Here is a 72,089-nt window from a genome sequence, read left to right as displayed (position 1 = left end):
ATTTTCCGTGTTTTTTCTTTTCGAAACTATCACATGCAAAAATATACCATAATATCAAAGAAAAGCCGAGATCTGATAACTTATACCTGAGTTATAGATCCGGAGGGCACCTGGTAGTCTACCGAAAGATGAGCCTGGGTCCATCGTGTAGTTATTATCGACCAAATAGCAATTCTAAAGATACCAGGGTATTTTCCTTTGAATTGGCCCCAGTCGATCTAGATTATTCAAAAGGTCTTCTGTTACATATACACTAGCGCCACGAGGTGACAGAATTCCTTAACAAACAGATCATCATTCTATAGTACTCAATCACTTGAACAACTCTGCTGAAGACATGAATGTTCTATGTTTTAAGATTAGCGAGCTATAATGCATCCTTCATGCTTAGACTGGACATGTACCACTTTTGCTCTCAACGTTTTCTGGTTGTCATTATTTTTCCCATAGAACAAAAGTGGTACATGTTTTTCCATTGAAGTTTGTGTAAGTTTCTCAACCAGAACTCGTTATGCTTTCATGTACCGTCTTTTGAAACATTTCCAGCAATGATTGAGTGCAGTTATGTTGGGAAAAATTGTTGAAAATAATTTACTATTTGAGTGTTTTCGTTTATCGCGTCTCCTGAAAAATTTACCTAATGGCACATGTACCACTTTTGCTCTCAACGGCTCATATATGATAGCTCAACAGTATCGTTTAGTAATTCGATATACACGGATTGTGGCTAGATTAAAATATGGGTTTACACGTACCATCAGCCTTCAAGTAAGTAGTATGCCTCTTGAGAACTTCCGTTCCATTATAAAAACCAGCCAACACTCGAAGGTTCAGAATCGTTTTGTTTGCTGTAGAGTGAATATTTAACCCATTTTGGCACCTGGGCCAAAATGGGTTAAAGGTGAAGCAGCGAATTCTTGGTAGCGAAGCGAATTTTTTTAAAAATAATTTAAGAACAAAATATGTATGGCGAAGATTGTGATTGTACCTACAATTGGTTCTTGTCTGCCTCAGTTATTAGCTGCATTTTCTGAAGCTCCGTCAGCAGCTGCTCAACTCCGTTCAGTTTTGTTCTTAGTCTAGCAACCTGTGTTTTGAGACTTCTGTTAAGTAGTTTCGATTTCTGCAGACGAGTTTTCGTTTTTCGCATGATTCTTAAAAATAAAAACCTAATTCAATTTTCTTTCCAGTAAATCTTAACCCTACCTCACGACTACTGCTCTTTTGAACTTTTCTAATAATTCCAAAGAAAACCGTTCTCGCTCAGAATCCCGTAAATTAGTGTTAAGCGTCGTTTTTTTCGCTGCTGTTGTCATACCGTAGCAATTTTCGGATGCAGGAAATTCGCTAAAATTACAGTCAAAATTCGCAGCTTAAAATTTTGTACCAAACTTGTTACGAAAATGCATTTAATGTATACACTACCTTTGCGAGTCTTCTACAAGTGATAGAACTGCGTCGTTTTTCAACCTTTTCAGATTCCCAACAGAATAGAAAAACTGATCAGGAAAATGTTTAGAACATATTCTAATAGTATCAAAATTTAATGTGTCATAGAGGATTTCTCGATTTTCAGCATTTGCAATACATTGTAACCATATCTTTCGTTTGTTGATATTCGTCGGAAATCTGTGTTTTCATACTCCTCTTTTTGTGAAAATCATTCTTACAAGACATAATAAAACACTTCATTGTGAGAATTTAGTATTTATTAATGAGTTTTGTCGTTTCCAAACAGACATTAAACAATGAAAACACAGCAGAGGCCATGTATTGTTGACAATGTTTGCAGCTTAGTTTGAATCACAGAAAAATGGCGGCTTGTCAGAGGCCTGATTTTATCCTACTGATAATAGTATACACCAAAAAAATAGTTATTTTGCAACACAAAACAAGAGAAACAACTTGTTTTAAAGTTTTGTCTACCTACAAAAGGTTTATGGTTGTCTGCTCCAGCGTTGCTAAACTCGCTCTAAACAAGCATACGATACTTCAAGTGGTGTTCTCACTGCTACCGAAATCACACACACAATGGAGTACCTCCACCATTCGAACTGTTTCTCGTTCTTTCACACTTTCTTCATTTCACACCACCGAGTGTTGATGCTTGCGAGTTTCACTTGCTCCCGAAATCATGGACACACACTCCTGTTTACGGTCTCATTCGCGTGCACTCTCGGACTCGCGAGAACGATCAGCAAAAAATAATTGTTTCAAGATGCATCGGAATGGCGTGGCGCGATGCAGCGGAGTGGACCCAATTTCAATTCAGGGATCCAATTTCAAAACCGAAAACATCGAGAGCGTCACAAAAATTGTCCAATTTCAAACGTTTTAAACCCAGTCAGTTTCCGGTTTCAGGTTTTTTCTGTCATTTTTGCAGCAATCGATTTGAAAATCATTTAAGCACCCGTCCAAATGCAGAAAATTGTAATCCGATTGTTCAAATTATTGTAATATTGAAAATTGTTGAACAATGTCGAAACGCAAATGTCGATTTTTGATTGGTCGCTTGCTGCCTTTCCCTAAATAGGACGACAGAATGGCGTGCCTAGTTAGCCGGGAATGCACTCTTTGGGCTATATAAGAGACTGTTTCTCCTCAAGCAAATCAGTTTACTAGCAGCAGGCAGCAGCATCGGACATCAACACTGATGGCAGTAGGCGAAGGCAGCGTGGATCAGCAGCGGGCAACAGCGGCGGTGGTAGTGGTTAGCTGCAGTCCTACCTCTTTCAGTTCGGCTCCCCTTCGATCTAAATTGGACCCCACCAACGGTAATCCGATTCAGATATCGTTGGGCAAAAAACAACCCGAAACTGAAAGAGACTCGCACCGGCAGGTGGTTTGAGAAGCCACCATCATCCAGCGTATGTATATACAGGGTGTATGCACGTAACGTGTGTGAATATTCGAAGCGTGTGTCCCTAATATATAAGGTGTGTGGCTAGCGTGTGTGGCTTGCTTTAAAGCGTGTGTGTATGTTTCTGGCGTGTATGCATGCCTGTAGCGCGTGTGTGCATGTTAATAGCGCGTGCGGCACCGCTACCACCACCGCCACCACCATCGCCACCGCCACCACCATCGCCACCGCCACCACCATCGCCACCACCACCACCACCGCCACCACCATCGCCACCGCCACCACCGCCACCACCGCCACCACCGCCACCAACGCCACCACCGCCACCACCACCACCGCCACCACCACCACCGATCTTGCACTTGCAAAATATCAATTCAGTGTATTCCCAAACCTATTCCAAGAAATACATTGGCATAAAACAGGCTGTCGTATTCTACGTTACCTCTGCGGTCGTGTCTTATAAACAACCTCTTTAACTTTTTTCAATGAAGAAACAATTTCAAATGTTATAGATCGATTATAGTAAACTGATTACTTTTTTTAAGACCTTTTAATACACTCTGTTTTATTTCTTGTTATTTTAACGCTTTCCAATAACAATTTTTAATAGTAGGGTAGCGAACGGCTTTTGCAATGGTTTTCTTCGGCAGGTTTTCTGCAGCAATCTTAACTACTGCCGAAGCCGCTCGGTACCTACAATAGTTTAAATAATCAAATTATAATTGCCTGGATTAAGGCTGATGCATGGATAATTTTCAACTGATTTCTACAAAAACGACGGAAATGCGTTGGAAACTAAACGGCTCATAAGCATTAAAAAATACAAGTTTTGTCCCCTTTTCCGTTTTTACATTTTCATTTTCACCCCAATGTAGCCAATCTTCTTGAAAAACGTAGTTCTACGTAAAAAACAAGTCTTTGTTATGCTCTACTTCAGTGCCAAGATAGTTTACATTTCCAAATTTCAGTTCCAAATTGCAGTTTTTCGGCAAAATAGGCACGAATTCTTCTACCGCCTAATTTATCTTTACAGGCGGGGCAAATAAACATTGCCTTCCCTTGGACGAACAAATCCTTGTGGGCACGACCGTTAATTCCACAACATTGCTAGCCGATGTGGCGAAAGGCATCGTAGAAACCGCGGGGCACTAGTTTCGAATCATTAATAGGCAAATGACACTCGCCGCACAGCTTCTTATCCATCAATTCTAGCAGCAATGACAACAGCGAGTTTACATTTCTAGCGACGGAACTCTAAACTGGGCTTGATGGAAAATACAAACTTTACGGCTAGTTATTTGTATACGAGCACTACGTAAATAACCATATTATAGTATAGACCTGGTATCAGAAGTTGTTTACTTTTTTGTATCCTTTTCGATCTCCAATCCGATTTTTTTTCGATCGTATGTTCTCTGTCACAGTTGTTTTAACCGCACTTGATATTACTGTGTTAAGTTAATTTACGCGACCGAACACTTGTCATATGTTTTATAAACTCTTTCACTCGCGAAAACCTTGTTTTGCACATGAAATACGCTAGTCCACCTACGGTATTAATCACGGTTTCTAAACTTGCAATCACTAAATATACCGGCGCGCAGTTTGACAGATAAGTGTTACGTTTACAGCAGTCATAAGTCGTATTTATAAAAACGCTCTGAGTAGCTCATGATATTCAGAATCCAACCTATGGTATCATGAGTCATGACTCATGATTCTATGAGTCCATGCGACAGCGATGTGTTACGCTTCTAATAGCCATGAGTCACATTCATGAAAACGCTCTTTATAGCTCGTGATATTCGGAGTTGAGATCATGATATCATGAAACATAGGTCATGATTTTGTCGGGAAACATCATTCAAGATTTCATGACCTAAAAGGTCATGAAAACGGGAAAAGATTTTTACCCGTGTGGAGGTGTGAGATAGGAACTTGTGAGTGCCGCAGCTATGTTTGACACAACTTCCAGGATGTCAAATCACCATTTGAAGCCCTGGTGTACACCGATGTGTGGCACAAGGTTTTCGAGGTCTCGATGAGACAAGAACAATTTTATGGGGCCAAAAAATATAGTAGTTCAAAATCAAAATCGCTTAGAAAATTGTTTTGTGAACTGAGGCACAAGTGCAAGATTTTTCAAGAAAGTAGCCTGTAACTTTTTTCTACCACGTCAAATATTTTGACCCTATAGAAACTTTTTCTTGACTCATCGAGGCCTTTCGAACCGTAGAAGTATCACACATCGGTATGCACTAAAAAGTTAAAATCGCCCTGTCTTCTTTTTTACGGAAATTTCTCGGACAGCCTGTTATCGCGAAATTCTTAACAGGCTGCAATTGAATTCGGATCCTTTGATTTCAAGCTCGAGGCCAAAATCTAAGAAAAAGTGTCAGCATTTTTTCGTCTGAAGCAATGTTACTGTTGCGAGTGAAGTGTACATAAAATGATGAAAATACTAGTGATTCATCGAATTCTTTTGAGAGCTCTGATTGAATATTAAACAAAATAATGTAAACCACGAACCATAACTTCGATCTCAAAAAATAGTTATAGTTCATTCATCAAGGTTCAGTTGTGTGTTTTTGTAATGAAACAATTACGCATAGCAACGGTTTTAAATTTACAATCATTGCAGCCGAACTACATTATAAGAAAAATACCATTTCACTCAAAGGTGGGCTATTCCACGAACATTTTTAGCCTGAATTATTAATTATACTATATTTATTATCGCACAAAATTTGATTTGAATTCGCGTAAACATTTACGGAAAGTAGGTATAATGCAATGAATGGTTAATCAGCAAATATATCAAACTATTTCGATATAGATTTAAGAGTTTTTCGAACTGTTTTGTCAAATGCATGTACAAATATCTTGGACGATACTATTTTTGGGAAACAATTTGTCATTGTACCTAATGATTTTTGTGGTTCAAAACACATTTGTTTTTGAGACACATTCGTTATCCAGGAGGAATAACTAATTGAAAAATTGCACTAATGTCATACAATATTAATGTAATCTTGCACCATCCAACATTTGCATGTAGGCATAATAATCCCAAACAATAATGGAACTGAAGCGGCAACTTTTCACGATAAATGCAGAAGAATGGTTTAATTTTCCATAACAGTAGTTAGCTGTAGAACATACTTTAGGCGGGTAGCAATTTAAAACAGAACAACGGCCTAGACTAGCGAAAACTGTTAAAATACCCTATATTAAGATGATAGCAGAGCCAGTGTTCATATTTAACACACCTTTCTTCGATCTACTCAGCAACACTCAAGACAAAGGAGGCTTAAGTTAATTATTGTCATTACATATCTCTAATTGTGAACGTTGTTGTTCAGGTTACAATTGGGCGTGGCGAAGATTACTCAAAGGACGTAGCAAAATGTATAAAAAAGAGGATAGCTGAATTCATCATCATGCAGTTTCATTCAGCGGCGGAAGGTTTCGCTACGGTAAGGAGTATAATTAATAGACAATTTTGATCGTCATTTGATTAACGACGACATCGACGCCTGCTTACCTCCGTGGTGTCGTATAACAAGTTGTTCATGTGACACTGTCGCCTTCGTGATCGATCCATTTATGTCGGTGTGCGTGTGGTCTGTATTAGGCGGTTCGCGTTCATGCTTAATTATGATGAGGCTGTTATCAGAACTGTAATTTGTCACCTGTGCAATCGGCTGCACTTATTCCCTTATCGGCCGACTATCAGACAACAGGAACAGGAACAAATTTTTTCAACGAGGAAATCATGTCAATCTACTGGAAAGGACGTGATTAAACAGTTAGCAAAAACCTACCACAAATGCATGGTCTGAAATAGTGGTACTGAGATTATTTAGCTCATGTTGTATTTCTTAGTCGGTAGGAACAGTTTGTTTTGCATAATTCTCATTTCTGTGCAGGTCACTACAAATGAGACTCATTTATCAACTGCATGTAATCGAAGACAGCAGTCAGGACGTATTGATTTGTTTTTGTTTTCAATTCGTACTTACCTGTGCGAGTAAGGTTTATGTCGACTGACGACAGCAATTTGTCTCCCTCGGCTGATGAATGGCAAAAATTTGTCAACGTGAACTTACTGCTAGTTTGTTCCACAATGTTGCTGCGCCTTACACCAACAATTACAATCAGCATGTTCACCAAATTAAAAATCTTCTTTTTAATGTTTTCACTATATGTGTCCATAAGATTATTGTCCAAGCCCATCAAACGGCTTTTGTGGGAAAATTCTCCTACCAAAATTGGCTAAATTCTCCGAATCTCAAACCGTACTTAGAAACGGAGAAAAAAATATATTACATCGCGATAAGCTCAATAAAATGGGATCCTTTTACTTTCAACCTGCAGGAGGTGCCTCGATGGCAATACCGCCGACGCCGACAACGATGGCCACGTCGACGACGAGTGCCCGAAAACTGAAATCCCTGTGCGTTCTCGAAACTTAATTACAAGGTGCAGCATTTATTAATTTCTTTTGTCTTTAGTCATTATTCTCGCAGTGAAACGAGCTTCAGTGGAAAAACGCGAACCATGCGATGAGCTGTGCAGTGTGAACGAAATTTTCTTTTTCGTGCTTTAGGATAATTTCAACTGAGATTATTGTTTACAAATTCAAGAGATTGAAATAGTCATAATAAGGTAGAACTGTGATAAAGAGCAAACTGGAATCATGAAATCGCCGAAAGATGTGAGACCTTATAACACTTTATTGTCTAGAATTGATCACAAATACCACATGAGAATCTACTACGATTCCTTGTCAAGCAAAAAGCGAAGAAAAACGATCGAAATAAAAAATCAGCTTCAAAGTGGAAAAAGAAAAGAAAACCAAACTCGTTTCGCAATATTCAAACATTATTTAAAGCTTTTTTCGGTCGGGGTCGCGGCTATGTAGCGAAACCGAAAACAAAAAATTAACCAAAAAGCAGGAAAAAACTCGCACGGAGCCCTTTTTATTGCATAAAACCCTTTCGCGGGATGTATAGCAACACATCCAACACCGAAAAGAGGTCGATCTTCTAAGCGCACTGTGCCCTTCGCTGCCGATGCACGCAGGTTCCAGGATGACCGGCCACCACCAGCTAGACTTAATTTAAAAGTTCTCACGATCTTGTGCAGACTTTGGCGCCGAATTGTGCAAAGATTGATTCGAAGTTAGTCGAAAAAAAAAATCGCGCCTTGTCTGGCTATGGATTCACAAGAAGTAGCTTCATCATCGTCATTTTCTCCAATTTTCTTCAAACGCGAACTGTATATTTCGTAATGCATACTAATGCTGGGAAGAATTAAATGCTGTTCATTATTATCTATGACAGTTTTATAGACAAAATGCTTGCGATGCGGTAAAATTTTTTTTCTCGAATGAATTCTGCTCTGAAAGAAGCGTATACTTTGAATCAACAGCAAATTGGTTTTTAGTTACTGGATGGAATCATTAAAATCTCATCAAATAAATGGAACTTTAATGTTGCTTCTTGAAAATGACATCCTGGTATCAATATCAATTCAATTTGAACAAACAGGATGCCTTCACGAAACAGCGGTAGAAAACCCCTTCCGGGGTTTCCACTTGCTTGGAGACCAGTGAGCAACAAGCTTAGAAAGGTATAGGATTTTATGCATTAGCTGTTGATGTAGAGCAAATCATTCAAAAAAAAAAAAAAATATTTCGATGCTAACTGGTTCGAGGCCCGAGCGATGCATTTGTGGGTCTGTTGAGCGAGCTTATGTACAAAAATTAAATCCCACATAGTTTAACCGAAAGCAGTGAAAATTAAATATAGATTATATGTCGATTATATATGTTCATTGGAGTTCATGATTGCCAACCCGAAAGTGGTTTCTTCATCCGATTAGTTTAAGTTTAGTGAGAAGTGAGTAAGAGCAGTTTTGCCACTATGTACTAGTTTTAAGGCCTTAGTCGCTAATTATAGCACGATTCCATGAAAATGTTCCAATGTCAATATTTTGTTTCAATTCACTGTTTTATTCCGCTGAAATTTTGGACCGATGTTCCTATGGCCTATTTTTTTGTAATCACGAAATTTTGTGAAAAAAAAAGATTATGTAAAAAAGGTATTGTTAATTACAAATGTTTTTGGAGCCAGTACGGTTGTAGACAGTAATTATGTTCTTCCAGAAAAAGTGCGCACCAGTAGCCAGGAAAAAAAGACAATACAATTATAAATTAAAATTTTTTTAAAATTAAAAAAAAATACAAATTAAATCTTTTTCAAAAATTTGAACTTTTTCACGGACAATACACACACCAAATTTTCAGAAAAACCATTTTTTTATCTGAGCCAAAATGGGTTCTTTGAGCTATGTTATATTGTCAGCAAAGTTGTAGATAGCAATTTTGTCGTTTAAGAAAAATATACATCTTAAAAAAATCCTGCACCAGCTCGTGGTTCATTCTTCGCCTCCATACGCCATCTTCACATACTCCGCCGAAGAAGCCCTCTTTCCAGAAGAGGGAGAGGTGTTGAGCCTAAATGAAAATAACTTATGCCCCTAAAACCTCGACATGCCCAATATGGCTCTATTTGCTTAATTAGTTCTCGAGTTATACAGTAATTTGTGTTACATTTGTATGGCTCTTCTCTTGCAGAGGAGAGAAGGGTGTCAAAATACCACAGAAATAATTTTTGCTCCCAAAAACCTCCACGCGCCAATTTTGGCTTTATTTGCTTGATAATTTCTCGAGTAATGCAGAAATTTGTGTTTCACTTGTATGAGAGCCCTTCCTTCCTTCAGAGAAGGAAAGGGTGTCAAACTACCACAGTAATATTTCTTGCTTCCAAAATCCTCCACTTGCCAAATCTGGTTCCATTTGTTTGACAGGTCTTGAGTTATGCAGAAATTTGTGTTCAATTTGTATGGGCCGCACCTTTTAAAACTTTTTAAAACCCTCAAAAACATGAACAATAAAACCGCACGCTTAGCCTGGGTACTAATAGCGTTCTCGATCAATTAGATTAGTTGAGAGAGCTCGTTATCGATATTGTTTTTGGCACATTTTGCATGTGTAGGATAGGTACAACGGTACACCGTGCCCCAGTGCTGAGTCGAGAAAATTTGCAGCTCGAAAAGATCCTCGGTTCGATCGGGAATCGAACCCGATATCACAACCGTGTGAGAGAGCTAGCCGACCGACATCGCTAACTACAGAGCCAAGGGGACCACACAACCCACACTCAAAAACATGAGCATGCCAAATTTGGTTCCATTTGCTTGATTAGTTTTCGAGTTATGCAGAAATTCGTGTTTCATTCGTATGGCCCGCTCCCTTTCAGAGCAGGGAGGGGTGCCAATTAATCACGGAAATATTTTTTGCTCCCAAAAACCCTCATATGCCAAATTTGGTTTCATTTGCCTGATTAGTTCTTGAATTGTGCAGAAGTTTGTGATTCATTTGTATTGGACCCCTCTCTTCCGGAGAAGAGAGGAGTCTCAAACCATCATAGGAATCTTTCCCGGCCCCAAAAACCCATACATACAAATTTCACGTCGATCGGTTCAGTAGTTTCCAAGTTTATATTGATCAGACATATAGACAGATAGACAGACAGGGCTGCACTTTTATATGTTTAGAATTATTATGGCCTGCACCTATTCGAAAAAATGCATCATGTTAATCGTATCCAGTTAATAAAGAGGTCATTCTATGCTATCAGTTCTTCATGTAGACTCACGACTGCTGTTTCAGAAGGGCCTATCCAAAATGTGACTGATGAATATATCCAGCTTTCCACAAGCGGTAATGGCGGATAGTGCACGCAGCCCATTTTGACGATTTCTGTAGGTCGGGTAATTTTCAATCGCAGTAACGGAGTGAAAAACATAAAACTTTTGCAATGTAGCATAAACAGTTTTGTTTATCGTGATCCGCGCATGCGCACGACGAAATTAAAATAACAAAACGCCCATTGTTTGTTGACGTTGCTACGTTACGTTACGATGTTGTGATATTTTCTACTCCGTTACTACGATTGAAATTTCCCTGACCGACAGAAAACGTCAAAAAGGGCTGCGTGCACTGTCCGCTCGTGGAAAGCTGGATAGCTGATGAATATATATAGCTTTTCACTTTGTTGTCATAGGCCTCCTAAATTGTACACGTCTGATTGCATTTTTTTTATAAATAAAATATTGTTTTGAATTCAAAAATTTAGTTACTTTTTGTTAAGATTTTTGTATTTTGTAGATTTCTTGAAAAAGGCGAAATATATTCTTGAAACGTTGAAGGATAAGGGGCAGGTAGGTCCTTTTTTGACGTGGGACTACATCTTTGTTTTCTATACTGGAACGCATTTTGTAAAATTATTGATGAAACTGGTAAATGTTGCATCAGATTTCAAACGATAATAACATCATAACCACAAAATGGTAACAATAATCAATATATTGTTGGATAGATAAAAAATTAAAAATTTTGTAAGACGTTGGTTATCATTATTATTTCATTGCTAAGCGAAAAATATTGATAAAAAGTTTCAAGGACAAATTTACGCGAACAATGAACCAATCACATGCAAACCTTTCTAGCATAGACGACGTGAATAGACACCAACCTTTCTCTGTGATATTCTCTGTATCAATATCGAAAAAAATTGAGAGTCTCCCCGTCCCAATAGGCCAATCTATGTTTGCTTCCATGAACTTAGACTAATTTGATGTCTCGAAGGTAAAAGTTTTTCGAATACACTAAGGTAGTTTCTTACGGATTCCGGAATTAACGCGGTTTTCTTTACGCGGATTCCGGAATATCTTTATTCAGATCTTGGAATTCACGCGTTTTTTTACGCGAATTCCGGAATTTATGCAGTTTTTTTACGCGCCACGCATCCTCTGCGTAAAAAACGACTTTAGTGTAGTTTGAAACAACCATATTCATACATTTTTATTCGTGTGCAATCGAAAAAAACAGCAATGCTGCTGCTGATGGTGATTAAAAGTTTATCTCATGAATATGATTATCATAAATTACTCAACAAGAATTGAACATTTTTGCCACGATTATAAGTTATAAGTCAATAGTCGTGACCGACATAAAATCGAAAGAGTAAATTCCTTAATAAACAAACTTTTAGAAGTTTTTAGTAAGAGCCGGCGAATGCTTGTGAATTTTTGGTCCATTTACTAAAATTTATTTACTAAGATGATGTTTTTTTTAATTTTTAACTCAACAAATAATGTAGATTGTGAGCTGCCTTCGAAGTATAGCAAATTTAACATTTTTAGAATTGTTGATTGCTACGATTTTTTGCAGAAACTTGTTGATAGTTTTGTTTAACGAGACATTCTTGGTGCTTCTTCAACAACAACGATACGCTATTGGCCTTGTCAAATAAATGTTGTTTGCAGAAAAAAAAAACTGCAATATTCTTTCGAGTGTTGAGAAAAAAATTAAAGGATACTAAGATTGAGAATATGTAAGTCACTGAACAAACGAGTTGATTTTGTCTGCGGATTCTGTAACCCTTGCAACAAAAAATCCCTTTAATTGGATTTTTAGCTATTCACGGATTGCTGGTTTTTATATATCAGCTAGAAGAGTGTAACTTTCTTTAAAAAACGTGATTTTTTTAAAATAAATATCATTGTTCTTCGATTTTTAAATGAAGAAAAAAAATTCGCTCTAAATCGCTACAATGACAGTTGTTTCATTGGCGAACTGTTATTGTAGCGATTCCGAGCAGTTTTAATTCGTGATTAAAAAATTGAAGGACAACGATAGAAAATTTTTGAAAATCACGTTTTGCTTAGAAAACGCAGATCTTTCGGATGATAGAAAAAACTGATATAGCTAAACAACCCAATTACAGTGTTTAGTCCCACGTCACTATTTCATACAACCGTAGGGCTGTATACCTTGTAGTATTTATTCATCATTCAGGTTGATGAGATTCGAATCCAAGTAAAAAAGTTCTTTGCTATAGTCAATAAATTAGCAACTAAGCTAGTTGTGAGATTATTTCCTTTGTTGACATGTACATTTAAATCCCTAGGAATGATAAGCCTTAACTGCGGAAACAAAATCAATATAATTCCTTTTTCATGTCATATACGATTAATGATTGGCACCACAAGATAATGAACTAATAATTTGTTTTAACTTACTTAGGCTATAAACAAACAAAAACAAACAATTTTCGACTCGTTGCAATCCTCATTTGGTACAATAAGCTCTTTTTTTAGTCAATAAGTGTGTAGTTTATAGTTTAGTTTGCCAATTACGTTCAAAATTATAGTTTTTGCTGATATGTTCTGAATATAATAACGATAATAGCAGAATTTTTCAATCTTGCGAAGTTATTTTTTTTATGTGTACCTAAATAAAACTAGTTTAAGAATGAAAACGTGCCATTTTTCATTGCAATTGCAATGGCATACCGCTTAAGGAAGCAATCGAAAACCGTTTTTGCAGAACAAACAGATAAAACTATGTCCAGGAAGAAAAAAAAATCAAAATTGATTCTTGCGGTTGGGTAGTCGTTCTGGACGTTGCAACACTCGCAAACGCATTGCATTGCACTGCAGTGCACTGTGGACGTGCAAGCAGGGCACTGAAAATTTATTGCAATATTTATTCAACTGAAGTTGGCGCTAATTACAGGTTATACCGGTGCAGCGTGTTTTTCTTCGGTAACATTGCATTGGAATGGGGGACTTCAGGATTGCATTTATCACCGGGCAGTCTGACTGTTGGCAGCAAAATGAAACCGAAACTCTAAACTGCCTTTTGCCAATTCGTGATAGCCTTTCATACCGCCGAGCGGAGGCGAATTCGCGCTTAGTTCGTGGAAAACGGAACTTCATTTTATTTTCGATGTTTGTCTGAAATTGGACTGACCAGGTCGGCTTTCGGCTGCGGTAGTGTGACTGTCAAGAAACACTGCTGTGAATTATTTCCCTCGCTTTTCCCGGATGATTGCACCATTTGTCACCATCAATCACTACTCTTGATGAAATCGAAGCTCTCTCGAAATCCAAATGGCGAACACGAACAAGGTCTACTCAATCAACGAATACATAAAGTCACTATTCGAGTCGGTTTTAAGAGCTGTGTGATGACCCATAATTTATGGTAGCTTCACACAAACACTCAATTAGTGGCAGACTATTACGCACAATGCGATGCATGAAACAGATGACGCGACAAGAAAGCACAAGTGGAAGCTATTGTAATAGAAATGGACTTCCAGCATAAAGGTCCTGTATTAGTCAGTGTGACAGTAATGGGTACCCGGTCAGACCAAGGTGCGGTCATTGAAATTCAGAACAGTCCGAATGCCATATTGGCCTGTTTTCTTGCTGTGAATGGGGCTGACGGTGGATTGCCCTCGAGCGGAGTCTATTCCGTGCCAGACGCTTTGGATGGTTTCTGTACCGCCTCACAGGACGAATGAAGTGAGGACGAAGACGGCGGATCAAAATACACGTCTAAAATCCACTGGGCAGCACGGTTGGTAAAAGGATACAAATGGGAAATACACTCACGCGCACACACGACTTCAACCGGCAAACCCTGGAGAGTCTCTTGAACTTGATTTATGGGACTGGGTAACGCCCACGGACGAAAAACCGAAACGTGACGTCCGTTTCGTTATCCCGGCAGAAAATTCGGCGAGTTCGGCGGGGCAGAAGGAAAATAAATCCTCGTCCAACTGTGAGTGCGGTTCGAGTGGAGAAAGAAAACCGCTCGCGTCAACTTTAATCGAACATACTCATGAATTTTCTTCTGTATCGCCGTCTTGGGGCGACATCTGGCATGTCATATTCAGATGCATTTGGAATATATTATGATCATTTCGTGCCAAGTCTGTCAACGGAGTTCAAACAAAGGTAGAAAAATTGTCAATGTAGGATCATCAACAGGTTTAAGTTTTTTTGAGGCTTGGATCTCCAACTTTAACCAAGAGGAACAATCTATCGAATTTTAATGGAAAATTTTAAAAACTGGTGTTAGTTTCGCTTGACAAGATTACCAGATATTTGAAAACTAGTTGATTATTCAATTTCAATGTTAGCTCTTAGAGAGGTTCAGCAAAAAAAATTAATTTAAATAGTCCAAGTTCAGAATTGCAATGTACCGCAGATTAAATGTTAAGGTTGAAAAAAGGGTGATTTTCTTAATATATTTTTCGCTATTTTACGATTGTTGTCATACAACATATCATAAAATATGTTCAATCAGTTGAAACGTTGATCGAGACGCAGCTATAGTTTTATGAAATGCTTCTCTAGAAATCTTCAAATCGTTACAAGTAGTGATAGGATAACAACTCCGCAATTCGCCTACTTTATTAGACTTCCCATGTTTAGCCCACCCATTTTTCATTGTTCGTAATATTAATTTGTCGTCAAATATTGAAACCGTGTTGGAACATAAAAAAACTGACATTGAAAGTAAATTGAAGCTTTATTCCAAGTTCTATAAAGGGGTTTCCAATAGAAGCGCTTCAAAAGTAGACCGATAGAAACAGCAAACGAGTCCATATTTTTTCTCGCTCTCTTGACATTTTTCTTCAGTAAGGTTTGTTATTTCATAATGGAAAGATACACGATCCAACAACGAGACGAGATTACTAAAATTTACTACCGAAATTAGAAGCCAGTGGCTTCAACTTTAAGAGCGATACGTCCAATTTATGGTCGTCATTATCATCCTGCCGACTCGGTCGTATGACGCCGTTAGACTTTCCTGTGGGGGGTTACGTCAAATCTATGGTCTATGCCAACAAGCCAGCTGATGACCTTCGTATAAACATCGAACATGAAATTGCAGCAGAATCGGTCGATTTATGTTTGAAAACCGTCGAAAATTGGTTCAGCGTCTGGACTTTTGTAAGCGTGCTTGTGAGGCCATGTAAAACAAATCGAGTTCCATACATATTGACATAAAATGTACTTTTAAATGAATAAAGAATTTCATTGGTATCTAATACTCCGTTCACATTACACCGCATATCACCTGATATCAGGCGATTCGTGCTATCGAGGCCATATCACTATCCATATTATCTGATACCCCATACAATCGAGCTGTCAACGAATATCATCTCGGCTACATGCTATCGCGGATATCATGTTCGAAAACCAATAATAACCACAATTCAAGCAGTTGGCAACACAGCCAACACACATTTGACGCAACCCTACAAATTTCGTACTTCGCGTTGCATGCGAGAAAAAAGGAAGAAATTATTTTTACTATTTTCATCCCGCACATGTTGACAATTGCATATGAGAGTTCGCGTTGGTGCGAGCCAACTCGCTGACATCTCTATCCTAATCCCATTGCTCTTGTTGTCTTGTTTTAGCTTCAACCTGTTTTTGTTTTCTTCTCTTTTCAATTACCAAAGCAAGTGTCAAATCATATCAGCTCACTCTAATGTGAACGCTCGAGGTGATATCCGATATCATCTGGCGATATCAGGTGATATCCGGCGTAGTCTGAACAAGGCATAAAACCGTTTTTGTTTGGTTTAAAAAAATAACGCTCTTAAAAAAACCCTTTACAGTTTATAAACAGACCCGATATGCAATTAGCAAGCCACTGGATAGGCGAATTTTAATGTTATAACGAAGCAATCAAATTTTCTATCAATTATTTCTCAGCCTCTCGATATCATCCTGTTAAAAATATCGATATTTGCTGGTTAGGGTTTGTAAAAATCGTCAAAAATCTGTCCACGTGGTATGTTGATGGCCCCTAAGGCTATTGACTATAAATATATCCTTTTGCAATCGAAATAAATATATCCTTTTGTTATGTTTTGTTATTTATTTTATTGTATGATGCAGTGGCGTAACTTCAAATTATCTCTGAGGAGAAAAGGTGTAAAACTTTGGGAAGCAAAAAAAAATCAATTAGACATTGATTACACTGTGCTGATTTAGAACTTTTGAAGTGACCTAGGTACCCAACCGATTTAAACGAAACTAATTTTATTTTATTCGTAATTAAATATACTCCAAAATTTTTTGTGTATTTGTGGTATTTTTCTTACAAAAACAGACGACAAATTTCAAATTAAGTTGAAGAATTGCGTGAAAAAGTCAAAAACATTATGTTAAAACAAAATAACTCAACATTTGTAATTGATATTAGTACAAACTTGGATATATTTTAAAAGCTCCATTTGTCCCTTTTCTAAAACTGCTAAAATATTGAAAATCGGTTGATAAATAACTGAGTTAAAAAACTGTACGCGCTGAGGTCTAAAAAACGTATTTTGACCATAACTTCAGATGATTTTAGGGGTGGTTGGAAAATTTCTAGAATGAGCGAATGTTACACTCAACAAGACGTACAACCTACACCAGGTCACTTCAGAAGTTCTTGCATTTTTACCTTTGTTATATTACCTTTGTTATACTAAACAAAGGTTATAAAATCGGTCGAAAAACGCAAAACAGATCCATGATCCGGAGGGCCGAATCGTATATACCATCTGACTCAGCTCGACGAACTGAGCAATGTCTGTTCGTGTGTATGTGTGTGTATGTGTGTGTGTGTGTGTGTGTATGTGTGTGTGTGTGTGTGTGTGTGTGTGTGTGTATGTATGTTGTCTGTATGTATGTGCCGCAAAATACTAACGCACCTTTCTTACAGAACGCAATATCCAATTTGAATGATCTTATACGCAAACCGAAGCTACTGTGCTCCCCCAGAATGCTACCGAGTGGATTTTTGATTAGTGGCTTAGATTTTAAAATATTGATCAAAGAGTATTTTTTATATGAGACATTTAACTTTTAAGGCAAAATTAATGGCACGGAGAGCCATGTGTTGTATACCAATTTACTCAGATCGACGAATTGAACAATTTATGTATGTTTGTGTATGTGTGCCTGTACGTATGTATGTGTAAATATGTTGTTTATATGTGTAGTATATTAAAATCGACCCAAAAAAGAAAAATAATAAAAAACACTCTTTTTACAGAACGCTTATTCCGATTTTGATGTTCGCCTGCTCAAATGAAGGCCCCAGAGCTCTTTGAAATCATACTGAGTGCGATCTTTTATTGGTTGCTTGAACTGTAGAGTTTTGACCAAAGTATATTTTAGACATGAGATATTTTACTTTTTTTTCTCATATCATATTTTACTTTTTGGATAATTTCTCTCTCTCTCTCTCTCGTCTCTTTCTTCTGCTCTTTCCCTCTTTTTTTCGTAACGCTATTTATTTCTCAAAGGAAATCAACAATGATCGACAATTTTGCATAATTTGAATCAGATTTAAGAAGAAACTGCAATGCTTACTTAGCTCCTTTTCTCGCTTCCGAAGCTTCCGTCCACACTTCTTTTAAAATATATATTAAATTGTACGTTGAATCCAGATTTGCGAAGAATAGGAAACTTTTACAGCTTTCGAGAGCCAAGCATTGTAGCAAAATCTGATCCCACAGTTTGCACATGTAACACAATTAGCGATGCAGATATTTTGAAAAGCTTTACCAAAGATGAATAGACCTATTTACGTACGAATGTGTTAGTGCCACCCGTTGAGAAAAACATAAATAAATCGCTGTTTTTTTCTGCAATGCTACGTTCTGAACAGCTGGAAAATTTATCAGTTGAACCTTTATTTTATGTTTTAAATTCGGTTCTGAATACACTTTTCACTTGTGACCAGGAACCTAAAGTCGCTGGCGAACGTGATCGGCAAAATAAGGAAAAAGTGTTAAAAAAATGTGAACATCGAGATGCGATGATTCACAGTTTGGATGAAACTAAAGCCACTTCGAAAGGCTATAGGGTAGTTTGGGGTAATTTGGACCCCTGGGGTGAAATGGACAGGTGCTTTATCTTGGAAAGTATTACTTTTTTGGGTTCCACTACTTCATCCTTTCCTTAAACTACTAAACCCTAACTAACATGAAAATTTCATGGTTTGCTGTTACAGGTGCACCGCAGTGCCAATGTAAACAAAGGAAACATCAAAAGTTAATGTTGCTGTAAGTTTTACGCTCGTGTATTTAAGGTTTTTTGACAGCTTCTTCAATGTTTTCAATCTAATTAGCTTTGCAGCTGTGTTTGTCTAGTAAAAGACTATATTTTAATGAAAGATTGCGATAAGTTTGATCGAAAATAGTGAAAGGAACTGAGTTTTTAGAAAGGCGTCCTGTTTGGGGTAAAATGGACAGTTTTTTTGGGGTGATATGGTCAGGCGGGTTTGAAGTAAATTCTTTTGCCGCGGGCATATAAAAACGGATGGATAGACGGTGGTGTACAAAGGATGAACTGTAAAAAGTATTGCAGGGAATCCTGGATGATTTATCTGTACGAAAAGAGTTTTCAATACCCCGCGCAATGGCGGCTTTCTGAATAAAAGTTGTAAAAAACCTAAAATTTTTTATAAAATGATTGAAAATGACGTATAATGCCAGTTTTTGGGTGCTGAACTCATTTCTCATGTCAAAAAATGTTATTCACTTAAAATGACGTTAAACCTTTCTTATTATCAGATTTATTTTTTAGTTCAGATCATGTTCTACATTGGTATACTTGTTTTTTATCGAACAATTTTATACCGGTATTTTTTTGTTTGGTCCCTAGTGTGATCCTTTTTGAATTAGGATTGCCAAAAATCGGCAATCATTTTTCAAGAAGTTGTAACTTTTAAGTCGTTTGGCTGATTAAAATAAATAATGGAAAATTTAAGGAATTTTTTAGGCCTTTTAAGGAAAAATAAGAAATCGTACGTCAAAATACATTCGTTGTAAATTTTCCCGTTTCGCGGATTTGGGATTAACGGATTTGGAACGACGATATGCAAACCGGAACCCACAAATTCGAAAAGTACGGTTAATTTCCCATAGACTGTTGACTATCCGATCATTCCGAACTGTTTCACTGTACGGTACACATGAGTTCTGAAATACATAATTTTTGGCTTTCAGGCAAACTTGATTTAAAAACTGGTTGTATTTTTGGTAAACATTGGGAAATGAAAAAAATAACATAAATTTCCCTTCAAAACGAATCCAAAATCAGATCAAAATTGAGGGAGTTACAGGTAATCGAAGTTAAGCTTAAAAATGTGATTTTCAAAGATAAAAATCATTGAAATTTCCTGACACAGCATTATTCAATGTGCGGCCAAATCCGATACTCATGAAACTTACGTCACACATACACTGACACACACACATACACACATACACATAGACAGATACACACATAGACAGACACACACACACACACGCACACACACGCACACACACACACACACAAACACACACACAGTCACACACACATACACACACGCGCACACATACTCAGTTTTTAGTACACATACACGCGAACGCATACTCAGTTTTTAGTATGAATAATTGGAAAAGGGTAATTTTTTTGGCCTACGGTAGAACCACTGTGCAATGCCTGAAAGATGCAGTTATCATTCCGTATGCCTAATACCACCTTCTACTGTGTATGAGGTAACTGTTGATACAATAAAACTCACATTTTTTACCCTGTCCACATCACCCCAAACACTGTCCATATTACCCCAATAGCTGTCAATTTTCACCCCAAACGATTTTTTTATGTCCGAAAATCATTATTTTTAGTTTCGTTATTTTTTTGTTCTTTTGATTTTTTTGTTCTTTTGAGAAACATAGAAAACAGATAAATGTTACTATAATACATTACGTTTATGGGATAGAAAAAACAGGTTACGAAATAACTGGAGTTTTCCTTAGGGGGTCCAAATTACCCCTAACTACCCTACGCGCTAACTGGTATGCGTAGGCGAAAAGTCACTTATCTCAATGATATGATACACTATGCTCATCTAAGATGTAAATATTGCTTTCTTATTTAAACAAGTTTTTTTAAGTCTTTATTTCGGATTTTGTCATGTTCTCGACTACACCCTGGAAATCCAAAATTCTCACAGGTCGTCACAATGCATTTGAGATAGAAATTGACAACTTTCATCAAGAGTAATATTTTTTCCTGTATAATTCTGAACTATAATTTTTCGAGAGCAGGTTTGAAAACTTTGCTTCAATTCGTAAAAAAATACTTGATGCTGATTCATAAATCTAGGTCCTACGATTTCTGCAAATAAAGTGAGTGTGGTTTTCAAGCCTGGATTACGAAGAATTAAAAAAATTGAATTGCATTGAACTAACATACATATTTACTGTTCTAATGTGAAATCAGCATCATTGTTCATCTGTTACTAAAATTTTAGTTGCTTCTAGCCAGCATTTAAAATTTGGTTTGTGATCAAAAAAAAAAAGACTCATATACTCCAATGATAACATCCATAATATTTGCGAAAACCACGTCAAGCTTTAATGCAATGATCGTCTTTGGTTAACTTTCTGAAAACTATCTTTTAAATCCATTTGATTCATTATTGAAAATGGACTTACGTTGGTATACGATTTGTAATTGACTGGCCTAATATGTATAAAGTAATAGTTAGTATAACAAAGGTTTCTGCACCACTAGGTGGATTAATTCAGGTTTTTTCATTTGTAGCACAGTGTATTTTTCATTTAATTCGGACATGTCCCAAACATGCCGGAAAGAACACAAGTGGTAAAAAAATTAAAGTAAATTTCGAAATAAAAATTGAAAACGAACACCACAAAAATAAAATTCCGGATAATCGAGTCTAAAATTCGATAGAAACGGTCAATAACCAAGAAATAATTTTTGTTTAAGGTGTAAATGTAGTAATGAAGATAGAAAATTAAATTATCTGAAAATATGATTGTAGAAACTACGACAAATATAGTTCAGCAGGTGAGACTCGAACCCACAACTTCCAACCTCCGGTCAGATGTGTTTCCGTTACACAACTGCAGAACGTTAAAGACGTAGTTCTAGTATCAAGTTAGTAACTAACCAAGAGATATTAGAAATAAAAATGAACATCCTTTGATGAAATTGTTTTTTCGTTATAGCAAACAACATTGTGGAATATTGAAAATTCGTGAAAAATCACTTCTAAATGTTATATTGAAAAAATAGTGGCAATCTATAGAAAACTCCACAAAAGTCCATTTAAATAGGCAGACAGAAGTATGGTGTCTTTTACAAAGTTATTTCTTATCGAATTTGCTACAACTTTGCCGAATATAGTGAAAAAAAAAAAATTCGTATCTTAATTGTAGGTGGATTAAACATAAAATTAGAGACATTGGGTCAAGCTTTGGAAACAGTGGCAAGATAGTCTGCGTCAGTTTTACTCCTCGCTGTCAGCAAAATATTGCCCACTTTTTTGTCGTTTTTTCTCATTCATCAATTAAGAAATATCAAAACATAAATTTTGGACTTGTCTTCTCAACTATTTAAAGTCGTGCTACAATTTCACGCATGATAATCTTTCTACGCATGATTAAAATTGTAAATTAAGAAAAATGTCGTAAACTCCAGATTTCTCAAATTCTTATACAGACTAAGATTTTAAAGCCATAGCTAAACTGACTCAAAAAATGTGAGTTGCCACTATTTATTAAAAAATAATGCAATTTATTGCGATTATTTTTATAACCATCCGGAGAAAATGTTAACCAATTCGATAGAGGAATCGCAGTAGGCCACGGTCCGCGTCGGGTGTAGAAACTTTTCACTCGCGCAATACTTTCGAATAAAATAGATTGATACGGATTTAAGGAGTGAAAGTAATCGGAGTCAAATGTAATTAAATAAATTCAGTACATTTTATCGTTGTAAGTGTGGTTGTTTGTACAAAAAAGAATTAATAAGGTCATTTAAATAAATTTGAAAACCAAAGAGTGCTACGCGACTTTTTTTCGAGCTAATTCTTATTTTTACAGCCACTTTTTACCCGTCAACATTCAAGTTCAATAAAGGTAGAGAGTGTGTGCAGCTGATGGAGCATAAAATAAGCGAACTGAAAATATGATACAGACTTGGGAAAATACAACGCATCCAGACGGGATTTGAACCCGCAATCTCCTTGTCTCCGGCATTGTGTTGCTGAGACGGTGGTACTGTTACAGAATCTATAACCGTATCACATTTCACGCCGACTATTTTCTATTGCTACCCCTATGCGACTTCCATGAAATTGGGTTGTTTAGCTATTCGCGGATTTCTAATTTTTATATGTTAGCTTGAAGAGCGTAATTTCCTGAGCAAAACGTGATTTTTCGTAAATTTTATATCATCGTCCTTCGATTTTTAGTTAAAAATAAAAAATCGCCCTGAATCGCTTTAATGACAGTTGGTACATGGGCAAACTGTCATTGCACACTGGGCCAGAAATGGAATCTAGCGGAACGAAATTAATAGAGCGCTCTTAAGGATTGACCAATCGGTTTCCGATCTTCTACAAAGTTTCTTGGTATAGTTAGGGCTTTATTTTGGATGTTTGAATTGGTTCGGAATTTAGCCGCAAAAGTGGCGATGCGATGCCAACTTCTTTCCCTTACACGCTAGAGCTTTGCGGTATTCGGCAAAGTTGTAGATCTTTGAATTCCATGAAACTTTACAGAATATACAAAATTTCTAACTCTTCAAGTTTCAGAGATCTACGAGTTTTTGTAAAATTTGTCTGAATTTCACGTTTTCATGTGATAATTTTATGAGTTCACTCGAATAAATTTCTTACAAATTTTTTCTCAATAGAAATTGAATAGTTACGTCGTTTTCTTTCGAGTACAGAAGTTTTTGAAGTACTCAAGTGAAAATATTACATGAAATTTGAAAAAAAAAACATAATTTTGTGAATTAGATATCTCATAAGTAAGTAAGTATTAGCAAACCATGATTTTTTCTAAAAATTGTCCATCAAAAAATCTTAATTTTCTGAAATTTTGAAAGATGTGTTTTTTGTGTTTTTATGATATTTTAGTTTGAATATAACCATAGGTTTTATGTACAAATACAATTGCTATGTATTTATTGCATGGAATACACGGTCCAGTACTATGATATTCTATCCAACCTATTTGCAGTCTTCAGAAAAGTTTCTCAGTGTAATAAGAACTTCAACTTGATGTTCAGTTTAGTTCGCGATTTGGAAGCAGGGATGGCGCTTCGACACCAACTTTTTATTCTTAAACGCTAGAGCTTTGCAGTTCTCGACAAAGTTTTAGATCAGAAAATTTTATGTAACTACGAAGAAGAAACACAATTTCTGTCTCTTAAATTGTTTTGGAAATCCACGAGTTTTTGATGAATTTGTTTGAGTTTCACGTTTTTTGTAATAGTTTTGTGATTCGAAACATTAAAACCACCAAAGAATATGCAATTTTCTGAATCAGCATACTTCGGATCGTTTTCGGTTTTAGTATGCGTCAAGTTTTCGTTAGTGAGGCTAGGCTTATAGTGAGTAGATCTATTGCTATTGGATCGAATAGATTAGATCCAATAACCTCCTCACGGTTGGTTTAAATTGTATCCACATGCTGTAGTAGTATAATATTTTGCATTTCACTTAGGCTCATGTCAAAATGTTAAACAATTCTATGCATTTGTGCGCGGCCTCAACAGCAATCATTCCGGTACCAAATATAAAAAGGGGCCTTCCACATTTCACGTCGACAATTTGGAATGGGGGAATCGTTAAAGCACACGATCCATTCACATTTTTTGGAATTTATATGGACAGTTATTCACAGGGGCAGAAAGGGAGGGGGTGGGGGTCGAAATCTTCAATAATTTATCTACGTGGAATGTAGAGGGTTTCTCTAATTAGCAGGCTGAACAAAGAACAAATCTGAAGTAGCTAAATAGATACGAGCACAAATTATATATGACCGAATCACTCATCAAGGTAAATCCTGATCTAACGACCCTTTCCCTATTTTTTTTTTGTTCATTGAGAGGAAGAGCTAAACAAAACGAAGCTGATATCAAGTGGGTTTGAAGACAAAGTTGAATTGCATCATCGTCACTTGGAGATTCACTCGTGAAGGTGAAGATTAAAAAGCCTGTTCTCTACTATCAAAAATATGGGTCATTCCATCTTAATCCATTGCCAGCGGCATCACCTAACATATAAACTTTGATAACAGTTCAACAACTATACTTGAATTTTCTAACGATGAAAATATTCTGAGCAGTTAGAGAACAGATTGATCTTCAACATGCAATGCCACCATGTGTGCCAATTATGCATGCACATTACATTATTTTTGAAGAAAATTAAACAACGAATCCGAAAAATATTAATTTTGAGCAATAGTACTGTCTGATAGGTTCTTCTTGCATTTGAAAAAATAATAACCTTATACGGCATAGTAGGTACCTCGGAGTGTTTTCCTGACAAAATTTTTTTCTTTGTAAAATTTTCTCATAAATATGATAAAAAATCAAATTTGAAATCAAAATTCATTCATTTGCCGAAAACTGTGCTTGGATTTGTTTACGAATGTTTTACAAATTATCAGCAGAATTTTCAAGAACTTCGGTAAACGAAATGTTAGTACTAACTGGTTTACGGCAGATCGATATGTTCGTCGAAATATATTGCTGACATTTGCTAAAAACTTTGCCGAACTCGACCAGCTATTGGAAAGTTTGCCGAGATAAATTGGTATTTTCGCCTTGTGACCTTATATGAACATTCCCAAAACATTCAGTAAAATCTGAGAGGATCACTGTTACATTTATACACTTTTATTGCGCACTTGAGATGGAACAACCTATAGTCTTCCAAAAGGTTAACACGGTCTCCAAACAGCAGAGCTCATACTTACATTAGAGATGGTCGGGTTTCAGGTTTTAAAACCCGAAACCCGAACCCGACCCGTACGGGTTCGGGTTTGAAAATTTTTGAAAGTGTCGGGCTCGGATTTGAAAATTTTTGAAGGTGTCGGATACGGGTCGGGTTCGGGTTTAGGTCCGAAAACCCGAAGCCCGACTATATCAAATGTTCATTTTTATAAGATAATGATGTCTAATTTCATGCAACTGTAAAAATCACTAACATTTCAATATCATTCGAGGCTCAAAGCATCAGGACAGCCTAAAATTGGTACAAAAAATCGACCCCCAAAAAAAAACCTCGGGTTCGAGTCGGGTTCGGGTTACAATGGAAAATAAATTCGGGTACGGGTTTGAAAAAAGCCAAACCCGACCATCTCTAACTGACATCCCTTACCCCTTCCCAGTCTGATTGCAAGGTAGAGATGGTCGAGTTTGATGTTTTTCAAACCCGTACCCGAGCCGAACCCGACTTTTTTTCGGTCGAAACCCGAGCCCGACCCGAACCCGAAACTTGTTTTTTCGTTCAAACCCGAACCCGACCCGAACCCGAAAATTTTATTTCCATGAAACCCGAACCCGACCCGAACCCGAAATTGTGGAACCCGAACCCGACCCGAAACCGAGATTTTATAGTTTTTATACTCTGGTTTCGGATTTTCATACCTAAACCCGACCTGAACCCGATATTTTCAAACCCGAACCCGGCCCGAACCCGAAAGTTTTTTTTCACCAAACCCGAACCCGACACTTTCAAAAATTTTCAAACCCGAACCCGACTCGAACCCGTCGGGTACGGGTCGGGTTCGGGTTTCGGGTTCGAAAACTCGAAACCCGACCATGTCTATTGCAAGGATGTGACCGACGACATTATTGATCTTTCGAGTTAAGTTGCTCAATAAGTTTAATCGGTTTCTTCCAGCCCCATTCAGTTGGTTTACTGTGAAATTTAACTGACTCTGACCACTCAGCTGGTTTCGAGGTACACTGGTCTAATTCTAGCTATTCCCAGCTCGGGAGGGACTGTTAGTGTCAGTAGGATCCAAAGCGCTAGCCCCGCTATTGTTCTGTATACTAATAGTTGGCTACAAAGTCTCGGATCAAAAGAGAGATCAAGTTTCGACAGCGAAATGGTAAAGCATTTCTACCAGAAAACCATGATTAATCATGCAGGAAGGAGGAAAACGGCGATATTGAAAATGAACAAAAAAAATATTACGTCGCTTAGAAATAACCTTAAAGAAGATTGTTTTTTAATCAACATCTTACAAGTTTTGATTGCAAAAAAGCGAAGCGCCAAACCCAAATATTGTCATCAATAAAGTGCTACACCGGTGAAGTTCTAACGCTAAAATGGAAAACAGCTTCGAACCGAAAACTTATTGAAACTAGTCCGCCGGTTGATGTATACCGAATAATCAACATAAATATCCTCTAGTTAGCTAATAATAAATCTTCATTACCATCCATTTGTGCTCCATATGTGTTAAAGCACCAGATCGTAAGAAAAGAAAACCTTGAAAATCGCTGGACGTGTGCGGCAAGTGTTTGACCCGTGGCATTTGAGCTGCGTGCCCATTTGGCTATGCAAACAAATTTCATGTATATTTGTGTGTTTGCGTAAAAGAGAGAGAGAGAGAGAGAGAGAGAGAGAGAGAGAGAGAGAGAGAAAGAGAGAGTTGTGCCCACGATTGATGTGGCACGCGGATTGCTAACCCCCTACCTGCGATAATGTATAGCGGCTAAGTCGCTATCATCATTACCTCGTGCTATTCATATTGCAAAGGCCTCCCACTATGTTCCGTGGGAGGCGATCAGTTCCTGCTCGGCAGAGATTATACGCTCATTTAAAATTAATTAGTTATAAAACAAAAGCACCAGCTTGATGTACCGCCTGATTCCACCACCATTTCTAGCACATCAGAGAATTCGTCGCTTTTGTTTATGTACTTTTGGTCAGGTTTGACAGATTGCGCCAGCGGCCATTCAAACCTGCCGCGGCGGCATGCTGCATTGGTTGCCGGATCGTTGTGTAGGTTTAGACAAATGAGAATGCCCGTCTAGTAAATTCACGTTTTAAGCGCTATTCGCGAGGCTCTTGGATTCCCACAGACGAGTTTGGCTGACTGATTGCATCAGCAGGCGGCAAGCGAATTCCGTTGACAGCACCGGATCCTAACGAATGAGCTCTGGCCGCCATCATGGTTTCTCGGGTCGATAAATCTGTCAGGCTGGCTGGTTGCAAACAATCAAACGGTAATAAATTATGATAATTTTCTCATGCGAGAGAAGCATTATCATAATTCCTTTGCCGATATTATTTACAATCATTGTCGACATTCGATGACTCCTTACGGGATCTGCAGTGGTAATCCCGCTTGTGGAAAGTTACATTTCGAAATCGTTACAGTGGAGAATTTGTACGAGATGTGCAACTTTTGGAAAAAGATGTTTCATGAAACTAGGCCTGATCATCGGAAGTATAACACTGGACGGGTAAACTAAAGGATACATTTTCACTACCTCAAGCAATGGTTTTTACCTTGGCTCACTGTGCCTGCGAAGCCGACTACATGGTGGACATAAATATGTTCGATTTGACAAGAAAATTACACTAAACTCTCGTTAACTTTGCATTGTGCCAACCGGTCGGCTGTTACGAATGCCCCGAAACGAACGGTTGGCAACACTGATTGGTTGGGGCTCATGGTTTGCAATTAGTTGCTGCTGATGTTGTTTCATGTGGCCAGGTTTGAAACATTTATTTATTAAATCCACTTAAACGCAATATATCTGCGTCTTGGCTGGAGCAAGTCGATTACAGGAGAGGAAGAGAGAAAAAGGGGGGTAAAATTGGCCAAGAGTCGCGCTAAGGGTCGTCACCGATCGTGGTGCGTTGGATGGTCGAGTACAGTTGGACATCCTCGGTCATATTTTATCGATGAAACGATGTTTGCCCGCCGGCGCAAGGAGATATTTAAATTGCCTTTGGCGAATGCACGGCTCGAATTGTGCCGGGCTCATTTGAGACCGTGGGAATCATGTTACCAATGCAGTGATTACTGAGGAATCAAAACTGCATTCTTATCGAAAAATTTAGGTTTTTGTGGTTAAATTCTAATGACTGGCGAAGTGTAAAACGCATAAGTCTCGAACAAAATTAGTATTCAATGACAGGTGTGTCTCCCAAACTAACTATCAATGAATTACTTTAACAACAATCGAAACACGAAACACATCGAAAACTTTTTTATACAATACTTTTTATTATTTACAAAGTTTTCATTATTGCTTCCGTTCCAATTGAGCGGTATAACTTGAATCTTTCGGTTGAATCACTTTGTGAATGTAGAGTGTCGCAATAATTATAAAAATGTATTGCAAACTGAACTTTCGGACAGTGAAGAGCAAATTCACGCCAAATGATCTGGAAATACGAAGAAAAAAAATCAATCGAGAATTTTCAATTTGAACGAAACTTTGCACACGTACCTACTTGGTTTTTTTTCACAGATGGAGAAGTTTTTTTGATCCGAAAATAATTTTCTGAAAGGGCGTGTGCATTTTGGCAAAGGTTTTTTTTTCGAAGCATTGTAACTCGAAAACCGTTGCACAGTAGCACCAAACTGAAAAAATACGGATAAAAGTCTTTATTGGCGTTTTCGCGTATCTTCGGAGAATTTTTTAAAATGCGATTTGAAATATTTTGAGATATTCATTGGAAATATTATTAAGGAGGAATACAGTCAAAATGAAAGCAACAACATCTAGTTGCAAGAAATCAAGTATAGGTCTTCGGCAAAGTTGTAGAACTGTAAATTTTATGAATTTTTCCCGAAAATACTAAGTGTCTATAGTGTCATTGTTATCTTGTTAAATTTATGTCGACACGTCTTTAGAATCTATTTATTGAGTTTTTCTAGATTGAATCGCATTCAATCGAGGACCTAAAAATCGACCTTCTGGGACTTCACCGTTTTCTGAGCAACCAAAGGCTTAATATGGAATATTCCAAAACCGGCTTCTAAAATGACTCACAGCTCGTTCCAAAACAGATGTGAATTATTATAATGTTTATTTGGTATCACAAACTTAATTTTCATCAGGGTGGTCATTCATTTTTACTAGGGTGGTTTTGCACAGTTAATTTTTTGGACCACTAAACAAAATGTACAGGGTCGGTTTTAGAAATTTGACATGACCCTTTTCGCTGCCACCCTAATGGAGAGTGCTCACAACACGACATAGAGATCGTCATCGGAGATATGAACGCACAAATCGGACGAGAGGAGTTCTTTCATTCCGTTATTGGTAGGGAAATCTTCCACTCTACCACCAACGACAACGGTTTGAGGTTAGTAAACTTCGCCGCGGCCAATGAAAAGGCCATCCTATATTGCACGTCTGAACATTCGGCAACACACCTAGAGACACCCAAATGGAGAGGCCTGCTCTCAGTGCGGTCCTTCGAGGGCCAAACATCGACTCGGATCACTATCTCGTTGTAGGGAAGATTCGCGCCCGGCTGTCCAACGCAATTAAATCGAGATTGGCGAGAAAGATACGGCTAGTCATCCAGAGGTTGTCAGTGGAAGGAGCTGCTGCAGAGTATACAGAGCGGTCAGCGAAACAGCGCGACAAGTGATAGGTATGACAATGGGACCACGCGTGGTGGGTGGTTCGATGCTGAGTGTCTAGAGGTGACGGAAGAAAAGAACCGGGCCTTCGCCAACACGTACAACAATATCGCACGCTTAGCCTTGGGGCTTATAGCGGTCTCGATCAACTAGATTAGTTGAGAGATTTCGTTATCGATATTGCTCCAACATTTGGCACATTTTGCATGTGTAGGATACACCGTGTGCATGTGCATGTGTAGGTACACCGTGCCCCAGTGCTGAGTCGAGAAAATTTCCAGCTCGAAAAGATCCTCGACTCGATCGGGAATCGAACCCGATATCACAACCGTGTGGGAGAGCTAGCCGACCGACATCGCTAACCACAGAGCCAACACGTTCGTAGCAACTAATCGTGTGACGCGTCAGATGCGGGAGAAATACCGGGAGGCAAGAGCTGCCAAAAAGAGGCTTTACTGCCGTAAGAAACGTGAACACCACGATCGCGTCCTCGCGACAGCGGAGAATTGCCATGTAAAAGTTCTTTTTTGGTCCGGCTTCCAAGCATCGAGGGGAACAGGATAAAAATTGGGGAGGACGAACAAGCTGTGGACCCACCAACATTGAATGTGATAAAGAAAAAAGGGCAAAGAGCTGAAGATCCACAAAGCCGCTGAAAAGGACGGCTTATCGGGCGAACTTTCAAAGTCGAAAGCGAGCGGCTTTGTAGTGCAATTCACCAGATTATCCTAAGGGTATGGTCTAAGGAACAACTACCTACGGACTGGTTGAAAGGACTCATATGACCTATCTACAAGAAGGGATATAGACTCGACTGTAGTAATTATCGAGGCATAACCCTCGTCAACTCCGCTTATAAAAATCTCTCCCGTATCCTGTTCCAGCGACTGAGGTCGTTGTAGGAAGCCTTTGTTGGAGTACACCAATACGGTTTTCGAGCGGGACGATCTACAACGGACCAGATGTTCACCCTAAGACAGATCCTCGACAAGTTTCGAGAACACAATCTGTTTATTGACTTCAAGGCGGTGTACGATACAGTGAAATGCAACGAGCTGTGGCATGTTATGCTAGATACTGGTTTTCAAACAAAACTAATTAAACTGTTACGCGCGACGCTTGACGGTTTCATATCATGCGTCAGGACAGCAGGCGAATTTTCGGACGTGTTTGTGACATTAGATGGTCTGAGGTAGTGTGACGAGCTCTCGATCTTGCTGTTAAACATAGCTTTAGAAGGTGCAATACGAAGGGTAGGTAGGGAAGGGTAGAAGCGGCACCATCATCACGAAGTCCACCATGCTTCTAGGTTTTGCGGATACATTGATATAATTGGTGTTAACCATAGAGCAGTTGATGAGGTGTTTACAGCTCTCAGAAGAAAAACTACGAGAATTGGACTCACCATGAACACTGCCAAAACGAAGTACATTTCGGCTTACGGAGAGCGTGGTAGTTCCGCAGGTGTTGGTTTTGTGATGGAGATGGATGGAGATACTTTCGAAATGGTCAACAAATTTGTTTATCTTGGTACTCTCGTGACAACAAGTGAGCCGCGAAGTGAAGGTTAGCGCGAATGGCGGATAAGCGACCGGCAAAGGTCATATTTAGCAGAGAACCATGTCCTAGAAAAAAATTTTACCTTTTCTCAAGTATTTTTCGCTTGCAGGTAGTAGTTTTTGAAAATTTCATGTTTTTTCCTATTGCATTTTTTTCGTGAATCGGGGAAAAATTACTAGAACAAAACAATGGAACTGAAAACTTTTGATGATATGACAATTTTTTACGTAAGCGATTTCAATATGGAACAGCAAAGATCGGTAAGGGAGCAATACTGCAAGTTGGTTAAAAAAATTTGGTTTGAAAATCGCATTTAAAGATTTCAAAGTACACAGTGAAGTCATGCACGGAACTGGTAAGTAGCACAAGAATAGAGTGTCCTACTACTACACTAGAACGTGGAAAAACTATTTATAAATTACCCATTAATCACGTTAAAAAAAAAAAACAATTCCTATGAGCTACATTACCAACTGGAAAACAATTCAACTCATAATCTTGCAACGCCTCTAAAAACGTATTACGTTCTCTATCTATTTTTTTCTGCTGATTCTGTGGAAAATCGTTTCCAGCATTCAAAAACTCTCCTTCAATATTTTCCAGGTTTTCTCTTTTCCTTTGTTGTTAAGATGAACTCAACGAAACAAATCAGGCACTACTCGAACGATACGATCCAAAGTTCTTCTCACATTTTCGTCTCTCTTTTTAATTTGTGTATAGATGATTCTAAATTTTCAAACCTTTTATCTCGAGCAAAGTAAGCAAGGTACCTATGTTTAGCTAATAATGCATAAAAATTTTAACGATTAAGGAGAATTCGGATTTTTGACAATGTGGGTGGCAAATATCTTATGGATTACAACAACTACATCATGTTGTCACAAGAGATCGAAAATTGGTCGGGGTGACGAAAATACCCAACACGGAAAAAAGAGCGTAGGGTAACCGCTCCTATATTCATCTCGGTACCTGTATTCATCTCATCACGCCTTTTTGATCAATTTATCGTCAAATTTTACCATATTTTCAACTTAAAACTTTCAGTCACTTGAGAAAATCGAGAAGCAAATAGATATACTTTCAAAAATTTGAAGAAATTTGATGGTAAATTAGAAAAATGAGAGAAATAAGATGAATATAGGTGCACCAAGCTGTTGAGTTGAATAATGGAGCGATTCCCCTATATGTGTAAGATGGGGGTATGATTAAGTTTTGGTTTGTCGTATGTGTTTCGTTCGCCAATATTAGCGGTCTCAGTGCCAAATAAAAGTAGATTTCACAGTTTATTCGTTGTGTAGTGAAAGCGTCATACTGCTTGCTAATAGAAGTTAGGGTAGGGAACATATTCTAAGCAGCTTTAGGAACCGCCTGTGTACTCAGACGAAATACTTGAAATGTGTTGGGTGGAACTCAAACAGTAGTATATCAATCTGTTCTCTATCGTTTTCTCTATCAGAACATGTTTTCAGATTGTAAAACTAAGTTAGCAAACTTTAACAATCATCAATCAAAGTTACCAATCGAGGGACACTATTCCAATCACCCCGAACCTATTTTAAGCAGTTTCCATCTGTTTTGCAGGCGTTTTTTTCAGCACCCGAAATGGCTGCAATATAGGTCGATTTGTTTCAATTGCAATTGTTCACAGATTTCTTTGTGATTAATGGTATTTCTTATATTCGTAAGACAGCTAGACTATCAAAGTTTTCGTTTCCATCATTGAAATTGTCGATATTGATCAAAATGCAGAAGTTTGAGGCCTGTTTTCTTCGACTGATTGAAATAGGCGCTACTGCTTAAGCCGTTCCCTACCCTACAAACGATATAAAAAAGTGAAAATCTTTTACGAATGCAGTCAAACATTTACGATACCAATTCGATTTTATATTTTATTTATAGTCGGAGTACTGTTTTGTGGTCCCCGTGGTTCTGTGGTTAGCGATGTTGGCCGGCTAGCTCTCCCACACGGTTGTGATATCGGGTTCGGTTCCCGATCGAGTCGAGGATCTTTTCGAGCTGGAAATTTTCTCGACTCAGCACTGCGGCACGGTGTATCGTTGTACTTATCCTACACATTCAAAATGTGCCAAAAACAATATCGATAACAAATTCTCTCAACTAATCTAGTTGATCGAGACCGCTGTTAGCCCCAGAGCTAAGCGTGCGATATTGTTGTTGTTGCAGAGTATTTTTTTGATTGAAATTATCAGTTACGGTTGCCTTATAGGTTGCTAAAAACTTTTACTATCTGCTATAAACAACAAATTATACCAACCAACGCTGCATACATTCGTTTTTACAGCAGGACTATCCCGTTCCGGACTACGCTTTGCACCTGAAAAAAAAAACACTTTCCGAGCAGTTGCAATGGTGTGCGTAATACCAGAGGTAACTGTCACTTTTGTTTTGGTCATTATCGCCATTGTCTTCTATCGCATTTGTGCTACTGTACGAAAAATTTGCCAATTTACTGAAAAATGACAAAATAACAAAATAAAATAAATAAAATTCAACCTGATGTTTGACACGCGAAGAACGATAATCAAAGCAAACCGATTTTGACCCTTTTTTTCTGATTTTGACACATACGTGTGAATGTGTTGGTGTCTTCAAAACTGCACTCTGTTTCTTGCGCGGACTGTCCGGGACAGAAAAACTGTAGTCCGGGATAGTCCGGAAAATGTAAAAAAAAACAGTGATAGGACAAAGTGTAGTCCGCGGGGTAGCTACACCGCAAAAACGAAAGCGACATTAAATAAAGCGAAAGTTTAATGCAATCAAAATCACCAGGATTTGAAAAAAAAAAATTTTATTTTGGATTTGAATTCCCTTGTTTTTATTAAGTTCTTGTTATATTTTTACAATTGACATATAAGCAGTAAGCTTTTTTCACGGGGATGGGTCGCTGTCAGCTACCATACATTCGACGCGTTACCAACATCACTGGCACTGGCACCCAAAAATGGTCAGTTTACCCTTATCTTATGTTGATTCGGGCAAACCGGCTCAATGTTGACTGCAATTATTGATAGCATATCAGACAGTTTTGAGCCATTACTTTAGGTTTTTACATGGTATGTGATATTCTTAGTGATATTTAGTACATTGATTGTGTTCCAAAACAAAGTGAAGCAAATTAACAAATTGTGACAACAGAGAAAGTTGTTTTTGGTTAAATGGTACAGAAATAGATGGTCCTAACGCTTGAAGGCTACCATACCATTCTCTTGGCTTTTTTCAACCTACAATTCCGTCGAGGTTCATGTCGCTCACATAGCGTTCGGTTCGTCCACTCACGTTAATGAGCAGTGCTGCATGTCACAATTTGTAACAACACCCATCTAGTTTGACATTTGCATACGTTTTACATATATTCCGCTGACAACACGCGTCGTCTGTCAAATGCAACTACTGTCGCGAACGACAAGGTGCCTATCCGTCACTGGGGCTCCAATTTTTTCTGTTATCCACCTGCAACTACAGATCAAAACGCACGTCTCCGGCATGATTCCAGGTGATTCATCATTTTGTCATCACACGCGCATCATCGTCGCCGTCACTTGTTCGGGTTCGGGAAGGGTGGCCACCGTTTTCCCCTCTGGCAGAGTTACATCGCATCCGCACACGAATGCGCTCCTCCCAATGTCGTGTTTACTGCTATAAATGAAATATTTATTAACTTTAAAATAAACTTTAATGATAATGATAATAATTATGGGAGTGCATTTCGGACCTTTCCGCTGATCGTCGCCACTTTGCGCTGAAATCAGATTTTCTCCTTTGCTCACAGCTGTACCAAACCGAAAATTGGACCTAATTTCGGTTGTTATGTATGATCGGAGGGCGAACGAGCCATTTCTGGGGGTACCGGAGCCGCGATGAAATTGGTGCAGACAATCTGTGCTGGTTGTTCTTTTTGATGAATATTTTAATGGGGCTCAAATTATGGCGCAATTTTAACGACATTAAACACATTCCAGCATTGTACGAGCGAATGTAAACAGTGAAGCGCAGAGAACAGCTTTGCAATGTTTAAAAAAAAGGTTGTCCGATCGTATGCTGATTGATCGATTTTGCAACAACGTTGAGGCGAATGACAGACAGGGCATGCATTGAAATTTCGTTTAAATGTCCACCGTTTATCTAGTGACACCTGCGTAAAACTGCAACATGGCATGTCTTACATTTTTAATGATATTTTAATATTTCCGTAGCTGACCGAAGCAGCCTGATTGTTAGTCAATTATGTCAACAATTTATGAGCCATAAAGGTTCCCCTAATTGTTGTTGGTTGGAGTAACTCAGAGATTGAATTACGTGTATAAAGTTTGCTGAATTGTGCTAACGGTGGGAACCGCTGTTAGCATGCGTGAAATGTTTGACTAATGTTTCGATGAAGTTGCATTACTACAATCGCAAGCTGGAAATCGGTACAATACAGTGGTATCTTCGTGCACCGCAGTATTACTGCAGAAAGATTTTGCTCCATTGTTGTACTACCTGTTCGTGTTCGTTATTGTTTGATAATTGTACAATTTAGGCAATTTTGATAGTGTTCTAATTTTGTGTTCTTCTGAAAATTCGAATAAAAAATTCGGCAAATTTTTCTATTAAATCATTTCACCAAAGTTTTTTGCCTTACGCTTCGAATAATCATATTCAGAGTCATATTTCGACTCAAAATTAAAAAATATTTTTTTTATGCCAGCTCATTTAAAGTTATGTGCTCTTGTTAGATGCTTTCATGAGAATGCGATCACACATTGATAAAGTGTAGTTGCCTTAATAAAACTAACCGAGCTCGATAGGTAATTAATTTAGATCTTCAATAAGGATTTTCTTAAATATGGACGAGACACGTTCATTAGAGAAGAGTTTACAACCCTTTGAGTTATTGAATTCCATTTTCAAATTATTCTACTTCACTCGAAAAATTTTGATGTTAACAACTTCAGAGAATTTTTTTAATGATGTGTTGATGAATAAAAAAAATCGTCTAGAAACAAAGCAGTGAATTTGTTACAGCTTTTGAATTCACACCCTATAAATCTGTTATTTTTGGAAGATTGCAAAAAATTTCATCAAAAATATTAGGTTGTGATTAATTATGAAAATGATTTGTTTTCAGTTACGCTTATAAGAAAATATTTCATTGTCATAATAAATGCGTTATATTTATGAGAAAGAAACTATTCTCGAATATGGCAGGCTTGGAAATTATTGTCACTATCACTCATAAATAAATTCGCACTCAGATATCAAATTGGACCACCTGTTTGAGTTGCATTGTTTGAACCAGACTTCATCGAACATCTGGCTCGCCCCAAAGGCTCGAAATTAAATCAATCGACTTTGGCCCGACAGTTTGGAACCGCAAAAACGCTGCCCATAATCATAAAAACCGTAGCTGGCAGTTGAAGTGTGTAACATTTTGAAACTTCGCATAAATTCAAGCGTGTTTTGCTTAAACACTGGGGAAATTATAGTGATTTGCGCACTGATTTCACTCTCGATCTGCAATTTAAACCAGTCGGTCAGACCCCGTATTGGCTCCGTTAGTTGGTCAGTCAGTAGCTTGACGGACGACCTGTCAATCAAGGACGCTGAGTGCATCACGCCTTCGGAACACTGTCGGTGGATGAAAATGTGTAATCTATTTCGAATCAATGGCCACGTTCCAGTGTTTTCTCCGCTCCTCGGCGGGGCAGCTCACCGTGTGCTCCAAGAGGTGTAGACTTCCAGCTAACTATAACTCAATAAATTTTAAAACCAGAAGTTATCCTCCGTTTTACGGATCCCCCGGGAGAAAATCCAACGATTCTGATCAAATTTAAGAGAGATAGAGAAACAACTCAGCAAACTGAAAATTATTGTACTTGGGCGGCCACTGATCACCGGTTGTCAATTGTTTCGAACGTGAAAATTATAACGCTTTCAAGCTTTCAGGAGGCCTCTCCTGAAAGAAGGCTGCTCGCCTTCTAGTGAAATATGGCCCTACGGCCGTGCAGCATGGACCGAGCAAAACATTCCGCTCGGAACGAGCGTCCGAAGTTTTGTTACGTTCTGCGCCTATTCCATATCTAAATAGCCGCCAGGTCGGCAGACTCAGCGATCGCTATCTCCGTTTTTCCATCGGCCGCTGCAAGGGTTCTAGCACCGAATGTATTTTGCTGATTCATTTTTGCGCTGATTTTCCTTATCCTGTGTTGATCGGATTGATTTACAATCGGAGTTTCTCGAGAAATTTTTATTATAACTTATTGTTTCACTATATATGCAACCTAAGTATATAAAAAAAATCATGCAAAACAGTGAAAAATTATAATAAATCAGATTGGGTTGGGTTAATAGTTATATGAATAAACTTGGTCAAAAACTAAATGATTTCAAGCGCTACCAATACGGTTGAAACTGGGCGCTTATTAGCAATTATTCAAGCACAAGTGTAAAAAAGTAGAATTTTATCTATGGCACGACCGATAAAAATGCTTAAAAATCAACTTTCAACTGATAATTTGATCGCATTTTTCTGTGCATTTTGTTCAATTCAATTCGTTTCATATTTTATCTGAATTTTTGTTATATACTTTCGTTATTATAAATTTGTATCTCTTCATGGAAAATGGTGAGCAAATAAAAGATTGCCCTGATAAAACGGTTTCTTTGCTGTAGGGTTTGCTTTACTACTGATTCAAAAAACAGTAGTGATAATATTCACGTTTCTCATATATCACCGATTTATCATTCATTTTTATGAAGAAAGCAAATCACTCAAAGATTTCGATTTAAAATATTGATCGTATACTAGGTGCTGTACTAGGAGCGTAGCGATTCGTTCGCATCATACACACTTAAAACTTATTGCCGGGTCTCGGTAATTTTTGCCGAGAACGGCTCCACTGAGTGCTCGGTTAAAGAAAATAATGACAGCTGTCACAATTTTTCGTAAATCTCGGTTTTCCCAACTGAAATTTCAGCACAAAATATCCGTAATCTCGGCAGTGCCGAAATTTCAGTTAGGTTGAACCGAGATTTACGAAAAAATGTGACAGCTGTCATTAGTTTTTAAACCGAGCCCTTAGTGGTGCCGTTCTCGGCAAAAATTACCGAGACCCGGCAATAAATTTTAAGTGTGTAACCTAATGTTAGAGACTTGTTACGCGAACCAAATGTCGTACGAATAATTTCAACAGAAGCATGGTATGCAGGTGGAAAATAATGTTTGCAGCTTGTAAGGTAAAAGATCGTAAACCAGGTGCAAGGACGCTCTCTGACAACCGATAACTTTAAAGTAAAACAATTTCAGTTGCCAAAACTCAAATTGGTGAAATTGCTAAATTACTTGAGCTTTTTTCTAGTCAACTGCATACCGTGCTGAAGTAATTCAATAGCAGCGAAGTGAACCGATCGAACTAAAACATCGAGTGATGTTCGCACACATTAAAAATTTGATCGCTCATAGCATCATTTCTGTGAAACAATAGAGATAAGTGACTTCTCACCTACGAACACTAGGAAACCTGTAAACCCGTAAAAAGTTGCTTTTGTTTCCTCAAAACAGTAAATCTTCACACCTCGTTGCTTCGACTTTTATCACTTTTTAACATTTTTGGTCGATTATGTTTACGAATGAAAAAATTCATTCAGGAACAAGTTCAAAGCATATAATGAGTGTTCAACTGAATATTCGTCCAGCTACAAAAAACAACATTGCAAGCAAAACAACTATTTGTAAATATTTTTCTCAACTAGTAGCACTAACACATTCGTACGTAAAAAGGTCTATAGACCTTCCTATCTGCGTTAGTATTAGTGGTCGATTTCACTAATACAAGTTTAATTTTGGTTGCAAATAATCAACACGCTGGTAGTAACAAAAAATTTCCTCCTGCCCCGAGCTTTTATTCAAGTTCTAAGCCGATTTTTAGTTTTATTTCATCTGGTTTTCCACTAAAACAAAGTTTTTTAAAACAGGTAACACTAATGAACTAGGATTCATACGTGCAATATTTTTCGAAATTTAATATCAGCTGATTTTTTGGTTGAAAACAAATCGATTTTATTAGGATACAGACTAAGTCTGCATTGGTGAGATCTGGCGTAGAAAGCTCTATGGGACACCCGAAAAAATGTTCAATGCTAAGGGACCATACTTAAATGACGTAGCATATATGGGGGGAGGGGGGATATCATCATTTTGTGACAAGCTGTGACAAGGGGGGACGGGGGGGGGGGTTGTTGTAAAATCGACGTAGCATTTTTTTAAAGACTGATTTTTTTGCAGGAAAAATGTATTCTAAAAATACACTAAAACATTGCACAAAGTATTGCAGCGAGACCTGTCGAAATGTTTTTATCTGTGGCATTCTGAAATCTTCTAAAAGCTCTGCTACATAAACAATCACTTGGATTTCCAAACACACAATCTGTTTTGAATACAAAAATCGTTGCTTTTTTGTGGCTATTAATAGTGAAAATTACAAGATACTCGTTTCATTTTCGGAATAGTTTCTGTGTTTTCTGCAGACATGGATCATACTAAGTTGTTTAAACACCTTTACTCCTCGTACCAAAACACAAGCCCTTCGAAGCGGAAGATGCAGTCACGAGTCTATAAGTTGTAAATAAATTGAATTAGACACGGTTTTTTTTTCAAGTATTTTTTGTATGTATGTTACTACAGTTAGGTTTTTATTACGTACCTCGTGAAAAACCGCGTTAATTCGAAAGTCCACGTAAAAAAAAACGCGCCAATTCAAAAATCCGCGTAAAAACCGCGTTATTCAAAAATCCGCGTAAAGTGAACCAGCAAGAAGGGCTTAGAAAATAAACCCGATCTTTCGGAGGGCGGTGGGTATTTTTTGGACTAAGTCTTCTACTATACACTCAAACGTTCTGGTTCCAAACCCACTTTAATTCGAAAATTCGCGAAAAAGTTTTTGAATTAGTGCGGTATCGCGTAAAAAAAGCGCGTTTATTCAAAAATCCGCGTTAATCAAAAAATCCGCGTAAAAAACCTGACTGCACGTATTTCTGTACGTTTTTTCAGAAGCGGAGAGTGGGGGGGGGGGTTATTCGAATGCTACGTTTTTTTTTCAGGGGGGTTTAGGTTTTGTGACCAAATGCTACGAAGGGGGAAGGGGGGGCTTAAAAATCATGAAAAAAATGCTACGTCATTTAAGTATGTTCCCTAAGAGATGGCGCTGTAGCGGTAGTGGTAGTGAAATCGAAATTTCAACGAGAATTCTACTTATTGAACGGAAAAACTGCTATTAGTTACCCTGTTTTTATCTTTTACAAACTTTCTAGTACTTACTTTTATTGTATGCAATCTATTTCTATCAAGAAACTTGATTTTCTTATACAATTCCATTGAGTCAAAGGAGTTGTATAGAAAAATCAAGTTTTTTGATCTTTTATTATTGCATATAGTAAAAGTAAGTACTAGAAAGTTAGAATAATATAAAATAAGTAGTTGGAGGGTGGTATCCAAGACACGACCGCATAGTTGACATAGGACTACAATAGTTTTATGTTTCCTTTTGAGGCTCTGTTTGATTTGACCCCGTTTTACTTTTGGCACGGTTTAATTCTGGCACACATGTACCAAAAACGAGCGATTATGTCTAATCACATTTCTTAGTTTCCTTGATTATTTCAACCAAATTAAGCTCAACATCCTCCAAAAGAAGGGTATTTTGGTTCTTTATGTTGCCGAAGCGGATAACTGGAATCGGTAAAACGGTTCCTGGAATATGATCGGAACATGTGCCGGTAATATAATGATCATGATCTAAGCAGTACTAAGCCTCTAATTACTCGGTTAGTAATATCAAGTATCTAGGTCGTCAGCCTCAATTCATCAAGCGACACCTCTAACGACTTGGAACTAAAACTAGTTCATTGGTGGAAATATCTATGAAAAAAGTCATGAAAAGAGAACCGTTCATTTTTGGCATTGTTCAATCTTGGCAACAAGAAAATTCTGCCGTGTCGTGTTTGTCAAAATCGAACGGGGTCTGTATTTTGATTATTTATTCGCAGAACTCTATTTTAGAAGAAAAAATATTCTCTCTAACATTTCATTCTAATACAGTCAATGTTCTTCAATACGCGAAAACGCAAGCTTCTATACAAACCTAAATTTAATACGATTTAGTAGAAATTAAACAATATTTATTTGTCTTGTGAACGATGGCTCACTCTCCGATCACCAGGCGGCAAAGATGTCCATAATAAAAATAATAAATAAGAATTTTTTTTTGCCACTGCTATACTGCCGTGAGATGACAAAGTGACGTAAGTGCCACTTTCTCGAATTTGAGTTTTCCATGCCAATTTGTTCATTATTCGAAGACCTATCTTTTGGTATCTTCCTTTTCGTTGTTACTTATTCATACGTTGTATAGAATCAAAAAAACAAAGTGACGTTGGCATACATTTCCATACAAAAGTGACGAAGAATTCTTTCGTTTCTAGGCCGTACTGAAAAACTGATCACTTGGATCTACGTCACAATGTCATCTCACGGCAGTATACAGGATATCACAGCAGGCAGTTGGTGTCTACTCATGAAGTCTGTGCCAGGCGCGCTCGATGGCGATTGGTACATTTTTCGTGAAAATTCGACTTTGAAACTTTTATGGAATGTTCACTGTTTATCAATGAAATGATAATGATAACTGAGGAATCACAAAATTGTCCATCATTTTATCAATCCAACGACATTTCGATTATTGTAATCCATCATGTGGTTACACCAGCATTACCGTTTGAAGTCTTTCATTCCAACGTTACACCTTGGTTTTAGTTTCCGCAGAATGTATCTCGATATAGTGCGGTTAGACGTAGTCCTACGTCAAAACAGGGTAACTGAAAGCAGTTCTTCCTGTCATTAAGCAAAATGCTCGTGGAAATTTCGATTTTACTACCACTACCACTATAGCGCTGTCTCTTAGCATTGAACATGTTTTCGGGTGTCCCATTATGCACCAACGCACACTGCGCTGTTATCTGATCTTATATCGTCCGAAACGCAATTGATTTTATTGATTTTATTTCCTTCGTTTCTAAAGTGTATTCAACTGTAGAGTGACCAAATATCATTCAAAGTAGGGTTTTCCAGATCCGGTAAGATGTCCAGATGCCAGGATGGCTATTTTCAGGTTCTCGAATACGACGGAAGATGGTCAAATATCATAATATTTTTGAAACAGGGATGATGCCCAAAGGCTGAAAATCAACTCATGACGCAATTTTAAATTCGGTTTAAGAAAAAAAAAAATGAAAATTGCCAGATACCATCCGAAATAGAAGTTTTCGGACCCGAGAATTTACTCCAGATAACAATTTTAAATCCAGGATGGCAACTTGCGGTTTTTGAAAAACAATCTGAAGCGGTTGAATAACATCCAACGTCGGTATCGGAATAACATCGGTAGTTTAGCCATTGGGTGATTTTTTTACAATTGTATGCCTGAAGGGCTTGGGTACTGAAATGCCACTGCGACAGTCTTTTGTGGTTGGCCCCGATTGCTATGCACAGGTTACGGATTGCTCGTACTCATGGATGAAGTAGAACTGTTTTTGTTGTAAACCTGTACCCCAATTAGGACAGTTAGCATTCAGCCGTCGTGCAGTGCAAACCTATATTTTCGATCTACCGCTGTCTGAACGTCTATTTCAATAAAGAAAAAGATAAGGGGTCTAAAAGCTTGATCGTCAGAGAAAGCTCCCCTGAGAGTATGGATTCGTTAAGAACACACACGTTCTATCTGGACTTCCGAGGAATTCGGAACGTCAAACACAATCTGGTGTATGATTTTATAGCTGATCAATTACAACTAAGTGGGAGCGATGTCAATGCAATCCAGTTTGACCTTACGGAAGGAAAAGTGTATGTAGAGCTTCGGAGCCAGGAAAAGATGCAAGAAGTCGTCAAAAAGTTTGATGGAGTGTTCGATCTAGTGTGCGACAACAAAGATAACAAGTCATACAACATGCGATTGAAGATTGAAGATGGAGGAACGGACATAAAACTTCATCATCTTCCAACACGTATGCCCATGGAGATGATCTGGCAGCACATGTCGTATTTCAGAAAAGTCAATAGCATCATCGAGCAAAAATGCAAGTCAGCTAGATTCCCCGATGCATCTAGTGGTGTGCGAATCGTTCGCATGCAAATTAAGAGGACAATTCCCTCGTACATCAGTATTCAAGGCTACAGCACCTACGTCACCTATAATAATCAAGTACACACATGTCGTCACTGCGGTAACATTATGCACCGTGGTAGAAGCTGCGCTGAAAACCGAACGCTTATATCGGCAGAGCAACGAAAACAAATATCATATGCCGATGTTACTTCTGGATTCACTGATCCTAAGCCGAACATGCAAGTAATAACCACTGACGAGGAAGATAACCAGGAAGAATCACCGCTGCAGTCTGATCTACCTATAATAACAGACAAGCAGGATGATCAACCTAGCACGAATTCACAGCAACACAATAAAAGACCGGCGAATAACTCGAATGACCTTGAATCTGGAAAAAAGGTAAAAACTCTAAAATAGTTCTTGAGTCCCGAAGTGTATCCTCTGACTGCAAAGATAAAAAATCAACTAACGCTTCTGGAGCCAAAGGAATAGGATCTCACGTAAAAATCGTTAGAGAGAATGAGATATCTGATGACGAACAACAGCTAATCCTACTCAGCAACCATACAAGCAGATCAATAGTACAGACTCGAGCATCAGTGACTCCCAGAGAGGCAAGTAGAAACAAATACATTCAACCACAAAAATGAACACTCTACTCGATCAATCGTTTACTTTCTCAACTATTAACATTAATGCTATACAAAACAACACTAAACTACTAGCTCTCTCAGCGTTCATTCGGGCAATGGATTTAGACATTATTTGCATGCAAGAAGTCGCTTTTAACGATTTTGATTTCCCCGGCTATGACGCAATTTACAACATAGATGAACGTAACAGAGGCACAGCAATACTGGTTCGACAGGGGATTAGAATAACCGATATTCAACGTAGTGAAAACCACAGGATAATGTCTGTCACTATACAAAACATAGTAACAGTTGTTAATATATATGCGCCTTCCGGCTCGAACAATAGAGGATTGAGAGAAGAGTTTTTCAATAGTTCCTTGCCACCGCACATTTTACATCATGCTCCATACCTCATAATTGCAGGAGATTTCAACTCTGTCATTGATGTACGGGATTCAACAGGAGCTTCAAACTTCAGTTCAAACCTGAGGAGATTTGTACAGATTATGGATTTAACAGATTGCTGGAGAATTTTCAATAATGGAACAGATTATACATTCGTCAGGGGTCAATCTATGTCGAGAATAGATACAATATTTGTCAATCGCCCAGTTGTAGATAGACTCCGCTACTGTAGTATTCAAGTCAACTGCTTTAGTGATCACAAGGCTGTTATAATGCGGCTTGCTCTACCTGTTAACACAGAAGTGCGTGCAAGGCCACCGTGGAAATTAAACAATGCTTTACTGACGACACAAAATATGCATGAGCTTTCATTGAAATGGTCCTATTGGAAACGATCCCGTCAAAATTACGCATCTTGGGTAGACTGGTGGGTAGATTTTGCGAAGAGAAAAATAGTCTCTTTCTTCAAATGGAAACGAAATCAAAGATACCAAATATACAACGACACTATGAGCTTTTATTACTCATGTCTTCGAAGAACATATACAAATCACCAATTAGTCGACTGTACCCCAGAAATTAATCGGATCAAAGCTGTTATGCTAAGGAAAGAAGCAGAGTTTAGGAACAGTTTCATACAAAGAACCCATCGGCACATGGCGAATGAGAACATATCTATCTATCAACTTTACGATCAGAGAAAACGACAGGGTGCATCTAGAATTAACAACATAAGTGTCGGTGACCAACAATTAAATGAACAACATGCTGTTGAACAGCACGTCTACAACCACTATCGTACACATTTTGCTACTGAAGAAGTTACCAGTCAGGGAAATTTCCAACCTTTGAGAACAGTGCCTGGTAACATGCAAGACAACAGTGATCTGATGGAGCCAATAACAGAAGAGGAACTGCACACGGCAATCAAAACAGCAGCAGCAAAAAAAGCACCAGGGAAAGACGGATTGACTAGAGAATTCTTCCTGCGTGGGTGGGAGTTTTTAAAAACAGAGCTTAGAGAAATTTTCAATGAGATGATAAATGGCAGAATCCGCGATGAACAACTACAGGGAATAATTGTTCTTGTAAAGAAAAAAGCAAGTGACAACACCATCAACTCATATCGACCAATTTCCTTACTAAATTCAGATTATAAAATACTAAGTCGTATTCTCAAAGAACGCCTAACAAAAATTACACCTTGTCTTCTATCAAATAATCAAAAATGTAGTAATGGTAGTAGAAATATTTTCGAAGCTACTTGTCTGATACGGGATGAAATAGGAGAAAGTAGAAGAATGGGCCAATGTGGTTTAATAATAGCCTGTGACCTGAGTAACGCTTTCGATCGTGTAAGTCATGACTTTCTGTTCCAAACTTTGCGAAGAATGGGAATTAATGGAGCATTTGTAAATTTTCTAACAATAACGATGAGAAACGCAAAATCACAATTATCACTGAACGGTAAACTTTCAGAATTCTTCGATGTACAGCGCTCTGTGAGACAAGGAGATCCCTTAAGTATGACTCTTTTTGCCTTGTATATACAGCCGCTCATTGACCATTTGGTAGCCATTTGCAATGGAGACGGAGAAGCAGTTACAGTCTATGCAGATGATGTGTCCATAGTATTAAAAGATCCATCTAAAACACAAAGAGTTATAAATGCATTCAGAGAGTTTGAACTGGAGTCAGGTGCAAAACTGAATATGAGAAAAACTATTGCAATGAAACTGGGAGCACAATTTGAGACACCTGAAGAGTTAGCAGTTAGTGATCAGATTAATATCCTCGGAGTCACATACAAAAGAACCTTGCAAGAAACCATACAGCATAACTGGGACAATCTATGGAGGCACATGAACGCTCTCCTATGGATGAATCGCTCAAGAAAAATTGATGTCAAACAACGGGTATGGCTGATAAACACATTTATATGTTCAAAACTGTGGTACATGTCATCTATTTTCCCACTTCCTGAATCCGTTGGGAAGCGAATTAAGCAGCAGATTTCACTTTTTATATGGCATGGAATACAACATCGAGTTAAGTATGAACAAATTATTAAAAACAAACGGAATGGCGGCTTGGGACTACATTGTCCGATTATAAAAAGCAAATCGCTACTGCTAAACCGATTTTTGCAAACCAAAAGACAGCTTCCATACCAGGAAGGATACCTTCACATTGTCAATAACAGAAGGGAAACCGCCAGCTTAATACGAGACTTACCGCACATCAAAGACATACTGAAGCTATATTCGCGAATGCCAACACAAATCATGACAAACCCGACAGCAAATGCAGTTTACAACGATCTCCTTAATCGTCTGCCTGATAATAGAATTGAAAATATCATCGATCGAGATTGGAGGAGAGTTTGGAGAAATATAAGTCACAAGGAATTGTCTTCAGAAGAAAAAACAGCGTATTATTTGATTTGTAATGAGAAGATGGGACACAACGCATTATTATTCACTGGAAATCGCCGTGCTAATCCAAATTGTAGGGTGTGCGCCACCGAAGAAACAATTTTTCACAAATTTGCAGCGTGTGCAGAGGTAGAAATTCTATGGCAACATGTCAAACGTCAAATAACAACTCTGCGAGGAAGAACTACAGCATTTGTCACTCTACAATACCCTGGACTACAAGGCACACGGAGAACAGCAATGGGCAATATTTTGAAACTATTCATAAGATACATCATGTACATTAGAGATACAATTCCTGAAAATTTAAATTTGATAAGTTTAAATAATTATTTGACTATACACATATAAATTAGAAATTGGACAATAAAGCAAAGAGGTTTTATAAAAAAAAAAAAAAAAAAATTAGGTACAACATAGTTGATGAAACTAATTACCTGTTTGGGATTAGAGCTCCACACTTGGTATGGAGTTGAAAGGTAGCTTCCTAAGAAGTTGTACCTAGAGGAAGCAAGAGCAAAGCAAATGCTCTTAACTCTCTGGTTCAGATTTGCAGAATCAGCAGGTGTCGTTCAAGCCATTGGGTGATGCTCAAAAGCCAAGAGTAAATAAGAATAAATTGCAGATGTTCTGAAACCACTTTCGGTAAAACTGGTAAATGACTATATGAAACAAACAGCCATAACCATATTCTACTCAATATGGATCAGCCTAAAATTCAAGAACCGACCCCTTAACCGTAAAAAACCCAGTGTCCGAAAATCTACTCCAGATACCATTTTTTAAAAACAATCATCCGTATTTGTAATATGGGTATTACCGAAACCTGGATGCCCAAAAAAAAAAAGCAAAGCCTTGGTGCTACATTCCGTATCGGAACTCGTCCTTCTGTTTATTATACACAGACTTCGCAGCCAACTGTTAAGTGGGCGCTACGATCCTCCTGACACTAACAGTCTCTCTCGAGCCGAGACTCGAACCTAAGACGACTGGCTTGTTAGGCCAGCATCGTACCTCGAGACCAGCTGGGAGAGAAACCTGGATGTCCAAAGACCGGAAACCAACTTCAGGTGCAATCCTGAATTTCATGGTGGCAAATTCTGGTTTTTATTATACAGCCTAAAATTGCCAAATTCCATCCAATATGGTCTCCTGGGCTCCCAGCTGGTCTCGAGGCACGATGCTGGCCTAACGACCCAGTTACCGCAGGTTCGAGGCTCGGCTCGGGAGAGACTGTTAGTGTCAGGAGGATCGTAGCGCTAGCCCCGCAAGTGTCCTGTACACTAAACACAGTTGGCTGCGGAATCTGCGTATAAATAAAACAGAAGGTCGAGCTCTGAATCGGAATGTAGCACCAAGGCTTTGCTTTATGGGTATTTTCGGGAAGATGCCCAGATATCAGAAGTTGACTTCAGGTGCCAATTGACAATTCTCGCTGAATCCAGGCCATAGGCGGAGTACTTAGGGAGCATACTTAAGTGATGTAGCATTCAGGGCGGAGGAGGGGTAGCATGAGGTTCAAATAGTGAGTTGGCAACCTGGAAGAAGTGTCAATTTTTAGCTGCAGCTCTCACAAGTTCCACAACAACGCTTCTCGCGGAGGACCTTATCAGTCTTGGAGTATTTGAACGAAAAGTACTGTGGACTATCTGAGGACTGGAGATTCTTCTCAGATATTATCAAAGTTCGCACATTTCGCAGTGCGAACAAAAATTAGGACCACTATCTAGTTGCAGTTTGCATGCGCTCAAAGCTCTCGACGGTGTGTAGCATGCGTTAAAGTCGAACGCTGTAACCCGACATCGAATAACTACGGGATCCGATAGTTGCCCAGGGATACGCGTAGCAGCTGGAAGCGGCATTGCCAACAAAAAAATAGCTTGGAGTAGACTCTTTTGAAGATGGCTGGAGGGACATACAAACCGGCATAAGTAGCACGGCTAGAGCGGCAATAGCTACAGCCGCTCCAAATCGAAAAAAAAAACGACTGGTTTGACGGCGAATGCAAACTGACAGGAGAAAAATACAACACGAGCGAAAATGCTGCAGCATCGCACGAGAACGAATGTGGAACGATATAAACATGAGTGGAACAAGCAGAACTCGGTCCTTCGAAGGGACAGGAGGAACGAGATCGCGAGGCGATGAAACACCTGTACTGCGTTGGTGACACCTGTAAGTTCTACTGAACAGCTCGCGCAGAGGCTACGTACCAAAATCCAATATGTGCCGCGACCTGGGAGAAATCTCCTGATGAGCAAGTGTGAGGTTATCGAAAGGTGGAAACAGTACTACGACGAGAGTCTTAACGGCGACATTACAGCAGACGAAGGTAATACGGCAATCAGTCTAGGAGTACGTGCAGAAGACGACACTTCTGGGCCCCAAGCCTCCAGGAGATTGAGAATGAATTCGGCAGGTTGAAAAACAACAAAGCTCATGGCAGTGACCAAATATCTAGCGAGCTTCATAAACAAGGTGGTGAAGCACAGGTTAAAGCGCTGCACTGGGTTGTTGTCAGGATCTGAGAGTATGAGACGTTATCGGAGGAATAGATGGATAGATGGTAACAATAAAAAATACGGTATTTTTACTGTAAGCTTGTAAACGATTGTTGTCATTACCATGTTTTAACAACGTTTTTTGTTGTTGAATCTACCACCGACAATAATTTTACCATGAAAAATATTGTCAGTGACTTCTAAATGTATGGGAAAAATGCCTGAAAAAATGCTGTTAAGATACATAACGACCCCCCTTTTTCATGGTAAAAATGGCAAAAACGATGTTTTTTATTGTTCTGGACAATGATATCTAATGTGAAATTGATGTGTCTACAATGAAAAACATAGTTAAATTATGGTATAGCTATGTACAATGACAGCAATTTTTAAGGTTTTTCTAATGCAGGCTTCTCAGCATATTCGTGAAACAATAAAAAAATATTCGCTGAAGTGATAAAAGTCTCCTCGACACGAAAAAATTTTGAAACAAAAAATAAATTAAAGCAATTTTTTAACTCTTTTCTACAAGTAATATAAAATAATTTTCAGTTCAGTTTGAACGATTTTAGCATGATTCCAAAAAGAGTGAGGCAAAGCGCCTTATTAGACAAAGTCGACTATCTCCTTAACAAATTGGCGCGAATTTTGACATGTTGAAATTCAAGTCAAACTGCTTTCGAGTTGCATCATGGCTTCTAGTGAATTATCTTCCTTTTGGAGCATTAATCTTTCAATTAATCAATCGAATTCGTTTCCAACCACCGTTGCACTCTCAGTAACCGGCTAAATTAATTGACCGCTGTTTTTGCCTCCACTTATTTTTTCGGAAGTAAAATTACACAAGGCAGACTCGTTCTTGCCGCTCACCTGCCACTTGTGGCGGCTGGTACAATTCGCGGTTGGTTAATGATGAAAACGTAGTCGATTATGTATGATTGAAGAAAATTCTTCAATTGCGCAGCCTCCGACCGAGTGCCACTCAGCATCTGCAGGCACACAGATCGGCAGGTAGCTCTCCTTCAGTCACAGAAAAGATGAATCAAAGGGTACACTTACCACCAGCAATGGAGAATAACAAGGCAATTTACCAGTTGTTTCTTCTTTCAACTCTGTGCAGAAAGAATAAGAAAACTGAAGAGACGATAACCAAGCTTCCTGCTGGGGCAGATTCCGGACTAGCCGGTTGCCGAATTGGAGAGCAAAAATAGCCCCAGCATTTTTATAACAAATTATCATTATTTATTACCTCGTCTAACTTGTCTAAATTTGCAAACAAGTTCAAAAAGAGTTAGAAAATGTCCGGAGTATTGCAAAAACTTCCAGCAACGGATGGCAGCCGCCGAAATAAAGTAAAAGGGGAAAGTCTTTCCACACCCACGTACATAGAGACGATGGCAAGTATTGGAACAAAATACGGTGCTATTCAATTACAAATTACCCGATAATTTCCATCGATTATTTTGCTACCTCCTATCCGCGTAGTCCGGTAGTCGTTAGTCGTCAGCATCGGAAGGAGCAAGACAATCGAGCCGAAAATCGGCCCTCTAATTTTGAACAGTTCCCAGTCAGTCATTATAAATTCTAATTTGGTTTTTCAAAGTTTCCAGTTCGAGAAAATCGACGCGTTCACCAGCGACGTGCCATTAATTCGAAACGACTTCTATTCAGTATTCACTAGCGACGTGCTGAATTTCAAAGACACCCGGTCACGTGTCACGTGGCGACGCGGCGGCAGTGCAATGTTTTGACGACAGTGTTGTCCCAGAGCCGGGCGGCACGACACGTGGCTCGTTTGGCTTTAAACTTCTTGATCGCCAAATTAACATCGGACTAATTTCGAGTAACTGCTTCCGCTGAGCAAACACAATTGACAGCTGATTGGAGTTTGGCGCCTTTGAAAATTAGCGTGTTTTGAAACCAACGAAGGATTGTGAATGGGATGGGAATGGGTTGAGGCGATAATATACTTTTTTTTAATTTTGTGCAAATACTGTGTCGTCTTAAAAAAAGGATATTTTAGGAAATATAAAACTTCTTTGAATTGAGAATAAAGGGCAGCTTAGTTTGCAGATACGTACCAACACATCTTACGTAATATCAAATGCGCATAGCCGAACGAACGGGAAGGGTTTTTAGGGATGAAAATCCTCCCAAATAAAATGGCAAAATTTCGCTTATGAGTTCGAGAAACGACATATAATAATTAAACACGTTGAGTTATGAAATAAATGTTTAAATTTTAGGGTCAGCAGAGCACTCTTGAAAAATCTGAAAATAAAATTTATCAAGACGCAACAAGAAAATATATTTTGTAGAAGGCAAAAATATGAGCATCAAAGGTTTAAGATGAAAAATAAATTAGGTTTAGTAGAGGCAAATAAAACATTCATCACATCCTCAAATTTTTACTGTTTTTGGAGAAATTTTTGTGCGTCAAAAATAGATTAATCAAGGTGCTGAAAAAATTGTAACATACTTGGAACTTGCAGTTTTTTTTTCCTGTATGGACTTTCTTACTGCGACCAGAATCGTAGATCTATTGTGAGCAGGCTTCGAAATGGTCACGGTAGAACCACTTTACACTGCGATAATCGTCTTCTTCTTCTTCTGCCGCTACCAAGGCTCGCTATCTTATTACATTCTTGAAAAAAACATGTCAAACGAGTACTCGCCGTTTTTTCCACAAACGTATTTTAACATTTTTTCTAGAATTGAGAATTACGCACGTTGAGTGCGAATATTTTGGAAATTATTCACATCATTGATCTTGTAATAATATTTCTCAACATAAATAGAACGAAGTAGGCCAGAATAGCATCGCCAAATGGATGACAGTGTGCAACTTTTTGATACGCGAGTGTCGAATGACCATCCTTTTATTGTTTGAGAGGCGACGGTTGTTTTACATTAACGAGCGAAAGCCTACTGTGACACACTCTAAGGAAACGAGATCAAATGACAATACTGACCGTTTACAAGCCTGATTGTGAGATTTGCCCGGGTGTCTGCTGTTTAGGGTTACCATTTGGTCTGGGTTAAAAATCAGGACAACTGTTTCCGGTACAAATTTGATATGAGGTGTTCTTTTTTTTGAGGTAACAAGAAATAAAACACGTAATTTGAGATTTACACTTCAAAATACGCTACTCGATTATTTATTTAAAGTATTTCTCGGACGATACAATTTTGCAACTGTGGTTCATTAGGCATTAGTAGATTCCTAGAAAATGCAGCACATATAACTGTTCAAAATTACACGGTTTTCTGATTTTCATATATCAGTTGAAAGAATGCACCGTACGTGTGCGAAATGTCATTTGAAACTGCTAAGCCGTAAATCATCCACTCTTTTGTCAACTTTGCTCATGTCAATTTGAAGTCTTCACGTATTTTATCAAGAGAGAAATAAATCTGGCAACATTTGTGTTTCCAATTCCTCAGAAAGCCCAAAACTGACGTAAGCTGAGAGGTTCGCATATCACGAACACGCATTATAGCGACCGCCATTATGGTGCAAAAAAAAACTGGATAGCTTTAGGACCCAAAAGTCAGATAGTTGAGGATTGCAAGAACTAGACAATTTCTCTCGACAAAATTCAACCAAAGAAAAAAAAATCGTTCAAAATGAGTCCGTTTCATTCCGGAGTCAAAATATAAGTACTGAACAATCTTCAACATTTCTGAACATCCGGCATCATTCAGAAAAATCAGGACAAATGCTAAAATATGAAAAATAAATCAGGACGCTCCAAACGGATCTCAAAATCAGGACATGTCCTGCTAAATCAGGACGGATGGTATCCCTACTGCTGTATCTCGCACTTCTGTTATTAGCAATACCGCAATTGAGAAGTGACATGCTTATTATTATTGTTTATCAGTGCTTGTGTGTAATGTGATACGCTTCCTTTTTACACGCTTACTGTTCTACTATACCGATGCTCGTTCTTCTTACCAAATATCACCATTTATAATTCCCTGTAGAAGTTTCGTTGTGCGTCCTTCTGGCCAGTTTAATAAGAGGGTACGTTTGCTACCTAACGAAATTCAGCCTATGATTAAAGGCTATTCAAAAATTATGGTGCGTGGGTGCACTTACTACCTGTGAACTAGGAATACTGACTGTCCACAACATACACACACCACAGGCTCAGTATATTGCGTTGATTTGATATTGGACGCGCGTCATGCGTTGAACTGTTTGAAGCTCGATTTTGAAAAGTGACTAGAATGACAAGATAACCTCAATGCTCATCTAATATTTTGAATGTATCTTAAAGCATTTTTTATCAGCTTTCCAATGGCGATGTCAAATTCAAAATCGGTGGTTGCGAACTTGCTCAAAAACACATTTTTCTGATGAAATCCAAGATGGCAGCGAAATCCAAGATGGCGGCCAATATTTTCCACTCCAAATGAAAGCTCTATCATTCTTCTTGAAAAGGATGTGTTGATTGCAGGGGGTTCAATGACATATTCAAGAGAAATAAATCAATAAAAAGGTCAAGAATTGCTCAAAAATCATTTTTTGTAAAAACCGTTAAACCGATTTGTGCCCGAGGGGTCCATCAATATGAACTAACCAAAGTGGTTTTCTCATTTTTTCGCTATTTTCAATCATTTAGATATAAAAATATTCTTTTTGAAAGACCTCATGTCACCAGTGGGACGGTTTCAGCGAGAATTGCTCAAGTAGTAATTTTAAAACATAAAATAACATATAAAGGAATTGTAAAAACGTTGTTACACAGGGTTGCAGAACAACAAGAACTGAGCATCGACCATCATCCATCTTATTGGAGTAGAAATAGTGACTTTAGGGAGGACATCCTTCTGTCGTGAAGCTATTGCAATATCAGGCATTCGAAAATGGAAAGCTTGGGCCAACAGCCAAAGCAATATATTGGGAAACAATTGCTTGTAAGATGTGTGAAAATAGAATCCTAGTAAATCTGCTTCCAGCCCATTTCATTGAGTTTCATATCATTTTCGAATGTAAACAGTAAACAAACTTCAAGTAAAACGTGTGTCATTCGAGGAGTGGCCATTTAAACAGTAACAACTCAACTCACCCAGCTGGCTTCAATTAAGGCGCAGTGGGCTTTCACCAAAGAGCAGATTGGTCCGATGCAACTGCGAAAAGCACAATTGGGGCCAACCACGCGCGGCACCGTTCTCCTTCGCGGCCTAGAAATGCAACTCATACCTACCTGCTTCTCAAAGCATCAGAACTCGGACATCGGCCGCCTGCTGCGCTCATCGACAGCCCGAACCAACCCTACACTGAAAAAAAATCGACACGGCATTATAAAGTGTTTTGCACTTTAATTCGCCCTACTGAACAAAACATATAGATTTCATATGCGAAACACTTTAGAATTATTCATCGTGCAACACCTCATTTTCAAAAGGAAAACACTTTCAATTCTTGTGTTATGACATATAGACATAAAGTGTGTGGATATTGAATCTCAAATGAATGTCTACCGAACTTCGAATGATTTTTATTCGATTTTAAAATGAAAACAGTTTTACATGGAAATGATTGCATATAATGCAACCTTCGCTTTATTTATAAAATTTGAATTTACTACAATAAATCATCACCAAATATAAATTTTTCTTCTCTGTTGAAGAAGCCTATAAAGCAAACAAAAAATTTAATTATTTTAATTTAATTAATTGTTGTTTTAGTAAACAAATACTTGCCTCTAGCGTAAAGATGTATTCATCAGAATCTCTGTGATCTTGTGCTGGAAAAACGAAATGATAACCACTGTGATGAAACAGTGGGGCAGATTCAAGTGTAATTCACTTCAAAGGGATGTTGGAATCATACGTAAATGAAGTGCGGCTCATGGATGTAAGTTGATGTGTGTGACAACTTGAAACGAAAGTGACAAATTATTGAATTCGATGAAGAAAAGATTCTACATATAACAATGCAGAGTCATTTTCATATCCAATTGATGAAACACTTGGATGGAGCGTGCGCAGTTTTTTCAGTGTACCGGCTCAGGTTCGTGAGGAGTTCGGCTCGTGCGCTGTTCGACGGCGGAATTTCAGCACATTTAATTCGATTTGCATTTCTAATTGTACACCCCAAGTGCGATTCCGGTTCTCTCGGCCTTTAATTAGCCATATTAATTAATTTAACGATGTTTCTCGCTCCACGGCCAGGTCGTGATGTGTGTTTGTGTGTGTGACGGTACGAACGTGCATGCGTGCATTTGTGTGTTCGCACAAAGGCGAAGGTAGCTGCTTCCAACCAGTCTGGGGCACAGTAATCAACGGTAAAGTTGTACGGGTAATTAGAAACGAAAAATATAATTATTTGCAGTCTATTTGCATGCTCAAGATTTTCCCTGCAAATTGATAATAACCTTAAACTACAATCTACAATCGTTACAGATTGGCATGACGAAGTAGAAAAGTTTTTTATGCTTATGACGCATGGCTTGACATTTGTTAAGCCGATAGTGGCTGTTAATTATAACGGTACTCAGTCTACATTGTTGATATTTGATATAAAGCTATCGTTTCCGTTTCAATTGTTGTTATGGTGACCTTTCCTCATGTAAAGTGGTTCCAAAAATTGTCCAACAAACAATGTTACTATATAACAGCTTGTTAAGCTTTAGCTCAGCCGAAATCCGCCAAATAGCAGCTTAAAAATCTATAAAACAACTAAATTGTTTGTTGGGGTTAGTTTTGCTTAAAGACGCATTGCCCGTCAACTTGACTGAGAGGCTAGCAGCACATTAATGAGCAAATCATGATCAGAAATATTATTTTCTCAATTTTGTCGAGCCTGCATCGTTATTGTTGAAAAAGTACGGAATCAGTTATAGTTACACGACGGGCTAATTCAATGTACTATCTTACTGATTCGATCAGGACAGGAATGGTAACAATTATTCCGTAAGGCACAGAAAAGGTAAAATTTCAAAATAAATATTAAAAACAAACAGAAAGACTTATGGTTCTTACAATATAAAAATTACCTTTTTACCGACCAATTGTAGAGTTGGACATCGCCTCGTAGATGGGTAACAACTTACCCGAAACCGGTCGGTAAGAACCCAAAATAATCCACCTAGCGGTGATACCCAGCCTTTCTCATTCGAACTTATTATTTGTTAAAGTAGATTCACGGGAACACCACAATTTTTAGCAAAAAATACACCTTGAAAATTTCTGCTGGATTTATTTTCCACTTTAAATAACGAATTTCTGGTAGCCCAACTATACCGAATATTTAAAACATAACATTGACACACATATGAGCATACATTACCACATACACATGCAAATATCATAAAATAAATATGCTTCAAATACATCACGCGAACAATCCAGATGACTACTCCTCTGGTTACTGGAATACATCCTAAAATGGCCAACTTCTGCCTAATCTGGGTGTTTCGATGGCGAAGATGGCGACTTTCAGTTTCTGGAAAACAGCTTAAAGTGACCAAATATCATTCCTTATGAGTATTGCGGTAGCTTTATACACAGAGGCCAGAAATCAAATTGAGACGTCATTTTAAATTTCTAGATAGTAGTTCCGATTTGTGGAAAACAACCTAAAGAGGACAAATATTACCCAATGTTTTTTTTAAAACCCGGGATAACGCACGGAAGCCGGGGTGCACTCTATACTTTGAAACCCAATTTTGCAGCTTTCGGTTTCTGGAAAACATCCCTAAATTGTGAAATACAATCCAATAAAGGTATATCAACTCTTTGGGCTCTAGAATATTGATGTTATATATAAAGTCATAATTTAGGTATGATTGAGACTAGTTTTGTGAAAATCGGTCCAACCATTCTGAAAAAATTTAGTGAGCTTAAGCAACCTTTGAAATATGTTTCTTTTCAAAAGGTAATTTCCTTCTTTCATACCTAACGGACAAAGTTATAGTCCAATTACAATAAAATTCTATAGGGCCTTGTGGGGTAACTAAACATTTAATACGACACTAATTTTGAAAAAAATTGATTTAACTAAATCTAAGAAAAATGATTGAGTTTCAAAGCCTCCGAAACACGTTTCTTTTAATAACTTTTGAACAACAAGTTTAATCATAAGGTAAGGATTTTCAAGACAGCCCGTTCATTTGACACCAGTTTTGTTTAAATTGGTTCCACGCGTTCATTCATTGGCTAGCAATGACGTGTATGAAGCTGTGTGTGAAGCGAGGATAAAAAAACACTTTGAGGCACCCTCAAACTATGTCCGATTGAGCTGAAATTTTGCGTGGGGTATATTTTTGGGCTAATTAACTAAATGTACAATGATATTTTTTTCATATAGTCATTTTCACTCTACTGTACATGTTACCAATCTTTCTCAGCTAGTTCTCTATCCGACTAAAATCTGTGTCATTTGGTAGATAGCTGTGACCACAAACTCAAAATTTATGTTCGATTTTTTTTTTCATAAGACTCACATTAGCGACGATTCCGACAAACTTTTTAGCGGTAACATGTTCTCGTTAAAAACAGTCAATTGGCGTTCATAGTAAGCTTCTCCTGTGTTCAACAAAGGTAAAGAAATAGTTTTTGTTGATCGAAACCAATAACGTGACAATCCTTCTTTTGAACACAAACACAAACGAGTATGTTAGTAATTCGCTGCATCACCATTGTTTCTGATGTCTGTGTTAGGGAAGTAATTCTTCAACACAACAAAAGCGAACGAAATTTACAACGACAGTTGCACAAACATCTTCCAATAGGAATTAGGGATAATAACAAAAATTACACAGAACAAAAAAGCTATGTATGTTGGTCAACTAATTTGAATATAACTTTTTATCGTGCGCACCTACAGCATCATGTGCATTCTGTGTATTGGTATTGGTATCAGCTTACCAATACTACTTACCAATGGTATTGGTATCAGCCATAGCCGGTTGGCGAATGGTTGGACACGTGTCACTTGAGATTCTATTGTGGTCATTCACCTCTGTCCAGCAACTCCTATCCCAACCTCCACGTTGTGCCGACCGGGATACGAGTAACCTTAGCGGAAATCGGGTAACCAACCCCGGTGGAAACTTTGGTCGTATGCTGACTGGGAAGGGGGGAAGTACGCGGCTGTTTCCCCATGTTAGGGGTCAACAGCGTCTGATCCGGAGCCGGCGACTGAATCATGAAACGCGGTGTCTCGCCAGCTATATCAAAGACGGCAGCCCCGTCGCGAGACTAGGTATCGCAGCCCTAGTAAGGCAGCATACCGAATATTAAATACTACGAACAATCCAGATATAAATACGGAACAGAATAATCGGCATGGACCTAGGCGAACGAAAAAGGACAACGATGATTGGAAACTCGGTACTTGAAATGTAAGGACTCTACTCGAACCGGCACGCGCAAGTATCCTGGCTAGAGAGCTGCGGAAGGTGAATGTGGAGGTTGCAGCTATCCAAGAGGTGCGGTGGCCGAAATCGGGAGAACGCGAATTCCGAGCAGTAGATCTTATTGCGGACACTTCATTTAAGTACCACATCTATTATAGCGGCGGCGTGAAAGCAGAAAGAGGAGTCGGTTTCGTGCTAATCGGAAAACAGATGAAGCGTGTCATTTGATGGAGGCCGATCAGTGACCGTACATGCGTGTTGAGAATTTAGGGCAAATTCTTCAACTACAGCCTAATGAATGTGTACGCACCGACCAACGAGAAACCCGATGACGAAATGAGCTCCTATGAAAGCTCCTGGAAAAGACATACAATGAGTGGGCAGGACACGATATAAAGATTGTCATCGGAGATGCAAATGCACAGGTCGGGCAGGAAGACTTCTTCCGCCCCGTAACTGGTAGGGAAAGCTTCCACTCTACTACGAACGACAATGGCCTGACGATTGTTACTTTCGCTGCAGCTAGGGGGATGGCTATCTGCAGCACTTATTTTGCACGCCGGAACATACGTAAGCACACCTGGATGCACCCGAATGGAGAGCTTTGCTCTCAAATTGACCACGTTCTGATTGATGGACGGTACTTTTCAGACGTTACAGACGTGAGGTCGTTCAGAGGACCGAACGTTGACTCGGATCACTATCTCGTAGTAGCCAGAATCCGCGCCCGGCTGTCCAACGTGTTGAAATCCAAGGCAACGAGGAGGATGCAGTTGAACATCCAGCGGCTATCAACTGAAGGAGTGGCTGCAGAGTACTCGCAGAAGGTTGATGAACGGATTGAGGAAAGAGTTGAAGGGAACCTGAATGAACAGTGGAGGCACATCCACAGTTCGATCAGCACTACAGCGCGAGAAGTGTTGGGTACAACTGCGGCAGCTGCGTCCAGTGAGAGGTTTGACGCTGAGTGCCAGCGAGTGACGGAGGAGAAGAACCGCGCCAGGGGTCACATGTTGGCCACGGCTGTGACTAGTCAGAGCATGGGTAAATATCGAGATGCTAGAGCAGAGACTCCATCGCCGGAAGAAACGACAGCATTGGGAGCGTATTCTTGCGGAGGCGGAAGGTTGCTTCTCCAGGCACGATGCGAGGTGCTTCTACAAGAATGTCAACGGAATCAGGAATCGAAACGTGTCAGCCCCTGGCATGTGCAACGATAGGGAGGGGAACCTGATAACCGATAAAACAGAGGTGACCAGGCGTTGGAAGGAACACTTCAGTGTGATGAGGGAAACAGTGGAGTCGAAAAGAGCAGGATGACTATTGAGAATGATGGTCAAGCTGTGAATCCACCATTCATGGACGAGGTGAAGGAAGCAGTGAAAGAGCTGAGAAACTGCAAGGCAGCCGGGAAAGACGGCATTCCCGCCGAGCTCATCAAAGTCGTAAGCGAACAACTGTATCGTGCCATCCATCGGATAATGCTGAGAGTGTGGTCTGATGAAGAACTGCCCTCGGACTGGTTGGAGGGTCTCATATGGCCGATCTACAAAAAAGGTCATCGCCTGTACTGTAGTAATTATCGGGGCATAACTCTTCTCAATACCGTGTACAAAATTCTCTCCCGCATACTGCTCCACAGACTGAGGCCGTTGCAAGAGACCTTTGTTGGCGAGTACCAATGCGGTTTTCGAGGGAGACGCTCCACGACGGACCAAATGTTTACCTTGCGACAAATCCTCGATAAATTTCGAGAATTCAACTTGCACACGCACCATCTGTTCATAGACTTCAGGGCAGCGTACGAGTCAGTTATGGCAGATTATGATCGAACATGGCTTCCCAACAAAGCTGATTAGGCTGATACGTGCCACCCTTGAAGGTTCTACATCAAGCGTCAGGATAGCCGGTGAGATAGCGGACTCGTTCGTGACGTTAGATGGTTTGAAGCAGGGTGACGGGCTGTCGAACTTATTGTTCAACATCGCATTGGAAGGTGCTATACGGAGGGCTGGTGTGCAGAGAAGCGGCACCATCATTACGAAGTCGCACATGCTTCTCGGTTTTGCGGACGTTATCGACATCATTGGTATCAACTGTAGAGCTGTGGAGGAGGCCTTCGGACCTCTCAGGAGGGAAGCTGCGATATTAGGGCTTGTCATAAACTCTGCCAAAACGAAATACATGGTGGCTGGCAGAGTGCGTGGTGCGTGGTGCTAGATGAGGAAACAATTGAAGTAGTCGACGAATTTATTTACCTGGGAACATTAGTGACATGTGACAACGAGGTTAGCCGTGAGATAAAGAGGCGGATAGCAGCCGCAAACAGGGCCTTTTACGGATTCTATAAAACACTGATTCTTCCGGTGGCCCTCTACGGCCATGAATCATGGACGCTGAAAGAGGCTGATCGGCGAGCTCTTGGTGTTTTTGAGCGTAGGATTTTGCGTTCAATCCTTGGCGGCAAACTAGAAAATGGTGTTTGGCGCAGACGCATGAACCATGAAGTGTACCAGGTATACAAATCGGCGGATATAGTCAAGCGGATAAAACACAGCAGGCTACAGTGGGCTGGGCATGTAGCGAGAATGCCGGATGAGCGTCAAGCGAAGGCTATATTTAGCAGAAATCCCGATAGAGGTCGTCGACTTCGGGGTAGACCCCGCACTCGTTGGATGTGTGCTGTCGATGAGGATGCACGCGAAATAGGTGTTAGGGGCGATTGGACGATAGCAGCCCAAGACCGAGGGACATGGCGACGTATTCTGGATTCGGCACTGGATCGATAATCGGTCTGTCGCCTTAAAAGTAAAGTAAGTAAAGTAAAGTAAGTATCAGCTTTAGCCCCATATATAGGCTAACCGACGCGCATGATGCCGACTTGCTGTCATTCGTTTAGGGCGCATAATAAACGAGTACCGCAGCGTCGTGGTAAAGTTATTTGTGAGATGTGAGCGACCTAGCGATATATTCCGGCGGTTGAAATCCCACGGGAGTTGGGCTCGGCCAAGGACCGTTCGAGATCCTCGCTGCCGCGTTCGGCGAGAGAGCCTTCAGCAGGATACGCATCTATGGCGAGTTCTGAATCTTCCTATAATTTCAAATTCAATATCTGGTAGGATTCGGCTTCAATGCATGTAACCAACATGTATTTTTCTACAAGGAGGCTACAATAAAGAAGAGGCAGGATAGAGCCAAACTGATACTTTCGCGGCACTCAGGTCAGGAGTTCCTGTTTTCTGATGAGACAGCCACACAATGTCCAAAATGATCACTGTAGCTGCCAACGTTGGCCAGCATCGGTGATGGTTTGAAGGTCCAGGCGTGGGAAGCTCCCAGGTGTTTATCGAGAAAAATGTGAAAATCAACGCCGCGTATTACAAGACCGAGATTCTGGAGTCGATAGTATGGTGTCGGGAGAATTTGGCAGTTTTACTCGGTAAGACTTTGTGGCCACCCAGCTTCCCGGACCTTAATTCTCTTGGCTTTAATGTATGGTCTTAAATGTTGCACCCATAGCGAATATAAACTGAGCATTATGGGTCAACGTAAGCAGCTCATTTCCAAGATCTGGGACGAGATGCCAATGAATCAGGTGCGTCATACAGCACAAAAAAGGTGTGCTCCAAGCTAATAGAACGTAAACGTTGCCTCAATATAGATTGACTCAGAGGAGAATACTTTGTATTTGCATTTTTCTACACATTTTTAAGTTAGTGTATTCGAACTTTTCAAACATGTTTCATATCGGCTCTACTATTGTCAGGTTTGTACTACTATTATCGTCCAGTGGGTTAAAAAACCGGATTTAGTCTGTGAGCCCACCTAACAGGCTAGAGCCAGTTTTTATTAATTGCATGGTAACAGCAAACTTATTATTTTTAGCAACAACAAATTCGATAACGATTTGATTACTAACTGATTTCTGTTGTGAAAAGAAATTAAACATTCTGGCCTCTTAACTACTGTTGAAAATATATCGTTAATTATAAATAACTTCTCTCTCAAAGAGCATATTTTACTACACTTTTCGATCTCCGCAGGAAATCGTCGGGTCCCGGGGAGAAAAACTCAAATGACAAACATCCAGCAGCAGTTTTCCACAGTGGAACGGTAATTATTTATTTTCAAATTGATTTCCGTCAAAAGCATCGCATGCCATAGCCATATTTCACGTTAATCGATTTAGCAGAAGGCTGGAGGACTGCACCGGTTGTCTTCGGTCCGACTACAAAAATGGCAATCGCTTTTCCGCATACCAGAAGATAATAAAATTCACCAAACCGCCCTCCACTAATGAATTTGATAATGACGATAAATGAAAAGTCGGTTCATTTCGTCCCTCGGGGGAAAGGCAACATTTTCAAATCAAAATTGAATGAAATTTTTATTTCATTACCCCTCCACTCTCAGTTCCTGCTCGCTATAGAATCACCGCAGTCTCCGCCACCGCCACCAACTGTGAGGAACAGGAATCGTAACGACATCAACACTCTGATTGAAATTTATCCCTCTTGATATGAACTCTTCAGAGCGATGCAAGCCGATGAGAAAAACTTCCCTTCGCTCTAACTGGTTGGCAGGGAAGAAAAATCCGCTCCTGCTAATGATGTTATTTTTTGTTATCCCGCACCCGTTGTCTATGAGCACCCTTATGTTTGGGATTTTCCGATTCTTCCGGAAAAATAGGGACCGGCCGAATCGTTCAACCAGTCGCTTTTGTGAAACAACGATGGTTTAGTAACAATATCGCAATGTAGCTGTTAGACAAATCGATTGACAAAGGTGCCATGAAGATAATGTTAGTAAACTTATCCCAAATTCTTGATTTAAATTTTTTTTTGTTAGTGCAAAATTTCCATTGAACCAGTAAGTGCGGATGATTACCGATCGTCTCGGTCCTCCCCCAGTGGCCACAAGAAAAGCATAACGCATTCGATGTGCTCTTTCGCTCCCCCTAAACCACTTCACCGAAGCGAGGGTGGCATTTTCCACAACCGCTCGGCTCGTTGATGGTTATTTATTTTGATGTAACAAATGAAAAGCAATAAATAAATCCCCCTCGGAAGCTGGGGGCGGTTTGTTTTGATCTCTCCACTTCTCTAATCGCCGCAGCTTGTCGGGTGGGATTTTCTTCGACAAGGCGCGCATTGAAGTATTTATTTTTTATAGACTTTTCCTGTGACTGACGACGGTATGGAATGCTGCCAAGGGTGGCTGGAAAGGAAGTACACTTGATTTTATGCTGCTGCTGCTGCCGTTGATACGCAGAGTGCTACCAAGAGAATATGGTAGTCATAAAACGATTCATTACCTTCCAGTTAATAGCTAGCGGGTACGGAAATGGAACATTCAACATGGAACCGTAGCTGAGATTTACAAATTGAACATTATGTTGGTGGGGGTCCTGTAAACAAATAAATAAAAATTTCAATGGACGTCGATTTTCACTGGAATCAAACCATATAATAACAAGAACAACAATAACAGAATGTCTTTGTTTTTGAGATTTTAAAAGTCAAACAATTTCAAATTTAAGATATCAAGTTAGGAAAAAAGGCTTTAAAAAGCAAAATTACACTGGGTATGTATTAATATTCACAAATATGGTATGATGTCCTAGGACCAAAATACGACTCCAGACGCTATTTTGATATTTTTTTGGCTTCCAGAAAATATCGTTAAGCGGTATAATAACACTGGAAAATACAGGTTTTTGCCCTATAGCTTAAACTGAAAAAAATATAGTTTACAGATTTTTAACCATTCCTGTGAATTTTCCGCTTACTACACAAACGTGCTCAGAGAGAAATGAGAGCTTCCACAACGCTAGATTTGGGATCCCTGGTGTATGAAAAGCACCGTCATACAGACATGTCTATAGCACTACGTTCAATAGTACCGAACATGTTAGAGATTCTGTCTGGATCCGGCGTGTTCGCACTCAGCCGTTTGGCCACTGCCAGTGGTGGGCACCGCTAACCGAAAATTTAGCGACGCTAATCGCTAAGCCGCTAACCGGAAAATTTAGCTCGATAATCGCTAAATACTCACTTTACTTTACTTTTATGGCGACAGATCATTAAGATCCTATGCCGAATCCAGAATACGTCTCCACAAGACTCGGTCTTGGGCTGCTATTCTCCAGTCTCCCCTTACACCCGCTGCTCTGGCATCCTCGTCGACAGCACACATCCAGCGCGTGCGCGGTCTGCCTCGAAGTCGTCGGCCTCTATCCGGTTCTCTACTAAATATTATCTTTGCCGGTCGCTCATCCGCCATCCGTGCTACATGGCCAGCCCACTGTAATCTGCCGTGTTTCATCAGCTTGACAATATCAGCGTGTTTGTATACTTCGTACAGCTCGTGATTCATGCGCCTGCGCCACACCCCGTTCTCTAGTTTGCCTCCGAGTATTGATCGCAGGATTGTACGCTCGAAGATCCCATCGATCGGCCTCCTTCCACGTCCACGATTCATGTTCGTAGAGCGCCACTGGGAGGATCAGAGTCCTATAGAGCGCAAATTTCGTACGGATTTGTAGGCTACGGGACCTAAGCTGGCTACGCAATCCGTAATAAGCCCTATTCGCCGCCGCAATCCGCCTCTTCACCTCGCGGCTCACCTCGTTGTCACATGTCACGAGAGTACCAAGATAAACAAATTCGTCGACCACTTCGAAAGTATCCCCATCCATCTCCACCGCAGCACCAACACCTGTAGAACTACCACGCTCTCTGCCAGCCACCATGTACTTCGTTTTGACAGTGTTTATGGTGAGTCCAATTCTCGCAGCTTCCCTTTTGAGAGCCGTAAAAGCCTCCTCAACTGCTCTACGGTTAACACTAATTATAACAATGTCGTCCGCAAAGCCCAGAAGCATGTGAGACTTAGTGATGATGGTGCCGCTCCTCTGCATACCTGCCGTTTGTATTGCACCTTCCAAAGCTATGTTGAACAGCAAGTTCGAGAGCCCGTCACCTTGCTTCAGACCATCCAACGTCACAAACGCGTCCGAAAATTAGCCCGCTGTCCTGACGCATGATGTGAAACCGTCAAGCGTCGCACGTAACAGTTTAATTAGTTTTGTTGGGAAGCCATGTTCTAGCATTATTCGCCAAAGCTCGTTGCGTTTCACTGTGTCGTACGCCGCCTTAAAGTCTATGAACAGATGATGCGTCTGCAAGTTGTGTTCTCGAAACTTGTCGAGAACCTGTCTCAATGTGAACATCTGGTCCGTTGTAGATCGCCCCACTCGAAAACCGCATTGGTATTCTCTAACAAAGGCTTCCTGCAACGGCCTCAGTCGCTGGAACAGGCTACGGGAGAGAATTTTGTAAGCTGAATAGAGGAGGGTTATGCCTCTATAATTACTACAGTCGAGCCTATGTCCCTTCTTGTAGATAGGGCATATAAGTCCTTCCAACCAGTCCGTAGGTAGTTGTTCCTCTGACCATACCCTTAGGATAATCTGGTGAATTGCCCTACACAGCCGCTCGCTCCCAACTTTGAAAAGCTCGGCCGGTAAGCCGTCCTTCCCAGCGGCTTTGTTGTTTTTTGCAAGCATTCTTCACCTCGTCCAATGTTGGTGGGTCCACAGCTTGTCAGTTCTCCCCAATTTCTATCCTGTTTCCTTCGACGACTCTACTACCTTCCTCACCGTTCAACACCACTTCAAGATGTTGCTTCCAACGCCTGGCCTCCTGCGATTTATCGGTAATCAGGTTCCCCTCCCTGTCATTGCACATGGGAGGTACTGACACAGTCCGGTTCCTGATTCCGTTGATCGTTCTATAGAAGCTCCTCGTGTCGTGTCTGGTGAAGCAATTCTCCGCCTCCGCGAGGACGCGATCGTAGTGCTCACGTTTCTTACGGCGATGAAGCCTCTTTTCGGCAGCTCTTGCCTCTCGGTATTTCTCCCGGATCTGACGCGTTACACGATTAGCTGCTACTAACGTGTTGGCGTAGGCTCGGTTCTTCTCCTCCGTCAGCTCTAGGTACTCAGCATCAAACCACCCACTACGCGTGGTTCCCGTTGTCATGCCTAGCACTTCTCACGCTGTTTCGCTGACAGCATCATGGATGTACTTCCACTGCTCGTTCAGGTCCACTCCAGTTGGATCACCGATCCGTCTATCAACTTTCCAAGTATACTCTGCAGCAACTTCTTCCGCTGATAACCTCTGGATGTCCAGATGTATCTTCCTCGCCGATCTCGATTTATATACATTAGACAACCGGGCGCGAATCTTGCCTACCACGAGATAGTGATCCGAGTCGATGTATGGCCCTCGAAAGTACCGCACATCTATGACATCTGAAAAGTGCCGGCCGTCGATCAGCATGTGGTCGATCTGGGAGCAGGCCTCTCCATTGGGGTGTTTCCAGGTGTGCTTTCGAATGTTCAGACGTGCAAAATGGGTACTACAGAAGGCCATTCCTCTGGCCGCGGCGAAGTTCACTAACCTCAAGCCGTTGTCGTTGGTGATAGAGTAAAGGCTTTCCCTACCAATAACGGGACGAAAGAGCTCCTCTCGTCCGACTTGTGCGTTCGTATCTCCGATGAGGATCTTTATATCGTGCTGTGGGCACTCTCCATACGTTTTCTCGAGGAGCTCATAGAACTCCTCCTTTACGTCATCGGTTTTATCGTTTGTCGGCGCGTATACGTTGATAAGGCTGTAATTGAAGAATCTACCCTTGATCCTCAATACGCATAGACGATCATAAATAGGCCTCCACCTAATAACACGCTTCATTTGGTTTCCAAGTAGCACGAAACCGACGCCCCGTTCCGCTCTATCGCCGCCACTGTAGTAGATGTGCTTGCGGTCGGATCAACCGCCTGGAATTCACGTTCTCCGGTTTTAGGCCAACGCACCTCTTGTATGGCTGCTACCTCCACATTTGCCTTCCGTAGCCAAGATGCCCGCGCGTGCCGGTTCGAGCAGAGTCCTAACATTCCAAGTACCAAGTTTCCAATCATTGTTCTATTTCGTTTGCCTATATCTATACCGATTGTTCCGATTCGTATCATTCTCTGGATTGTTCGTAGTATGTTTATTTTCAGCATGCTACCTTACTAGGGCTGCGATGCCTAGTCTCGCGACGGGGCCGCCGTCTTGGGAGTAGCTGGCGAGACACCGCATTTCATAGTTCAGCCGTCCGCTCCGGATCAGTCGCTATTTGAGCCGCCCCTGACCTTGGGAACAGACGCTCAGGCAAGCTGCTCTCCAAGGGGAACAACTCCCCCTTCCCTGTCAGCATACGACCAAGTTCCCACCGGTTCAACGATCTTCCCTTGGTTGCTCGTATCCCAGTCGGTACCACGTGGAGATAGGGATAGGAGTTGCTGGGCTTATGCTATGGACCACACTGGGGTCTATTTTATGCCAACTAGTACGGGTGTACTGCTGGTACGCATTGCCCAGCCGTTTACCAACCGCTATTCTCTAAATCCTAAACGACAAATCCACATTAGCAGAACTTTTACTAATCGCTAATCCCTAACTTATTAATATGCAAATAGTCATATCGCTTTATTTATTGCTCGTGTTTTTTATCTTTCGTTGTAAAACGAACGAAAACAATTACCTTTTAGAGCTATTTACAATAGGAGGTTCACAAAACGATGTTCATTCTTGATTTCGTGAAAACAACGAGTAAGTTATTCAGCTTGCATTGAAAATAGATACTTTTAGGAATGTCATAAAAATTCAATTATTATCTAAATCGAAGAGTAGAACCAAAGTTGTCATTATTTCAAGCGCATTGCAATTTACAAAAGTTTTTGGTGTAGGTACCGAAAATTCAATTGAGACCTTGAGTTTGTTTTTCAAAATGCTCTTGTGGCTGGTACGACAACTGGAACTCCATTCTAATTCTAGGTTAAAAAGACTGACTTGCACTTGTGTTTACGACACAGAGAGGAACTCTAGACAATTGAGACAATTGAACGTTGTTTGAATGAAACATACGTTAAAAAAGTGGCTTTCGCAGTAAAGTATGTTCATCTTTCGAAGAAATTTACGTACGCCATCAGCAATTCACAGTTTTTCTAAATAGTTCTATTGTCGCTTCTCTACAAAATTTAGCGAATTAGCGATTAGCGTTTCGAAGGTCAAATTTTTAGCGACGGTAACAGTTTTGCTATCCAGCTCAAAAATTAGCGAAATCGCTAAACCGCTAACTGAATATTAGATTTGCTAATTAGCGATTGGCGAATTAGCTGAATGGTGCCCATCACTGGCCACTGCTCTGTACGTGTGCTGGTAATATGTGTTAACTTGTGATATGTGTTGTTTGCTCACTTACGATGCGTGTGAAGAGATTACAAGTGAACATGAATCATCTCGATAAATAAAATAAACTAACCGGTGTCACACCAATGCCACTTCTTACCGTCTCAAAATCATATCCAAATTGAAGTGATTGATGTTTTTCTACCACTCGCCAAAGTGCTGCTATTATTACTCCCAAATGGAGTCTGGAAGTGACAATCAAAAGGCTTGCATGAAAGCTTGTATGCATAACTGAATAGACTGACAAAGCTGTGGTTTTTCATCGTAGTTAGTGCAAATGCAAAGTAAATGAATATCGTTTTTTCTTTTCTCTGTTCTCAAATACATTATTGTTATTTTCAGTTTAGTTTAGTTTATTGTTTATTATTAGTTCGGCACATTATCTGTAAATTTTAGGCTATATTTTAATACATATATACAGTGTGCGAAAAAGCCACTACCAATTTACTTTTTTTTGTTTTTTTTTCTGGCGAAAATCAGGGAAATTTATTGCGTTATTTTTTACATTGCCATTGAAAATACGGCGTTTATATCTTTTCTTGAAAAGTTACACACACCTCAAAACGGATACTATGATTTGAGTGTGTTCTGCAGAGTTTTAATGTTTATTCTGCAATTTTCTCGAATGTCAACATCATGTCTAGCATCCATTAGGTACTTCAAAAGTTTTCATGCTCAGAATTGCAGTCTCGTGTCTAAAATTGAAAGTTATTTGTTGAAGAATGTCCAAAAAACGAAAATTTCGATCAGTATTCAATTTGACTTGATTATTTAACATCACACAACTGGCAAAAGCTACCGTTATATTGCCGATATTGTCCAGCTTCACGGAGACACAGTCGCTAGGATTGAGCTGATGTACAAAAAGCGTGGTTCTATCTCACCAGATAGTCTGCGCTAATTTGACTCCTCGCTTTCAGCAATATTGCTTATTTTTTCTAATAGTACGTCGGTTTTTTCTCTTTTTTCTTAATTAATGAAGAATAATTAAAACCCAAATTCTGGTTTTTGTTATTTATCGGTGTGTTAACACAGTAATGACAATTCATTAATAATTAATAAAGTAAACCGTGCATTTTCAATTACTCAAAAGTCGTGAGTCAATTGATTATCCTCTTACGCACACCAATATATGATTATCTTTTTAGGGTTAAGAAGCCATGATTGTTCGCAAAATATATCAAAAAGAGACTGAAGTTGGCATGGGACCACATTTCATGGATTTCATGTAATTTGGTCAGGTGAAACGAAAAAAATGCTATTATTGATGGTCTCACAGGAAAATGGCGGCGAACCGGTGAAAGTTTGAAAAAAGAGTGTTTGCGGCTTACTGTCAAGCATGACAGTAGTGAGTTACTTTACCAACGACGATGAAATACCAATGGCATTTGTAGCACCCCGGAATCATATGATTGAAGTAGTTGATAATATTCTATCACTCGCCAGAGCGTTGATGACAGTGATAAAACTATAGTATCTTATATTAATTATACGGTCGTGCGCGGACACCATTCTCCATCTATTTTCCTTAATAATGAATAAAACTTCATGAGAAATAAATCAACAACCAAAACTTTGGCTGCCATTTGTTAGTTTCAAAAATCGTGTTTTATTTACAATTTTTTCCCTCACTTATATTTCTATTGTATACATCACATATTTCTTCTAATTTAAATCTGTTTAAATTCGCAAAAACCTGTTACTTGTACCGTACTGCATCAAGCTCCGAACAATTTCGCTATTACATCATAGCTTTTTGAACTATAAAATAAACGGAGAATTATTGTACCGTAGATCCTAAAGATTCAGCATCTTGGTTGTTTTATTTTTGTTGCAACGAAGGGCTGTTTATATTGATTCAATCATGATTTGTAGATGAAAATAAGGAGAATTTAGAATCTAAATGATGAACACATTAACGCTAACCGCTAGAAGAGAGGATACAGCCGTCTAAATACTGACTGCCACTTGTGCAACATCCTTCTAATTTTCTGTTGCGAAATCACAGCTGCAAGTCCTGCCTCAATGTTCCGGGTTTTTTTTTTTGAGTAACTAATCTCTCGATCACATGCAATTACAACTGAACAGTATCCGTTCAGTATATTATCTCGTACAGTATTTCAAAACAGAGAAAGAGTCGAAAGAGATTTCAGGTATATTGCGACTGCACGAAACGAAATTGAATCGCACTCGAGAAACGGAACGAACTGACCTAGCCGAAACCACTAGACTGGGACACGGTTATATAGGAAAAAAGCGATGGTGTTATTTTTTCGCTCCCATACACTTTTCGTGTTCCTTATGGGTCCTATAACAACTTTGTAACTTTTCAGATCGATCGGTGAAACGCCCGATTTGCGCCCGATTTTTAAAGCTTCCATACGATTTTATATGGGAAAAACCACTTTTTCAAAACTTTTTCTATAGAGATGTCCAGTTGGCTCCTAAAAAAATATCAATACATGATATTTGTAGGAAATTTTTCT

The sequence above is a fragment of the Wyeomyia smithii genome, chromosome 1 (assembly GCF_029784165.1).
Source record: "Wyeomyia smithii strain HCP4-BCI-WySm-NY-G18 chromosome 1, ASM2978416v1, whole genome shotgun sequence".
NCBI classification, from domain to species: domain Eukaryota; kingdom Metazoa; phylum Arthropoda; class Insecta; order Diptera; family Culicidae; genus Wyeomyia; species Wyeomyia smithii.
This window is presented reverse-complemented; position numbering follows the sequence as displayed.